The sequence below is a fragment of the Saimiri boliviensis genome, chromosome 2 (genome assembly GCF_048565385.1).
Source record: "Saimiri boliviensis isolate mSaiBol1 chromosome 2, mSaiBol1.pri, whole genome shotgun sequence".
Lineage (NCBI taxonomy): Eukaryota > Metazoa > Chordata > Mammalia > Primates > Cebidae > Saimiri > Saimiri boliviensis.
In genome coordinates this window covers 211,748,328-211,820,416 of record NC_133450.1, presented here as the reverse complement: position 1 = coordinate 211,820,416, position 72,089 = coordinate 211,748,328, and positions in this window count along the sequence as shown.

Below are 72,089 nucleotides of genomic sequence, written 5' to 3'. Positions count from 1 at the left end.
CTGGGCAACAAAAGTGAAACTCTGTCAAAAAAAAAAAATCATAGTGGTGGGGTTAATAACATCCCTTCAATCTTTGCACAATGTACTGGATTGGTTGTTGTTCAGAAGACAGTGGAAAGAGAAGCTGGTTAAAGTCAAGTTGCCCCCAGCTGCCCCTCCAAGCAATACTTCTGCTTTTAGCAACCTTTTCCAAGGTGCTGTTTCCAGTGATGTCTTACAGGACTTAGACAAGCCTTCTGATTTTATACTGCATGGGCAGAAGCAGCAGCAGAAGGCTACGGAATCAAAACTCTATGTGGCCTTGGTGATTGATTTTATCACCTGGGTCTCAGTTTATTTAGCTCTAAAATGAAGGTATTAGACCAGAGCTTGGAGAATACATAGTTTTAATCTCTTAGACCAATTCTGATCAATCAACAGTGACTGCCTCAAGTGTTGCCTGGATTCTGAAGGGGCCTCCAGCATCAGGAGGGAAGGATATCACGATGGATTAGAGGTGTCCGCCAAAAGTGCAAGATGTGGTAGCAGCAGCATAAATGCCAATTTTTTTTTTACATTCTTGGAATATGGTACTTTTAGTTGTTGTATGATTCCTGTTACCATTAGAAACAAGGAGAAAAGCTATACCTTGGACTAAGCCTGTGGATTCAAGAATTGTAGGAAGAGGAATTCAATATTCCAGAAAATGAAAAAAAAAAATAGGTATTAAAAATAGAATCCAGAGGCAAGTTATTGATCATGAAATAAGAAAACCAGGAAGATGATAGTGGAGAGAAATATGCACAGGCATATAAACAGGTTGACATGATGCTTGAGATTTAGCTGTGTATCAGGGAACTCTCCCCCTACCTGTAGGACTTATGGAGATGTCCCAAGACATTTTTTGATTGACGTGACCAGAGAGGAGTGCTAATGGCATCTAGTGGATGGAGGCCAGGAATGCTACTGAACATTCTACAATACACAGGACAGTCCTGCATAAATAATTATCCTACCCCAAATGTCAATGATGTCAAGGCTGAGAATTTCTGTATTAAAGGAATAAATCAGAAATAAATAATTTAAATCCCTATTCTGCATGTCGTCTACCATGCTAGAGATTCCGGTATTCGATCATATGCTTGAACTCCTCTTCTTCTTTAACTCACATCTGGACTCTGTTTTCTACCCTTTCTTTAAAATCAGCTATGCCCATTTGATAGAGTTTGGTTCAATAGGATGGGAATGAAAGTTACATATGACACTTCTGGGACTGACCCTTTAATAAACCTTCCCATCTCTCTTTTTCTTCTTGTAATAGCTGAATGGAGAGGACTCTGTCACCTAGAGTAAGAAAAGCCACAAAATGAAGAGAGTGTGGGCCTTGAACTACTGTGCAGAGAAGAGCATCCCCTCAACCCTTAATTCCTCACATTGGATTGTGTTGTGCAGGAAATATAAACTTTAATTTCATCATCCCTTGAAAGCTAATAGTGATATATGACAGGAATTTGGCTACTTGAGTAAAATCTGACCAATTGGACTGGCCTAGTTCATTCAGGCTGCCAAACAAAATACCTTATAGTAGGTAATTTATAGAACACAAATTTATTTCCTACAACTCTAGAGGCTGGGAATTCCTCTAGAGACACTGGGAAGATGTCAGTGGATTTGGCGTCTGGTGAAAAGATGGCTCTTTGCTTTATGTCTTCACATGGTGGAAGAGCAGAAGGGCAAACTCACACTCTTAAGATTTTTTTTTTTAATAAGGACATCAATCCTATCCATGAGGATGGAACCCTCATGGCCTAATTGCCCCTCAAAGGGCCCACTTCTTAATTCTATCACCTTAGGGTTTAAGTTCCAGAGTATAAATTTTGGAGGGATACATGCAATCAAACCATAGCATGGACTGAATGTTAGTCCCTACCAGAATCAGAAGATCAGCATTTTCCAGCCTCTGTCGATCAGTCTGTTTGTTTCTATTTCTCTCTTTTTAACTGTCTTGTATATAGATGCATGCTTTGTTAACTTCCCTTTTAGTATCAGCCTAAACTTCCCCATTCTTAGAACTCATTGCGCATCTTTTTTCTTTCTTTCCAAGCCTGTTAATGATCTACCTTAGTAGCTACAATGTCTCAAAAGCAGGAACTAGGAGTTAAGTGCCCCCCTTTCTTACACCAATATTTCTGAGATCCCTGGGGCATCTTCACAACAGATTACAGGCACCTGGGATGAATTTTATTTTTAAAAATATAAAGTACTATACTAGGCTCTATGGGTGATATAAATGTGTTTTATATGATCCTTGTCTTGAAAGAATTTATGTTCAGGTAAAATAAATGTAAAAAAAAATACAAGGAAAGCTAAGATACATACATTATAAGATTTTAAAAATGTCCCAGAGGACTTCGCAGAATATCTCATGTGGTTAGAAATTTCATAAAAGGATGAAGTGAAGCACTATCCTTTAAGGTTCTGGAATGGGTAGTATTTTGATGGGTTAGTAATGTGCCAATTATACTAGGGGGCAGCAGAAAACGTTATTGTTTAGAGCAGCAATGTCCAGTAAAAATGTGAGTGATAAATGAAAACTAGATGAGAATTTTAATTTTTCAAGTAGCCACACCACAAAAATAATGTACAGGTAAAATTAAACAGTTTATTTTAACTCAATATATCAAAAATATTATTTTTCAACATATAACAAACAAAAATACTAATAAAATATTTTACTTTTTCATTTGGAAAACTTGAATTCTGTACTGTATTTCACACTTCTGTCACATCTCAATTTGGACTAGTCACAATTTAAGTGCTCATTCATCTCCCATGTGCCTTGTAACTATCATATCGGTTGGCACAGGACTAGAGAACATGTAGGATCAAGGACTTTATCCTTTTTAAAAATTATCTGCATTGCCCAGAGCACAAATATTTTTACAGTAGAGTGCAATGCAATCTGTTAGGAAGAATTGTTTTAATAAATATGTCCATGGAAGACACAGATTTATGTAGCTTCTCAGATAGACTTTTCTGTTGTGATATAGAAAGAGCTATTTCACGATGGAAGAAAGTTTTAATTGGTTACCCCCATCACCTTTCTGAATGCCAGTCTCTGATATTTGACTTTGACATTTTAATGCCTATCTTTCTGTCTCAGCTACAAGAGACTTCTTGCAGTGAAGTCACTATCATCACCCTGGGACAGCTGGTCTTAACATTCTCAGGCTTGTCAGCAACATCACCAACCTTAGTCCCTGAACTATGCCTGGGTCTTCCAGAGCTAATTCTGTGGTTCTGAGGGTTGCTCAAAATCATTTTTAAAACTTTTGGACATTCTGGATTTAAAAATAATTAAACTTGATACCTGTATTTTCTGTTTTTAAAATTTTCTGTTTTGGGTCTAGAATCATTTTTTCCCCGTTTGAACCAACCCATGCTTGTCTAATCACCCTTGTTTTCTTAAATTCTCTGCAAAAGTGTTTAATGTGTATAATGGAACTCTGTCCTTACCCAAAGGACATATGGAAATGTCTGAAGATATTTTTGATTGACATGACCAGAGAAGAGTGCTACTGGCATCTAATGGGTAGAGGTCAGGAATAGGTAGTATTTTGATGGAGGAGTGAAGGTCAAGACATTTTCCTTGCTCAGATACTCACTGCTCACTTGATTTCAATACCCTTCAAACTGACCCTCTGACTTAAGTCTCTACCCACTTCATCGATTCTCCACACTGTTGTTTGAGTAGCACTTTCAAAGAAAGTTGGAGTGTGTCCTTACTCAAAAGAGTACCACGGCTTCTGCAGTGCTCCCAAATTATAGGTCTCAAATTAGTGGCTGCTTTTGACTCTTAATGAAGTTTTCTTTTATTTAGCCATGAACTGTGTATAATAATGGTCATAAAACACAATACTTTCAGGTGCCCTGCTGAGTTCACCTCTTAACTGCAACTGCCTGGAATTTCTTTCTAGTGCACTTAGCCTCATTTTTGTGAATCTGAAACCCTAGGTTTATGGAACCAAGTCCAAACTTCTCACATTGACAGCTAAGCAGGGCAGTCTCAGAGTACCTTTTACAAACTTACACAATTTTTTTTATGCTTCTTTATTGTTGATTGCTTATTTACTGTTCCTGAATGCAAGGAGTAAGAGCTGAATAAAATTTCAGTGATTGTTATGTGCCAGGCACTGTGCTTGAAACGCAAGGATTACCTTAATTCTCAGTACAATCTAATGAGACAGATGACATTTTATAGGTTCAGAAATCAGCGATATGACCTTAGGGTCACAGAGCTGCTACTTACGAAAGTGGGATTTCAACTTTAAGTACTATCAGATATTAAAGTCTAGCAGTTAAGTACTTAGCTGTGTTTTGACATCTCTGTAGTGCTACTCGTGGCCTTCTATCATCCTAAAGAACCAATCACCCTAAACTTTAGGTAGCAATACCTTTCATATTTCATTAGGCACAGACTAATTTTGCCCTTCTTCATCTAAGAAGCTTTCTCTAGCTTGTCTTGATAGATCATCCTATCCCTTCCTTTGTACAGAAGGATTTGGCAAATACTTTACTAATACTGTCCTTACATTGGCAGCTGGTTCAAAGTATTTCACCCACTAGCTCTCAATAAGTCACTATTTCTTGCAGTTCAGTTCCCTTCTCTTGAAATGTATGTTCTAATAGTACATGTCTCATTGTGTTGTTGTGAGAAATAAATGTCAATGGGATAATTCTCATAGAATCTTTAAGCAGAGACAAGAACATAGGAAATTATCAATATTGGTTAACAGCTTTGCTATTATTAATTATCTTTACCATTATTACTATTAGACTGTGTATAAAGTAATTTGTGTTAGATATTTCTATCCCCCAGAGCCTGGCATCACATCTTTGACAGAGTCGAGTGTTTCATAAATGTCTGGTGAGCTGAATCATGGTGAACTGCTGTTTCTTCAACCTCTCTTGGACTTCTAGTCTGCAGAGCCTCATATCTATCAGCTTTTTGCTTCTTACTTCACCCAAATTTCCATGTTCTTTGTTTTAGAATATCTCTATCACTTTAAATCTAGTTTCTGAATTTATTCTTTTCTTTTTTTTTACTTCCCCTGTATTTTTTTGTTTTTTGTTTTCTTAAGGGCTGAAAATGGAGTAAGAAGCAAGATAAGTTATTTTCTATTTATAGGTAGCTTACTTTCTAGTGGATGAGAAAACCATATACAAGATAACAAGTGAATACACATACTCTGAAAAAAAATCAGTGTATGATAATAGAGAATATAGATTAATTGGGGATGAGGAAGCTATTTCAGTAGGTTGAATGGTTTATTTGATGAAACTTCAATGAGAGATGAAATGAATCAAAGAGCCAAATAAAGGTGTTTCCAGTTAACATGCATGAAGTAAAAAGTCTTGGCTTTGGAATAGGCTTGGAGTTTACCAAGAATAACAAGAAGACAGACTGCTAGAAAACTCAGCCCATGAGACTGAGTGATGCCAGTTCATTTATGGGCATATTATTGACTAAAGTATACATTTTTTCCAATGACTTTTTCATTGTAGACAGTGGCATGATCTAATTTTTGTTACAAGTGGATCATTTTGGCTTCAATATAGAGAAAAGAACGTAGGAGGACAAGCAATGCTAGACCAGTTAGAAACCACTAGAAAATTTGAGATGATGGCTATGGCTTGAAATGGGGGCAGCAATAGAAATAGTGGCGGGTGTTTGCATTTAAGAGAAGCCTTAGGTCCTGCCTGCTGTTATATATCCTCCCTCCTTCCCTTTGATCCTTTATTCTTTCTTCCTTCCTTCTTTCCTCCCTCCCTTCCCTTTCTTTCTCATTTTCTCTACCACTCCCTCTCCACAGGAGGGGTTGACAAACTGTTCCTGTAAGGGGTCAGACAGTAAATATTTTCAGCTTTTAAGGGAGCAATTACTGTCACAATTACTCAATTCTCCATTGTGATGCAAAAACACCCATAAATAGTATGTAAATAAATGAGACTGGGTGAGTTCTAATATAACTTTATTTATAAGAACAGGTGGTAGCTGAACTTGGCCCACTGACCATAGTTAATTGACCCCTGCCCTAGAGTCCTATGAGGTAAATATCACACATCTTATATATTTCAATAATTAATTTAGTAATTATCTCTAATAGATCAGAACTCTTTCCTCTCCCTCCTGACTCCTCTCAGTTTCCCTCATTTCCCCCTCCTTGCCCCTCATTCGTATTACCATATTACTATTTTTGCACAACAGAATTTTGCAATTTTTATCATTTAATATTCAATCGGTATTCAATATTTCCACATTGTATAGTGTTTAACTACCAGATCAGAACCTGAACAAGATCTACACTTTTAATGTATTTGAAATGCTTATTAAGTTTACTTTAATTAGTAACAGTTCTCCCTCCCTCTTTATATTAGTTAATTAAAATGTTTTTGGTTTAGAGTTTAGTAATACACATCCTAAGTCTATATTTCAGCACATTTTACATAGCCATGTCTGTAGAAGTACATGCACACTCCTTAGACCACACAGATTATGAGCCAGATGATGTCCAGCCATACGTTCTTTTGAGTCTATATGACCCCTGTAAAGAACCACCATTCTATTCTTTATAGTGTAACTAACTTGTGCTTGCTTTTGAACTAGGCATAAAAAGAATTTCTTTTCTCTCTTACAGAATTAACATTATTTTTACTTAAATAAAAACTGGGTCACCTATCATGCAGAATTTCCCACGTTATGTATCTTATCTGATTCCATTTTTATAGTGTTATTGTATGTCCCTTTATCATGTATATTTCCTAAAATCTGAAAGTTATGTCCAGAGGACTGATTAGATTCAGGTTAGTAGATAATAATGGAGACCTCCTATTGCATTCCAGGGACACAATGCCTTTAAGTGACATTAAGTCTGACTAGTGGCTTGTGAATTATTTTCCCCTCTATATTGGGATCTCTTTCAGGGCTTGGTCAGTACCTAATACACTCTTGAAAGTTAAACACCTTGCTTTTTGCCTGGCAGAGAGGGAGGGAAGAAATGAAAGAAAAAAGGAAGGAAAAGATCAAAAAGGAAGGAAGGAAGAGAAGGAGGAGAAAAGGTTAAAGGAGTGGGTTAAGGAAGTGACATGGATGATCTCTTTCACTAGATGGAGTTTTTTTTTTAGGTTTTGGGGTACATGTGATGAACATGCAAGATTGTTGCATAGGTACACACATGGCAGTGTGGTTTGCTGCCTTCCGTCCCCTCACCTGTATCTGTCATTTCTCCCCATGCTATCTCTTCCCACCTCCCCACCCCCTGCCCCTCCCCCATTTCCCTCCAACGGACCCCAGTGTGTGGTGCTCCCCTCCCTGTGTCCATGTGTTCTCATTGTTCAACACCCGCCTATGAGTGAGAATATGTGGTGTTTGATTTTCTGCTCTTGTGTCAGTTTGCTGAAAATGATGGTTTCCAGGTTCATCCATGTCCCTACAAAGGACGTGAACTCATCGTTTTTGATGGCTGCGTAATATTCCATGGTGTATATGTACCACATTTTCCCTATCTAGTGTAATTTTCCTATTCATTTTTGTATTTCTAGTCCTTACCAAAGAGTAGTAATTATAAAAATAACAATAATAAATCCAACAAAAACACATTATCATAAGGTCATTCTTACTTGCAAACATTTCATTTTATTCACTATTCACAGAAACTTTAAAAATTGAATACTTTTACTAAACCTTTTTTTTTTTTCAGATAAATAAAAGGAGGACCAAAAAAAATGAAGTCACATGCTCCTGGTCATTAAAAAGCCTGAACCAGAGTTGTTTTTTTGTCTGTTTGTTTTCCTGTAAGTCTCCATAATATATTCTTTGGGTCAAAAGGCAGATGATGTTTGTTGAATGAGTAAATGAAGTTATAACTGAAGTGACTGGAACATAGTAATGGCTTACCTAATGTCAGCCATCTCATCTTTAATTTTCTACTCATTTTTAGGGTCTTTACAAAAGGCCTTCTTCTCAGTAAAACCTCTCATGTTACCATCATACATAAATCATGCAGTTGTTCATACTCATAACTTATTCATTAAGTAGTTCATACATTTCTGTCTTGTCTTTTAGACTCAGTGGAAAGCATCTTGTGTGCAGAAACAGCATCTAAAAGGTTGTTATGTTTGTCACTATTTTAACTGAGTGCCAGCTAAACAGTAGGCACTCTATAAATGCCTCTAGATGGATTGCTTGAAGTTTAATCTGGAAGCAGCTCTGTGCAGAAGGAACATGAGATTGACTGGCTAAGGTTCCAATTCTGGCTCAATTACTGGCTGTGCAGGAGGAGGGGGCCACTGGAAAGCCAATTAAGTTCTCTGTGCTTTGACTTCCCAACTATAAAATTGAAATGGTAGTCTCTATCCCCATAACTCTTAGGTGTATGCTGAGGTTCAAATAGGATAATGCAAACTGTAAATTTCAGTGGAGATATAAGGCTTTATTATCCCAGTTACGTTATAACCCTCTCTGTCTACTTGCCACATATTACAACCTTCTCACTTAGGTGAACACTCAATATTCACCAAATGATTTTACCTAAATCAATAATATAAACAAAGAAAACAAGATGATCTAGTAAAAGAGGCTCAGGAAATTGACTCTCAGAGTGTGTGTACAGTATTCTCCTGGAAAGGGAGGCTGATATAATATGCCACTAACTCTCTAAGTCAGAGAAGAAATTACCAGAAAGCTTGCAAGTAAATGTATTTTCCACAATTCACTCTAGCACAGCAATTCTCAAGAGATAACACCATTAATATTCCATTTCAAATTAAAAAACATATGCTTTTCCCTCTTTAAAAAACAATCTAGGGAACATGTCCCCTTTTCTTCCTTTTACAAAAACAAAAGGTTTTAAAATGATAAAAATTGCCTATGCTTGATAAAACAGCCATCTGTATCTGATTTAGTTAAGCATTATTCCTGTATCTTCTGATATTATTATTATTGCTGGTTGGGGAAAAATGCATATGTACAAAGAGAGGTCTTTGGAAAGATCACACAATTTCTAATTCAGTCATCCCTGAAACTTCACTTCACCTTCAGATTGACCTTAAAATTGCATCCTAACCCTCAATAGAAAAATTTGAAATAAAGCTTGAGAAAATGTTGCTCATTATTTATATGGGATATCTTACCTTCCCCCTCCCACACTTTTATGATGGTGGAGAAGAGATTAAGAAACTTTAGAATAAAGAATCCCTATTGCATTTGGCATTTATATGACCCTCTATTATTATAATCATTTTTATTAGTTATTTCTCATGTCAGCTCTAGGAGAGAGATTTGATAAGCTTAGTATTCAGAGTGGGTGAGTTCCCCATATGCTGTTAACTCCAGTATGATGGTCATAAACACCAAATGGCATGCCATATGAAGCAAGCACAGGGCAGGTTTTGCAAATATGCAATTAAGATAAGGGGCGATGTCATCTCCTATACAAATGCTAGAGCGGCTTCAGAATTAATATCACGGAAATAATTCCTTTGAGTTTAGAACAAAGGGAGCATGAGAGAAGGTTTGTTGATAATGCCCTTAAACGGGCTGCATTGATATTACCAGCTGAACTCTGAAGATAAAGAAACTGTGAGAAATAGTGCTGGGTGTGATTTTGAATGTACATGTGCATGCTTCGATTAAGAGGCGGTAATGGTATTACATCAGATGAAGAATTAGAAAATCTGAAGACACGGATTCCGGTGCCCTGCTCTACAACCTGTACACTTCATGACTCAAATCCTGTTTCTTACGTTTTGGTCTTCTGTAGAATGGGTATAATGACTCTAGCATGTCAGCGTGTGAAAAGTGGGATTGTTGGAACAGGGCAACCTAGATATGCAGAGTTATTAGATCATTCTAAGCAGAATGAGCAAAGACACAGAGGGAAACAGTCTTCATGTGTATGATGCAAGAGGCTCAGTGTAATGGCACCTGATAGAGCAGTGGGATCTAAGATGAGACCAGATCATAGGACGGTGGGGACACAGTGCCTGGTTTTGTGCACAATGAGCCGAGAAGCCATAGCATGGCTGCTTCTTATTATAGCTCTTCATTGATTTGTATGCTCATTTCTTTAGCAAAGAAGTGAAATGTTAAGTCCTTCAGGAAAAAAAAAAAATTAATCCAATTAAGCAAAATGGATTGGTGGAGGAAGAGCAAAGGCAGGGAGGCCAGTTAAGAGACTTGAAAAATGTGGTTCCAATTGGGGTAATTGGAAAAGGAATGGGAGACAATGGAGAGCTGCAAGGAACAGAGTTAGAATTCTGCACCCAGCCCTTTCTGCACGAAGGATCTATATAGGCAGTGCATGTTATCTGTTATAATTTCCTCTGCTGGGCTGTCCTTCGCCATTAGGAGATGACCCCTCTGATGATGATGACTGTGTTGTGTGCAGCTGTGGCTGAAGAAAGTGACTTGAGGGAGCAGGATTTATCACACATGTCAGAAGACAGCCTTGTAGAGATGAGTCTGAAAGGAAGAGCAGGCTTTTGCTCCCCTGACCTCTCTTTTCTTTCAGAGCTCTCCCTACCTCCTCTCACTCCGTGTGCCCAGGATCTGTGTCCTTATAATGATGGAATCTTAGATGGTTAGAGCTCTGAGGGATGGACTCATAAAAGAAGAGTGACATAGATATTGGCAGACGTTGGAATAAAATGGTAAATTTGGAGGGGCAGGATGCTAGGTTCAAATTGTGTTTCCGTGGCATCCCCATAGTTTCCTGTACTGTAAATGTATAAATGCAGTAGTTTCGGAGCTTAGGCAAAGATAAAGCATCCCTTGGTCTCAGTTTCCTCACTTGTAAAGTGTATATACAAATGCTTACATTGCATGTATTATTGTAGATTAAATAAGATAACACATGTAAAATATTCAATACAGTGCTCTGTGAACACAGTGTTTATAGAATGAAAGCCAAAAAAAGGTAACTATTCTAATGCATAGGAATAACATTGCTTGCTACCCGTGTCACGTTTCCCCCTCTCATTTCTTTTCTTTCCCCCTTTTCTTCTCTTTCTCTCAATGACAGTGGATATCCTGAAACAGGTTGCTCTCCTCAGAGAGCACTTTTCAGGTTACTGAAAAGGTACCATACTGGAGACTAGCATGGTCAGTATGAAGCAAAACCAGGGTGAAATTTAGATGACATGTAGCTAGTGTAAACTCTACATCCTGACATTTTTGAAGCAAACATCAACAAGACCTGTTACTGTGCGATAGTCTTGGCATACCATGATAAAGACTTTGTAAGTAAAGTGGACATTTTAAAATAAAACTTACAACTTTAAAAGTTTACTTTGTAAAGGAGAAAATTAGTCAAGAGAGGGATTGCTAATTATAATGGACATCATGATTAATTCTCAGATGTTCAAGTTAATTGGTCCTAGTCAGTGGTTCTCAACCAAGGGACAACTTTATCCCCAAGAGAACATATGGCAATGTGTGGAGATATTTTTATTTGTCATAACGAGGAGTGCTACTGGCATCTAGCAAGCTAGGGATAATGCTTCTCCAAGGAACAGAATTGCATCCCAGGCCAAAGGATTGACTGGTTCCTAAATGGCAGTAGTGCTATGATTGAGAAATCTTAGTCTTAGTAAATCATGGTTACTCTTCTCTCTTTACCACTGATAGGTTTAGGAACCCTTACCACTGATAGGTTTAGGAACCTGACAACCAATGAATGTATCCCATTATGCTGATGCCTCTTATTCGTCAAAAAGTATTCCAAATTGGGTAGAGGAAGAAGCATATTTCAAGGTTGGGAATTTTGTTCCCTACTCAATGTACATAAAGAAAAACAACATCCTATTTGTCCCATCTCCTGACTTTAGGAAGTGAGTCTGTGATTAAAACTTACATTTCAAAAGTAACAGAAAGGAGAGATGGAAAAGCTTAAGCTTCCTGAAGACACTGAATCTATTTGCCCTGAAGTCTACCCTACATTCAGAAATTTCATAATGTGAAATAATAAATACCATCATTGCATAAGTTAGTTTACACTAGAGCTTTCCTTTTATACTTGCAAGCACAATTATACTAACTAACATCCTGCACAAGTGATCTCATACTTTGTCAGGAGTTTTGTCTCCTTCTATGCATTTTCCTGCTTGGAGTGCAATAATTTCCAAGCAATGTACTCCTCCAGTATAATGCTCTGACCCACCAGTTGGTACAAAATTCTCCTTCTTTCTATTTCTCATTAATAACTAAGACCAGATAGGATTCTTTAAAAATGGAAGAAAGAAGGGGAAAAATAATTTAAAATACTGAGCAAAAGCAAAATAAAAATAAAAAAAAAACAGGAGAGGAAAAAGGGTGGTTTTACAATGAAAGTTAAGTTATAAAGTCTCTAGCCCCAAAGACTATCACAGTTCAACTCAATTCAAAAAACACTAAGCATCTATTCAGAAACACTGAGAAATTCTGTAGAGGCTAAGGATATATTGGTCAGAAAAGGCAGAATTGTTTTATTTCACAAGGAGTCCAGTATCCAGCATATAGGGGAGTAGATCAATAAGGAGTTAGAGAGTATAGTGGGATGGGCCCAGTGAGAGCACAGGGAGTAAGGAAGATAGCCACCCAGAGAAGGTGTGATGTAGCTATTCACTTTTCTGATTTCTTTCTTTGCATCTAATCTATTTCGAAGTGAACAATTCAATATTACAATTAACTGCATTGAGTAATCTCCCAGCCACCTTGATCCCTCTATGATCAAGATCACAAAAGATAAATTCTCCACCCATCTACTATTCATCCTTGTGGTTGCTTTCTGCTTTGAAAGACACTGTAGACAATGAAACCCTGAATGACTGTACCTTTCAGGGAAGAACACGCGTGCAACGCCACACAGGCGAGGAAGGATAATCAGTCCAACTGTGCTTTATCTTCATTACAATATGATTCAAAACAATAAGTGATTATGAAGTGCAACAAAATGTTGTTGAAATAACAAAAAATTAACCAAACGCAGATGTAGGAGAATCACCCCTTCATAAACCCATACTAGGGACACAATGTAGAAATGCAAAGAGAGGTGAACAAAAAATATGTTTCTAAGGAAGAATCAATAGGACTTAATGACATGAGGAATAAAGAAGAGAGTGGAGTGGAAATGCATCCAGCATTTGAATAGCAGATTAACTGGAGAGCGATTGTTTCAATCACTAAGGACAGGCTGTGGGGAGAGGTTAGGAAGAGAAGATGGTTTAGGAGAGTACTAAAAAAATTTATTTTGGTCATATTGCTTCATATCTACTATTGCAGCCTACTTTGGAAATGTCACATTCCAGGGCTAATTAAAGGAATAAGCTGGGAACAGATATAAGGAAGAAAAAAGAAAGAAAAAATCAATTTTTTTTTTTTGAAACTTTGACTACCAGTGGTCAAACATATCATGAGTTGATACGTCTCTCCCGTTTCCCACCCCTCCCATTTCTGTCAAGCATAAAAAATAGACCAATTTGTCACTGTGTCTGCATAATGTTGGCTATGTGTGTACTGTTCTCTTCCCTTAGCAGAGGTCACTGAAAGAGTGTCTCTAAGATTGTCTGAAGGAAAACAAATGAGCAAGCCCAGAAATTGGAGGCGAGGTGCTTGGCCGCAGCAGAGGAAATGCAGAGATGATGACTTTTGGAAAATTGCACTGGGTTTATCCAACACAGGACTGTTTTAATCACTGCACCAGGGGACCCGCTTCAAGGACGGATGGATAATGCATGTTTCAGAAGGCTGATAGGGAGATAGTGTGCATCCTCAAATGTCTTGAGCAGACCATTAAGTGAGCAAACGTCCTTGGACATCTGCTTGGGGGCATGGGGCTCAGAGTTTCAAAGGAGACTTCAAGGTTTCCCAGTGGGCTCAAAGGAGCACTTGGGGAGACAGGCAGACTGTAGCAGTACTCTGGAGAGAGAGGAAGCATGTTCTGCTAAGTTCAATCAGGGCTTAACGTCCCCCAGATCCACAGACAGTAAATGGAAGACAAATGATTGATGGGCAGATGAACAGACACTCTGACAGATACATTGACCTTGTTATACCCTCGTCTCCTAACTTCCCAAACCTTTCTTATGGAACTGATTCAGGTGTCAAGGATTTAGGGAGGCACAAGGGGATGTAGTGGGGGCTTATATCTACTTTCAACCTTGTCATTTTAAAGGAACAGAGAGAGCTGTGGCATTGATTATCCAGGTTTATATTCTAGCTTTACTACGAATTACTTGGGCAACCTTGAAGTGATCCCTTAACCTCTCTGGATCGTCTCTTGCAAGTGGAATAAGTGTTCCTATCTAATAGGACTTGCAAGCCTAGAAGGTTATACAAATCTTTGTTGGGGTTACAATTATTCTGTTTTTAATTTTTAATGTTATTTTCTTGTGAAGGAATTTCTTTCTGACTGTGAAAATGTCATATCATTTTCCCGGATGTTAATATTCTTTTCTTTTTTTTTTAAATTGTACTTTAGGTTCTGGGGTACATGTGCATCATGCAGGATTGTTGCATGGGTACATACATGGTGAGGTAGTTTGCTGCCTTCATCCCCCCATCACCTATGTCTGGTATATCTCCCCTCATTATCCCTCCCTACCCTCCTCACCCCCTGCTGTCCCTCCCCTAGCCCCCCACTACTGACTGCAGTATATGATGCTCCCCTCCTTGTGTCCACATGTTCTAATTGTTCAACACCTGTCTATAAGTGATAACATACGGTGTTTGGTTTTCTGTTCTTGTGTCAGTTTGCTGAGAATGATGGTTTCCAGATTCATCCATGTCCCTATGAAGGCCACGAACTCAACATGTTTTATGGCTATGTAATATTCCATGGTGTATATGTGCCACATTTTCTTTATCCAGTCTATCAATAATGGACATTTGGGTTGGTTCCAGGTCTTTGCTATTACAAACAGTGCTGAAATGAGCATACATGTGCATGTATCTTTATAATAGAACAATATAACCCTTTGTGTATATACTCAGTAATGGAATTGCTGGGTCAAATGAAATTTCTATTTCTAGGTCCTTGAGGAATTGCCACATTGTTTTCCAGAATGGTTGAACTAATTTACCCTCCCACCAACAGTGTAAAAGTGTTCCTATTTCTCCACATCCTCTCCGGTATCTGTTGTCTCCAGATTTTTTAATGATCTCCATTAGAGAAATCAAATCAAAAACCACAATGAGATACCATCTCTCGCATGAGATGGTATCTCATTGTGGTTTTTGATTTGCATTTCTCTAATGACCACTGATGATGAAATTAAGTAGCACCTTGGTTAATAATATAAACAATAATAATAATGATATTTAAGGAGATTTTAATATGTGCAAAAACTATTCTAAACACTATACAAGGGCACTATATAGGCTACTTTGGGAATATTGGAGGTTTTGAACCAGACCATTGCAATAAACCGAATACTACAGTAAAGTACGTCACACAAAGTCTTATTTCTCAGTACATATAAATGTGTTTGCACTCTAGTTTAGTAAATGTACAATAGCATTATGTCTGAACAACTACAGCTTTCTCCATATCAACAATAATGCTGTTTTGCTTTCTTATCATTCATATGTCCTCTGGAATAGCACGTTGCGTGTTCTTCAATAACTTTTTCTTTGTATTCACAACTTGGCTAACTGACGCAAAAGCATAGGTGCTGGCCTCTCTTGGCTTTCAACATGCCTTCCTTGCTAAGCTTAATCATTTCTAGTTTTGATTTAAAGTGAGGGACATTTGCTCTTCCTTTCACTTGAACAATTAAGAGCCATTGTAAGGTTATTGATTGGGCTTATTTCAATATTGTTGTGTCTCAGTGTATAATGAGGCCCAAGGACAGGGGGAGAGAAGTAGGAAGGGCTGATCAGAGGAGCAGTCAAAACACATACATTTACCAATTAAGTTCACTATCTTACATAGGCATGGTTTGTGGGGCTCCAAAACAATTACAATAGGAGTATCAAAGATCACAGATCACCATAACAGATATAATAATAATGAAAAGGTTCAAATCATTATGAGAATTACAAAAATGTGAGATGGATCCTCAAAGAGAGCACGTGCTGTGGGGAAAGTGGTGACACTAGTATACTTGCATCACACAAGGTTGCCATAAACTTTCAATTTGTAAACAACACAGTATCTTCAAAGTGCCCTAAAGCAAAGCACAATAAAACAAGTTATGCCTGTAAATGAATTTACTAAAAATTAAGCTTATGCTATAGGTAACATTATTTTCCATCTTTTGAATTTGAGAAAAATGAGGCACAGAAAGGCTGAGTTTTTTACCTCAAGGTACACAGTTTGCAGAACTGCAATATGATTTAGACATTTTAACTTCAGGACCATCTATCTAACTTCTTTAGTATCTTCTCTAATGTGTTAATCTATTTTTGTGTTACTGTAAAAAGATGCCTGAGACTGAACAATTTACAAAGAAAAAAGTTTTAGTTGCTCACAGTTCTGGAAAAAGGTGTAGGAAGCATGGCACTGGCATCTGCTCCTAGTGAAACCTCAGGAAGTTTGCAATCATGGAGGAAGGTGAAGGTGGAACCAGTGTCTTACATAGTGAGAGTAGGGGTGAGACAGAGGGGTGGGGAAGGGAGGGAGGGAGGGAGAGAAGGAGAGAGAGACAGAAGACGAAGAGGAGGAGAAGGAAAAGGAGGAAGAAGAAGAACCAGATTATTTTAAACAACCAGATATTACATGAGCTAACCAAGTGAGAACTCACTTATCACCAAGAAAATGGTGCTAAAGCCATTCATGAAAAATATACTCCCATGATCCAATACCTACCACTAAGCCCCACCTCTAACACTGGGAGTTGCATTTGAACATGAGATTTGGAGGCAACAAACATCTAAACCATATTATTTCACCACTGATGCCACAGATTTTATGTTCTTCTCACATTTCAAAATACAATTATGCCTTTGCAATAGTCTCTCAAAGTCTTAACTCATTCCAGCATTAATTTAAAAGTCCCAAGTCCCAAGTCTGATACACAAAGTCTTATCTGGAGGTGAGTTTCTTCAACCTACAAACATGTGAAATTTAAAAAATGAGTTATTTTCTCTTGAGATACAATGGTGGTACAGGTGTTAGGTAGACATTCCCATTCCAAAAGGGATACGTTAGCCAAAAGAAAAGAGCTACAGGTACCATGCAAGTCTGAAACCTAGCAGGACAGTCGTTAAATCATATAGCTCCAAAATAATCTCCTTGGACTCTGTGACTCACATCTGGGGCACACTGCTGTGAGGGAATAGGCTCCCAAGGCCTTGGGCAGATCCACCTCTGTGGCTTTGTTGGATTCAGCCCACATGGCTGCTCTGATGGGTTGGAGTCTAGTGCCTGCAGCTTTTCTTTTTCTTTTTTTTTTTTTGTTATTCTTTTTTTTTATTGCATTGATTTTGGGGTACATGTGAAGAACATGCAAGATTGTTGCATAGGTACACACATCGCAGTGTGGTTTGCTGCCTTCCGTCCCCTTGCCTGTATCTGTCCGTCATTTCTCCACATGCTATCTCTTCCCACCTCCCCACCCCCCCGTCCCTCCCCCATTTCCCCCCAATGGACTCCAGTGTGTAGCGCTCCACTCCCTGTGTCCATGTGTTCTCATTGTTCAACACCCACCTATGAGTGAGAATATGCGGTGTTTGGTTTTCTGCTCTTGTGTCAGTTTGCTGAGAATGATGGTTTCCAGGTTCATCCATGTTCCTACAAAGGACGTGAACTCATCATTTTTGATGGCTGCGTAATATTCCATGGTGTATATGTACCACATTTTCCATATCCAATCTATCATCGATGGGCATTTGGGTTGGTTCCAGGTTTTTGCTATTGTAAACAGTGCTGCAATGAACATTCGTGTGCATGTGTCCTTATAGTAGAATGATTTATAATCCTTTGGATATATACCCAGTAATGGGATTGCTGGGTCAAATGGGATTTCTATTTTTACGTCCTTGAGGAATCGCCACACTGTCTTCCACAATGGTTGAATTAATTTACATTCCCACCAACAGTGTAAAAGTGTTCCTATTTCTCCACATCCTCTCCAGCATCTGTTGTTCCCAGATTTTTTAATGATCGCCATTCTAACTGGTGTGAGTTGGTATCTCAATGTGGTTTTGATTTGCATTTCTCTAATGACCAGTGATGATGAGCATGTTTTCATATGTTTGTTGGCCTCCTGTATGTCTTCTTTTGTAAAGTATCGGTTCATATCCTTCGCCCATTTTTGAATGGGCTTGTTTGTGTTTTTCTTGTAGATCTGTTTTAGTTCATTGTAGATTCTGGATATCAGCCCCTTGTCAGATGGGTAGACTGCAAAAATTTTTTCCCATTCTGTTGGTTGCCGATTCACTCTACTGACTGTTTCTTTTGCTGTGCAGAAGCTGTGGAGTTTGATTAGGTCCCATTTGTCTATTTTGGCTTTTGTTGCCATTGCTTTTGGCATTTTGGTCATGAAATCCTTCCCTATGCCTATGTCCTGAATGGTTTTGCCTAGATTTTCTTCCTCTCACCACTCCTATTCAATATAGTACTGGAAGTTCTAGCCAGAGCAATCAGGCAAAAAAAAAAAAAAAAAAGAAAGAAAGAAAGGGCATTCAAATTGGAAAGGAGGAAATAAAATTGTCTCTATTTGCAGATGACATGATTGTATATCTAGAGGACCCCATCATCTCAGCCCCAAATCTCCTGAAACTGATAAACAACTTCAGCAAATTCTCAGGATACAAAATCAACGTGCAAAAATCACAAGCATTCCTATACGCCAGTAACAGACTTAAAGAGAGCCAAATCAAGAACGAAGAGCCATTCACAATTGCTACAAAGAGAATAAAATACCTAGGAATACAACTAACAAGGAATGTAAAGGACCTCTTCAAGGAGAACTACAAGCCATTGCTCAACAAAATAAGAGAGGACACAAACAGATGGAGAAACATTCCATGTTCATGGTTAGGAAGAATCAACATCGTGAAAATGGCCATACTACCCAAAGTAATTTACAGATTCAACGCTATTCCCATCAAGCTACCAATGACCTTCTTCGCAGAACTGGAAAAAAAACACCTTAAACTTCATATGGAACCAAAAGAGAGCCCGCATAGCCAAGTCAATTCTAAGCAAAAAGAACAAAGCAGGAGGCATCACACTACCGGACTTCAAACTATACTACAAGGCTACAGTAATCAAAACAGCATGATACTGGTACCAAAACAGAGATATAGACCAATGGAACAGAACAGAGGCCTCAGAGGAAATACAACATACCCACAACCATCTGATCTTTGACAAACCTGACAAAAACAAGCAATGGGGAAAGGATTCCCTGTTTAATAAATGGTGTTGGGAAAACTGGCTAGCCATGTGAAGAAAGCAGAAACAGGACCCCTTCCTGACACCTTACACCAAAATTAACTCCAGATGGATTAAAGACTTAAACATCAGATCTAACACCATAAAAGCCTGCAGCTTTTCTATGCTGAGGATGCAAGCTGCCATTGGCTCTATCATTATTGGGTCTGGAGGGTGGCAGCCCCCTTCTCAGAGCTCCAGTAGGCAGTTCCCAGGTGGGAATTCTGTGTGGGGACTGCAGCCTCACATGTTCCTCAGCACTGACCTAGTAGAGGCTCTCTGTGAAAATTCCACCCCTGCAGTAGGCTTCTGACTGGACCCAGGCTTTCCCATATATCCTCTGTAAACTAGGTTGAAGACACTAAGATTCCTTCACTCTTGTATTCTGTGTACACGTACTCATAGGCCTAACACCACATGAAAGCTGCCAAGGCTTATGGCTTGTGACCTCAAAGCAGTGGCCCAAGCTATACCTGGGCCCCACTGAGCCAAGGCTGGATCTGGACTGGCTGGGATGCAGGCAGCAATGTCCTGAGGCTAAGCAGGAAGCAGGACACTGGAACTGGCCCCTGAAATCATTCTCTTCTCCTAGGTTTCTGGGTGTTTGGATGGGAGGGGCTGTCTCGAAGACCTTTTCTTTCTTTCTTTCTTTTTTTTTTTTTTTTGAGACAAGGTCTTACTTTGTCACCCAGGCTGGAGTGCAGTGGAATGATCACGACTGACTCCAGTCTCAATGTTCCGGGCTCACATTATCCTCCCACCTTAGCCTCTCAAGTAGCTGGGACCACAGGTGCAGGCCACCATGCCTGCTTAGCATTTTAAAAAAAATTTTAAATTTTCATTTACAGACTGAAAAAATTGACTTTGAATAACGTGGAACATCTCTCTTGAAGCAAACACTTCGTTAATTGCTTAGGACATGATTGGGTACATAGCAGATATTTAATCAATACTTCTCAAATTAGACTGAATGTCTTATATGGCAGACACACAACTTTTCCATCCATCTTCAAATTATTCCTTTCATCTCAAGTCCTTAGCTGAGTTTATACTTCAAGGACATAATTTATCCTCATAATTTGTGAATCAGCAAATGGATCATACTTTATGCAATGGGCATCTTGAATTTAAAAAGACAATATTGAGGTCCTAATGCCATACCATTGAAAGAGGGCCTGAGCACAACTTCTCTCTCACAGTAACTCTCCATAAATATTAGTTACAGTATTGCTATTGTGAAAGCCCAGTCTATAGAGATCAATGGTGATAAACATAGTTTTGTAATTTTCTCCTGGAAGCCCCCAATAATGGGGATATTGCCACATTAACAAGTATTTACAATACAATTATTATTGGTGAGATGACAGAGAAATGTAAAAGATGTGTGGATGCTAAAAGGGAGTAGTTAATTATTCAGTGCTCTTAAAGGCAAGCTCAAAGTAGACCTTATAGAGAGGAGATGCTGAATGGGGTCTTGATGGGTGAGTAGGAGCAAGAAAAGCTACTCCAGTGAAATCAAATCAGAATGGGACACCATGGGGCTCAGATCATGAAGCACCTTCATGGAACTGCAAATAGACCATCAGTCATTGAGCAGAAGAGTGTGCATGTCTGTGGTGGAGCAGTGTTGGAGAGAGTTGAGCCTCCAAGGTAGGAAGGAGCTGATTCCTTTATGCCAGATTCAGAAATTTGAGTTATAGACTGGATGCAACACGGAACCTGTGTAAAGTTTTAAATGGGAGAGCAACATGATCAAATTTGCATTTGAGAAAGATGACACATAGCAGCATAGATACTGGAAAGCAAGGAAGCAGTTGCAGAGAAGAGGAAATTATGTGGGAGGCTTTTGAAACAAGATAGAAAAGATTATGGAGGCCTGAATAGGTGAGGATGGAGTTGAGGATAGGCAGACAGAAAATTAATAAACAAACTTGTTGGGCCTTGGTAAGAGATTGAATGTAGAAGCTGAGGGGATGTGAGTGGAGCTTACTTCCCATGGTGTGATGAAACATGTACCTTAACAGATTCTTCTTCTCTCTAAGGGAGCTCACATACTTCCCAGCACAGGTATTCAAATTCCCCTCCTTTGCAATCACTAAAAGTGTAAAAGATGATTGTTCTCTTTCCAGAGCCAGCTATGAGTGAGGATGCTGGCAAAGATCTCCCTCCTGCACCTCTCAACCCTGTTGTGTTTATCATTTGAGCTATTTGTCTTTGCTGAGTGAACATGACCATCTGTTACTACAACCCAACTATGAAAAAGAGATGCTTTTATTTTTCTCATGTCACTTTGTACTGCTTGGGTGACACCTCAAGGAAGAAAAAAGGGCAGAAAGCAACAACAAACAGCATCCATAATGAAAAGGAAGAGGCTAAGCTTCCATTCCTCACACATTTTTGCAACGAGCCACATAAAAGAACGCACAAGATGTGCAGTAATATCAGTGCAGATACTCATCCAGCTGTCTGTATACATTGTGACTCTCACAGAGCCCATTTCTTACAGTGAAGTTTTTTTTTTTTTTTTTTTTTTTTTTTTTTTTTTTTTTTTCCGCCTTTCCTTGTAATCTCTTCACCTGGCAACAAATGTAAGTTTGTAAAAGCATACTCTAAGGTCAATAACTTTTTGGAATCTCTCTTTAACACATGGTGTCTAAGCTGGAATTATTTAACCTGTCAGCTAAACCTCTCTGCAATACAAACTCAACTCACTTTTCCCTCACCAACCCCAGATTTGCTTCCTCAGGTATTTGAAGCCCTTATCAAATGCAATTACCTGTATTTCTCAGGAAAGCTTAGGCCTTTTTTCCCCCTTATCTATCTGGTAGCTCAGAATATCCCTTCCTAATGTCCCATCCTGATTCTCAACTCTAACTCACCTTGTTTCTATTCCACAGGTACTGTGCTCCATCTCTCTTTAGGGTCTTTGCATATGACGGTCCTTCTACCAAACTCCCTGACCTCCATTTAGCCCAGTCACTGTGGACGCCAATGCATGTGTCACTTCTTCATGCACTGGACACCCTTCCGCACTCTCACTGGATTACACCAAGTCACCCTGAACATTTCTTTCTTTTTTTTTTTTTTTTTAAGATTTTATTTTAGGTTTGTGGTACATGTGGAGGATTGTCATATAGGTAAACTACATGCCGGAAGGGTTCGATATACAGATTGTTGTCACTCAGGTAAAAATGTTAATACTCGATAGGTATTTTTTTATCCTTCCCCTCCTCCCACTCTCCACCCTCAAGAAGACCTGGTGTCTGTTTTTCCCCCTCTTTGTATCCATGCATTCTTGTTTTTACCTCCCATTTGTAAGTGAGAACATACAGTATTTAGTTTCTGTTCCTTTGTTAGTTTACTTAGGATAATGGTTTCCATCTCCTTCCATTTTGCTGCAAAGGATATAATCTTGTTCTCTTTATGGCTACATAGTACTCCATTGTGTATATGTACCAAATTTTCTTTATTCAGCCTATCAATAATGGTCATTTAGGGTGATTTCATGTCTTTGCTATTGTGAATGGTGCTGCAATAAACGTACATTTGCATATATCTTTATGGTAGAACAAATTCTATTCCTTTGGCTATATATCCAATAACGGGACTACTGGGTCCAATGGTAATTCTGTCTTGTTATTTGAGAAATTGCCACACTGCTTTACACAATGGTTGAAGGTTTCTTGTTATGTAATAGTTATAGTCATTGGTAATGACATGTATATATGATCATTGAATTAATGTCTATGTCCTCACTAGACTGCAAGCTCACCATCTTATTCTAAATGGCTAGCATAGTGTGGGTACACCATACAGTTTCAACAATTATCTACTAAATAAACAAAGAACTAGAGAAGTGATTGAATTAATAGATAAATGTGAAAATCTTATTCATTTCTCAAGGACTATCTCTAATGCCACTACTCTTATAAAACCTTTTCACATGCTTCCTCTTATCCATCACCTTAAAACAAAAATGCCAACAGTGATCTCTCAGTCATTTGAACAGTTAGAATATATTTTCTATTATTTCTTGTGCTGCTTTTGGAGGATGGCTTCTATTGTAATAACATTACTTTTTGGATCCCAAATTAGTGGCAGAGTTTAAAGGAAAACTTATCTTAAAAATTGGACTTCCTTCTTATTATTTTAGGGTTAGGCAAAGATATGACTTCTGAAAACTGTTCTGGGATTATCTATTAAATAGAGCCACCTAAAATACCTTTAAGCTATGTTCAAACTCTGTGTACCTAATTTAAGTGGTTCAAATTTAAGATGAGGAATTGTGATTTCTAGAAAGAAAACAAGTCGATGCAAGTTAGTAGCAAAATTTGGTCTAAAACCAGTTTCCCAACTTCCAGTTTAGTCCTATCTTTAATATTCTATGTTTATTATCACACAGATACAAATATATATTAATATGATCAAAAGAAAAGAGAGAAAAGAGAAAGCTTATTTATTTCCCCAATTGAAACACATTTCCTTAAAGGGACACTCCTAGACATTATTTACCTTCAATGGTGGGTTCCAATTTTAACAAACCAAGCCTTCCTGCCAAAACTGGCAGGGTGATTCTCTACAAAGTTGCAAAGAATCTGTGCATTAGCCACATGCATCACACACTGATATGTTCTTGGAATGACACAGTACAGAGAACCGAGCCCCCAGTGTAGGTGTCATTAATAACAAAAAGTAATTTTATAAAGCATAGTACTAATAGAAACATATTTGTAATTTTACAGCTGGAAATTGTGTTGGAATCAGTACCTATTTTACTTATAAATATATGTGTTGAAGAGATGGTAATTGAGACTATCTTAGATTTAACTCATTTTAAGAAGACAGCATAGTTTGCTGGGAAGAAGTCTGTTCTACCACAAACTTTCTGTTTAAGTAACCTTGGGAAAACCAACTCTCCTCTCAGTTTCATAATTTGTAAAATGAAACTATATTGTCCCATGTAAGTGCTAACATTTAATGAATCATTTTGGATTGACTTAATAGAGAGTTTCTCCATAAATAACTCCAGGCATTTGCAGTTCAGTTGAACACACAGTAAACAAAGACCTACAATGTAAAAGACACTGTACTAGTGTTTTAGTCATAGAAGTGGCAAAGCATAATTCCTGACTTCAGGGTGTTCACAGCCTAAAGAACAGGACTCATATATAAACAACCAAATTAAATGAGTGCAAAGAAAATAGAAAAAAACTCAAATAAACAGAAAGAATTTATAACCATGGATACAGAGAAACCATATGGATAAAAAGATGAAAGAATGATGGATGAAAGAACGTGATGTGCAATGCTTTACTAATAAATTTAAAAATATCTAGAAAATTATTTCTGAAATAAATATAAAGTATCAAGATTGATGTAAGCATATACATACAGAGTACCCATGAATGTAATGTGAAAGCTACTCAAGTAATACAGAGATAGCAATGCCCAGAGTATTTAATGGCAAGGTCTTTAAATTTTTTAAAAAGCACAGTTTTTATGTAGCTTAGTTATTAAAATAAAAGGAAGGAATTAAAAAAATTATTTCACTAGTTTGGAATAAACACCATACTTAACCTAAAATGTGAAATATATATATATATATTTTGAGACTGAGTCTCACTCTGTCACCCAGGCTGGAGTGCAGTGGCGCAATCTTGGCTCACTGCAACCTCTGCCTCCCAGGTTCATAGTGATTCTCATGCCTCAGCCTCCTGAATAGCTGGGATTACAAGCACCTGTACCATGCCAGGCTGATTTTTTTTTTCTATTTTTTAGTAGAGACACGGTTTCACCATGTTGGCCAGGCTGATCTCAAACTCCTGATCTCAAGTGATCTCCTGTCTTGGCCTCGCAAAGTGCTGGGATTACAGATGTGAGCCACCGTACCCAGCCAATATAGCAATAATTTTATCTATACATATAAATGGAAAAATGGGATTGCTGGGTCCAGTGGTAATTCTGTTTTAAGTTATTTGAGAAATTGCCACAATGATTGAACATTTTGTGATATTTTGATACATATATATGTGATATTTTGTGATACATATATATGATATTTTCATACATATATACAATGTGTAATGATAAAATAAGGGTAATTAGCACAAGAAAAACTATTAAATCAGGGCATGACTTCCAATAATGACTGCATGATGAAGACAGGTGATTTCTTTCACAGAAAATAATGATTAAAAACTGGAGAACATCAAGGTACAGTGTGATGTTACAATGCATGTATATTATGTACATTTATTGTATCAAATATACATTTAAAAATAGTTTAAAACCTGGACATTAATTAAGAAAAAAAGATGAGCAAAATGATAAAGAGTAGGCTAAAACTGGAGAAACGCTTATGCTTCAGAGACTGCGACTGCACCAGAGAAGAACCAGGAGACTGTAGCTTTCTTATTCCCATGTCTTGCCCAATCGTCACAGATTGGATGGTGGGAAACCACAATCTTGTTGGCATGAGGGGAAAGACGACAGAGCAAAGGAAATACTGGAAATTTAAAAGAGAGTTTTTGACGTCTGAAAGCCATCGAAAGACTGATATCTAAAATTTGAGTAATAACTCTGCTCTAATCGCTAGTTGGTCAATAAACTACCTACACAGAGGACCTCAGAGAGCTCATCAAAAGAATAAGTGAAAACTGAAAGGGTCTACAATTGAAATTAAAGAACTACTCCTTATATCATCTGTGTGCTTGCTTTACTTTTGACTGAGTTATTTTCCAACCTGCACAGAATTTTGGTGAAACCTTCTTGGCTTATAGTGTTAAAGTAGCAACAAGAGCCGTTAAAGGAATCAAAAAATTAATAAAGAAACCTTGGGATCATGAAAATCACAGAGAGGCTAAACCCCCAAATCTGAGGATAGAGTCTATCTAGTTTTGGCTGACCACTAAAGATATGAAGATATGGGAAATACCTAGAGGATGTGCCTTAAAAAGCAATAGCTTGGAAGCCAAAAAAAAAAAAAAAAAAAAAAAAAAAAAAAAAAAAAAGAGCAAATCTTTCAGCTGCTGAACAACATAGGGAGACAGATTTCATAGTTTGAGTACAGGCAAGTTAACTGCCTGTTAGAACAAACATTTGACAGTACTCAGAGGAACCCAACAAATATCAGAATCCCTATAACATTATCTGCAATGTTCCATTTTCAATCAAAATATATCAGACATGCAAAGAAGCATCATCAACATATATGTAGAAAAGCAAACAAAGAAACAAACAAAATCCAGTCAATAGAAATTGATTCTGAGTGTGTCCATCTGTTGAATTTAGTAGACAAAGACATCAAATACTAATGTAAGTTTCAGAGATTCAAAGGAAAATAAGTTTAAGAATTAAGACTATATGATATTAATGAATTTATAGATTAAAAAAACTGAGTGAAATAGAAACTCTAAAGGGCAACTTACAAAACTTGAGATTAAAAAGAAGTTTAACAACTGAAGTGAAAGAAAATTATTAGGTGGGTTCAACAACAGATTTGAGATGGCAAAAGGAAGACTCTCCGAACTTAAATACAGATCAATAGAAATTTTCTAATCAAAATAGCAGAGAGGAGAAAGATTGAAATAAAAAATGTAAGAGGCCTCAGAGACCTATGGGCAATATTGAGCAACCCAACAATTAGAATCCCAGAATAAAAAGATAGGGTAGGGCAGAAAAATATTTGAAGGTGAAATGATCAAACTTTCCCTAAATTTGTTGAAATAAAACATTAATTTACTGATCCAAGGAGCTCAAAAACTGTTAAGAAGTACATGGATGAGTACACACATGCACACGCACATACACATGCACACACACACACAAGTACATCATAGTAAAATTGCAAAAATCCAAAAATAATACAAAAAAAGCAGAAAGATTTTAAAAAACATTACATGCAGGAATACAATAATATGATAAATGCTAAATGATCATTGGAAACAATGAAAGGCAGAAGACATTGGATCGAGATATTCTAAATGCTGAAAAAAATTTAATGGTGTAACGAAGTCATTTTCAGTTAAACAAAAACTGACAGAATTCATTGCTATCAAACACAATTTAGAAAATGATAAAGGAAACATTTCCAGAAAGAAAAATATGGTATCCAGTAATGACTTGTATACTTGCACATATAGGAAATGATAAAGAATACTAAAACTGGCAGATCGCCTGAGACTTATTCACTACCATAAAACAGTATGTGGGAAACTGCCCCTATGATGCAATTATCTCCCACCAGGTTCCTCCTGCAAAATGTGGGAGTTATGAGAGCTACAATCCAAGATGAGATTTGGGTGGGGACGCAGCCAAACCATAGCATTCAGTCCTTGGCCCCTCCCAAATCTCATATCCTCACATTTCAAAATCAGTCATTCCTTCCCAACAGTCCCCCAAAGTCTTAACTTATTTGAGCATTAACTCAAAAGTCCACAGTCCAAAATCTCATCCAAGACAGGGCAAGTCCCTTCTGCCTATGAGCCTGTAAAGTCAAAAGCAATTTAGTTATTCCCTAAGTACAAGGTGGGTACAGGCATTGAGTAAGTAAACCCATTCCAAATGGGAGAAATTGACCAAAATGAAGGGACTAGGCCCTATGTAAGTCCAAAATCCAACAAGACAGTCAAATTTTAAAGCTCCAAAAAGATCTCCTTTGACTCCATGTCTTACATTCAGGTCACGCTGATGCAAGAGGTGGGTTCCCATGGTCTTGGGCAGCTCTGCCATTGTGGTTTTGCAGGGTACACCCTCCCTCCCCATTACTTTCATGGGCTGGCATTGAGTATCTGAAGCTTTTCCAGGTACTTGGTATAAGCTGTCAGTGGATCTATCACTCTGAGATCTGGAAGACAATGGCCCTCTTCTCACAGCTCTACTATGCAGCACCTCAGTGGGGACTCTGGGTGGGATCTTCAGCTCCACATTTCCCTTCCACACTGCCACAGCAGAGGTTCTCTATGAGGACCCTGCTTTTGCAGCAAACTTCTGCCTGGACATCTAGATGTTTCAATACATCCTCTGAAATCTAGGTAGAAGTTTCAAACCTCAATTCTTGACTTCTTTGTGCCCACAGGCTCAGCACTAAATGGAAGCTGCCAAAGTATGAGGCTTTCATACTCTGAAGTTATGGCCTAAGCTGTACCTTGGCCTCTTTTAGCCATGACTAGATTGGCTGGGACACATGGCACCATGTCTCTAGCTTGCATACAGCAATGGGGCCCTGGGCCCCACCCACAAAACCATTTTTTCCTCCTAGGCTATTTGTGGTCTTTTGTGGAATTGATTTTTCTATTACTGTGAATGATGCTACAAGCATTTTGATAAAATTGCATTAAATCTGGGTAATTTGCTTTTGGTACTGTGATCACTTTCACAATATTAACTCTTCCAACCTATGAACATGGCTCATCTTTCCATTTGTGTGTGTGTATATGTGTGTGTGTGCTCTTCAGTTTTTTTTTTTTTTTTTTTTTTTTAAATCAGTGTTTTGTAGTTTTTATTGTAAAGAACTTTCATCTTCTTGGTCAAATTTATAACTAAGTATTTTAATTGTTTATAGAAATTGTAAATTAGATTTGTTATCCCGCTCTTTTATTGTTAGCATATGAAAATGCTACTGAATTTTCTATATTGATTTTGCATCATGCAACCTTACTGAATTTATTTATCAGTTCTAAAAGTTTTGGTGGACATTTTAGGGTTTCTATATATAAAAGTATGTGGTCTACAAACAAGGACAATTGGACTTCCTCCTTTCCAATTTGGATGCTCTTTATTTCCTTTGCCTAATTACTCTGGCAAAGATTTTCAGTACTATGTTTAATGAGAGTGGTGAGATGGGCATCCTTGTCTTCTTTCCGTTATCGAGAAGAAATGTTCAGCTTTTCCTCATTCAGTATGATGTTAGCTGTGGGTTAGTCACATATGGCCTCTATTGTGTTGAGGTACCTTTCTTCCATATCTAGTTTTATCATGAAGGGATATTGAATTTTATCAAATGCTTTTTCTGTATCTATTGAGATGATCATATGATTTTCATCCTTAATTCTGTTGATGTGATGTATTACATTTTTTAAATTTGAGTATGTTGAACCATCCTTGCATCCCAGGGATAAATCCCACTTGATCACAGTGAATGATCTTTCTAATGTGCCTCTGTGTTTGGTTTTGTTAGCCTTTCATTGAGGAGTTTGTTTGTGCTTAGTTCTTGTCTAATTTTGGTATCCGGGTAATGCTGACCTCAGAGAATGAGTTTGGAATACTTTTTCCTCTTCAATTTTTAGCATGTTCTCCTGAAGATGATCCAAGAAATTCCTCTCTATAATTATCACACTTTATTACTTTAAAGACCATTTAAAGCAAAAATTATGACAATCATTTTTGGGTTTATAGCACATATCTGTGAAATATAAATATAGATAGAGACTCATATACTACACATAGTGTGTGTGTGTGTGTGTTTGTATATTATATATATATATACTGTATGTACATATACATATGTGTGTGTGTATGTGTGTGTAATATATGGCAACATAGTATCAAAAAAGGAAGGAGGGTGGACAATTGAAAATTTACTGTAGCCAGACTTATCTGTCTTTATTTTAGTAGACAGAAGATAATCAGTATTATTTTAAGTACATTGTAATAAATTAAATATACATATTGTGTTTCCTAGATCAAACTAAAGTAACAATTCAAGAAAGGTATTCAAAAATTCATTTTGGAATTCAAACAGTACATTAAAATTTTTGTTTAAAACAAAAAGATGAACAACAACAACAACAACAAAACAAAATAGGACATTTGGAAAAGAAATCATAAAATTGGTGGACCAGGAGACACAGTAATTTTATGTTTGTATATGCTTAATAACTTTTTCTTCAAATATATAAAGCAATCAAATAACTCAAAAGATAAATAAACAAATCCACAATGTGGTAGGGAATTTTAAGGCATTTCTCTTGTGAATTATAATGAGAGTACATAAAAGAGCAGAAATATATAAATATATGAACAATATAATAACAATGGCATAATTTTTATGTTCTTATACTCCACTGCACAAAGACAGCAATTGACATATATCAAACACCACATTCAATATTCTTAGCTGAGGCATATAAAGTAGTTACCTAAAGTGATTATATGATAGTACATAAAGCAAACCTTAACAAATTATGAAGACTTGAGATCATGGAGAGTAAAATCCTGACCATAATAAATTTAAAACTGAAAATCAATAACAAAATATAAACTTGAAAAATCTACACTGCCAAGGAATTAAATAATTTTGGGCCAAGAAAGAAATCATGATAAAAATTGTAAAATATTTGAACTGAATAATATTGACCTAAAATTCATGTCTGAAGCCATGCTTACATTTAAAATCTTTAAATACTTATAGTAGATAAGGAGCAAGATTGAAAATTCATGATCTAAACTTTTACCTCTTGATATTAGAAAAAGGAAAGCAAATCTTTTTGTGAATATAAAGAATAAAGAAAGAAATAACAAAAGCAGAGGTTGAATAGAAAACTATTTAATATAGAAAACAAACAAATCCAAATGTTAGACTTGAATATATCAAGGAAATGTATATGTTTTTAACTTCTAGTTAAGATATACGTCCTTCTTGATCTAACAACATAAAAAAGCCAGATAAACTATCCCCTTGGATAGCTGTAGACCCAAAGAAACCTATATAAATTAATTTTTAAAATGAAGTATTCTTAGGAAAGCAGTAACTTGCAATTACCGTCATCTTGATCAGAAGTGAAAGAGGCAGAAGAATCTGCCATAAATATGGGTAAAGTGAAGGTGGCCAGGCATTTTAACAAACTTTTAATATCTATGTATGGATTCTAATATTCTGATGCATTAGAATCTAAAGACAGCCCAGCCACAGAGTAGATCTGCACCCACTCACCAATTTTTTCCTATTGGCCTTTACCAAGCAAGTGCGCAAGACAGGATAGGATTGCTGAGAGACATCCCTTCTTTGGTACATTGTATCTTACCAAAGCACAAGTTTGTGATCTACTGAATTCTTAGAAGAAGTTAGGAGAGTTGAAAGAAATTTCTCTAAGGCACATTCTTGGAGGTATTTCACTGCACAACAAGTAAAAGAAATAAACGGCATATTAATTAGGAAAAAAAGGAAAATGTAACTATTTTCTCAGTTGTTTTTTTTTTTTTTTTGAGACACAGTCTTGCTCTGTCACCAAGGCTGGAGTGCAGTGGTGCAGTCATGGCTCACTGCAGCCTCCACTTCCCAGGCTCAGATGATTCTACTACATCAGCCTCCCAAAGATCTGGGACTACGGATGTGCACCACCATGCCTGCCTAATTTTTTTTTTTTTTTTTTTTTTTTTGTAGAAATGGGGTCTCCCCGTTTCCTAGACTGGTCTAGTGATCTACCACCTTGGCCTCCCAAAGTACTGGGATTACAGGTGTGAGCCACTGTGTCAAGCAATTGTCTCTCTTTGCAGATGATATATATGCGTACAGTTGACCCTTGAACCACAAAAGTCTCTACTGCTCAGGTCTGTTTATACACAGATTTTCTTTTGCCTCTGCCACTCCTGAGACAACAAGACCACCACCTCCACTTCCTCCTCCTCCTCAACCCACTCAATGTAAAGACAACAAGGATGAATACCTTTATGATGACTCACATCTATGTAAGGAATAGAAAGTATGTTTTCTCTTTGTCATGATTTGTAATGGCATTTTCTTTCCCATAGCTTACATTATTGTAAGAATAGAATATATAATACATACAACATACAAATAGGTGTTCATCAGCTATTTATGTTGTCGGTTCCAGTCAATAGTAGGCATTAAAATTAAATTTTGGGGAAGTCAAAACATATGTGTAGATTTTTGACTGTATGTGGTGGGGGCAGGGATTGGTGCCCTTATCCCATACATTACTTATGGTTCAACTGTATATTTATACAGAGGTTGTAACATATAATTCTAATACATCTACTAAAATTATTAGAAGTAATAAATGATTTCAGTAAAGTCACGTATTTCTGAAAGTTTATAAAAAATAGAAAATTAAAGTTAAATATAGATTATTTACATATCACTAACATTGTAAAATATGTAGCATATAAAATAAATTTGACAAAATGTGTGAATAATTACACACTAGAATTTATAAAGCATTATTTAGAAAGGCTAAATAAGAAAAAAAATAGACACATACCATTTTCATGGACTGTAACATCTAATATTCTTCCTGTATTGATTTTTAGGTCATCTCAATCTAAATGAAAATCACATTTGTAAGTTTTTGACATAAATTGACAAGCTAGTTCTAAAATTTATGTGGAAATGCCAAAAACCTAGAATAGCTAAAACTGTTTTTTAAATGAAGAATAAAGTTATAAACTTCTACACTATCTGACTTTAAGATTTACTATATAGCTGCAAGTAATCGAGGCCATGTGCTGCTGAAAAATAACAGACCTATAGATCAAGAAATAGACCCACACTTACATGTTTAATTGATTTTAGTGAGAGTATCCTAGGTAATTTAACAGAGAAATTAAAGTATTTTCAATAAATGATGCTTAAACAACTGTGTATCTATGGAAAAATAAATACCAATCCATAAATCATAGAACTCATACAGTTATGTGATCAGAATGGATCACATATGCCTAAATATAAAAGCTAGCAATATAAAATTTTGAAGAATAAACATAAAAAATGATCTACAGACTTAGGGCAGGTATTTATCATAATAGGAAATTAGACTTCACCAAAACTAAATTATCTTCTCTTTCACAAACTAAGGTAGAGATATAGTAAACACAAAGAAAATATTTTACACAAACATACACAAGACTGTGTATATATGTGTATATAATTTATATAATTATATATATATGTGTGTGTGTATAATCTGACAAAGGAGTTATATTCAGAATACATAAAGAACTTTTCAGCTCAATAAGAAAACAAATAGCCAAATTTAAAGACAGTCAAATGTATGAACAGATATTTTAAAACATAAGATAAACGAGTGCCCCAAACACATGAAAAGACATTTGACAACATAAATTTAAATCTGTATGTTTCTTTAAAATGTAAAACCACATAGAAGTAATGAATGATGTAGCAGTCAGGACAGGTTTGACCTTGGGGAAGCATTAATGAGTAAAAGAGGGCACAATAGGACTTCTGTGTGCTGGTAAGTTTCTTGGTCTGGGTATAGATTGCACACATGTTCATTTGTGGTTATGCATACATGAATGTTACAGGTCAATAAAAAGCTTACTAAAAAATCAAAAGATTTTTAATAAAGTTGATAATGTTAAAGTTTATCTTCAAGAATAAAACATCTGGGCCGGGCGCTGTGGCTCAAGCCTGTAATCCCAGCACTTTGGGAGGCCGAGGCGGGTGGATCACGAGGTCAAGAGATCGAGACCATCCTGGTCAACATGGTGAAACCCCATCTCTACCAAAAATACAAAAAATTAGCTGGGCATGGTGGCACGTGCCTGTAATCCCAGCTACTCAGGAGGCTGAGGCAGGAGAATTGCCTGAACCCAGGAGGCGGAGGTTGCGGTGAGCCGAGATCGAGCCATTGCACTCCAGCCTGGGTAACAAGAGTGAAACTCCATCTCAAAAAAAAAAAAAAAAGAATAAAACATCTGAAAATAGGTACAAAATATTTTTGGAGTTGAGTAAAGTATATGTATTTGGGAGTTTGTAGCTGTGGTATCAGGCTGACCTGAGTTTTAATCTCAATTTTACCAGATACTAGATAATATTCATCTCAGTCTCCTTAGGTGAAACATTTATATAATAATTGCACCAACTTCACAGAATTGTTTGGAAGAATAAATCAGACATATTTTGTAAAAGTAGTAAGCACTGTATATTGAAACATATTATATACGTTGTCCATGATCAATAAATGGTAGCTATTAAAATAATAACAGTGTGAATGAAAATAAGAATAATATTGATATGAACCAAAATAATTTTAAAATAGAGTAGTGATAGAGGAACAGGCTTATAGATTATTCCTAAATGTTCATAAACTGATCTGAGTATAGATGGTAATCAATACATAATGCTGGTAGCATTTCAAGCAATGGGGATTAGATGAATTGAATCATAAATCATTTTCAGACTCAAAAGCAGACAGCAAAAGGAGATAAAATTTTCATGTGGCTTACATGACAGACAAAGAATGATATAAAAAACTTATGAATCAATGGGAAAATAAAGATAAACAATTCAGTGTAAAGTGAATCAAGAACCCAATTAGGAAAATCACAAAAGAAAAAAAATATTTAAATGCTATATGTAGACATTTAATATGCAAAATAAAGCATATTCTTGTATAGTTTGTTGATATAACCCCATCACAGAGGGGTTATATCAAATCAAGAAGCTATACTTTTTGCTTATTCATTGGCCAATCAAAGATCATATATTCATATTAACTTTGAGAAGGAAGCAGACATACTTTGTGTTTGAAAGTGAAAATTGGTAGAATCTTTTTGGAAGATAATTTGGAAGTATGTATCAAAAAGCTTAAACTTGTGTATCTTCATTGATCCAGAAATGGCTTTTGTTAAAATGTATCAAAGAGAAGTAATTGTGATCACAGTTAAGGGCTTATATATAAAGAGAATAACTGCCTTCTCATTTGTAACATGAAACTTTGGTTATAACTGTAGTTCAGATAATAGAAAATTATTCCATTCATCCAATGAAATACTTTTTAGCACTGACAATGATATTAAGAAATAATTTTAAACACAGGAGATAATTTTTACAATATATTCTTCCATTTCAAAAAAGCCCATGCAAAATAATACGGATAGTATTATTTTATTTTTGCAAAATAAACACATATGTTTGGAGAAAAGACTAGAGGCAGAGTCCCACAGAATGTTAACAGTAGTTGCATCTGAATGACAAAATTATGGATGATTTAATTTCTTTTTCATTCTGCTTATCTATATTTTCTCAAGCATTTTTAAGGTACATATATTACTTTACAATAAAAAGGAAGTTAGAATATTTCAGTGCAATTTATGTAAAAGTAGCACCATTTGATGCATTGGTAGTAAGAATAAGGGAGTAATGAATTCTCTCTCCAAGGACAAATGCGATCTTTTCAAAACCAGAGTTTGGTAGTTAAAAAGAAAAAGATAAGAGGCATGCAGAAATGGTGGAGATCCTTACAGCAGGGAAGGAACTCTTACGTAAAAAGGTCAAGGAGTTATAAACCATTTGGCAGACAATGGACAGCAATTACATGTCTACAGTTGCTGAATCTTTGCCTCTCAGTCTGGGTTAGAGGTGAAGTGGGAGATAGACGCAGAAGTCAGATTCTGCCAGGTCAGCCCAGCATGTCATGCTAAGGAACTCAAACTTAATTATTTAAAAACTGGAGAATCATTGAGCTAACAGAGGTCATGACCACATCTGAGATTTTAAAATTCCTGGTAGCATTGTTGGTGATAAATGGTATTGTTGGTGAGCAAATGGGGATCAGTTACTCAAGATGTCATTGCAATAGTCCATGCCTCGGTGAAGACTTGTAATAAGGCAGTGATTATGGGAGCTAAGGGAAACGTGAGTTTGAGAGAATTAGGGTGTAGAATGAATGGAAATTGGTGATTATTAGAATGCAGAAAGGGGAAGTGAGGAAAACATCAAGGAATCTCCAATATGCTATTTTGAAGTATGAATTATAGTTAATATTAATATTGCCTATATGCTCTCTATTTACCAGGTATATATGGATAGAGAGATATACACACACTTGTGTGTATATATGTATATACACACACACACAATTAATTAAAGACACTGTGGTGATTCCTCAAAGACCTAGCAATCTCTTTACTGGGTTTGGACCCAAAGGAATAGAAATCATTTTACTATAGAGACACATGCATACACATGTTAATTGCAGCACTATTCAGAGCAGCAAAGACATGGAATAAACCTAAATGTCCATCAATGATAAACTGGATAAAGAAAATGTGGTTTGTATACACCACAGAATACTATTCAGCCGTTAAAAAAAAAAAGAGATCATGTCCTTTGCAGGGAAATAGTTGGAGCTGGAGGCCATTATCCTTAGCAAACTAACACAGTAACAGAAAACCAAATACAGCATGTTCTGACTTACAAGTTGGAGCTAAATAATGAAAACACATGGACACATAGAGGGGAACAACACACACTGGGGCCTATCAGAGGGTGGAAAGTAGAAGAGGGATAAGATCAGAATAAGTAAGTACTGGATACCAGCCTTAATACCTGGGTAATAAAATAATCTATTTTATACAACAAACCCCTATGACACATGTTTACCTATGTAAGAAACCCGCACATTCTGCACATGTACTCCTGAATTAAAAATGAAAGTTAAAAAAGTCTTCACAATATGTTTTTAAACTTAGCCAAACAAAAACAAAACAAATAGAAATAATTAAGGTAAATAGGGGAGTGAGAAATGACAAGAAAGAAACAAAACTCACAAAGAAAATAGGAAGTAGGCCAAGCCAAGCCTATATAGCTACCAAGTAAAACCTTTTGGCCATGAAGGGCTGTGAGTGGGATCTATGAATCAGAGGATGAAGGAAGCACAGACAATGTTTGCTTTTGTGGTATAGATTCTGGTCTTCATGTAGAACCACTTTTTCTTGGGGGGGAAAAAAACCCTAATATATTTTCATATTAAATAATGCAACTTGATTTCTTCTAGTTTTTGTTTCATCTTTATTTAAAGATTTTCATGATTATTGCTGCTTGCTGAGAGCCTAACTATAGCATTATATAAGTGTTTGCTGTGATCGTGACTTTTTGTGCTTTTGTGGAAGAATTAAGTGTGGGCAGGAAAGCACCTTGGGTGGAGCAGAATGTACAGATTTGCTAGTCATAAGAGCTTTTCCTGGTGTCTGTAGCACCCACTCCCAGCTTGGCTTTTTACACAGCATACAGTGAGCAGCTGCTTACATTTCTGTCTCCTTCTATTTGAGAGTGCATAATGCCAGATGAGGCAAGGGCTTTCCTAGGTAGACAGATGGACAGATGGATAGACGATACATAGATAGGTTGGTAGAGGAATAGATAGGTTGGTGAGCCATTCATTAAGCAAATGTTTAGTGAGGGGCCTTTGTGTGCCAGAGATAATCAAGGTCAAGTTCCTGACATAATAGAACACACACATTGCCTAGTCTCCTCCACCATTGGCTAAAACAGGCTGTGTTTAGCATTGGCTAAAACATGAGTTAACCGGCGCTCCATACTCACCAGCCAACTATGTTGACCTAGATGTTGGTTGTGATTATTTGTCTTCTAGCAATGCGCCCATGCACATGTTGCTTGACTGAGTCTTCTGTTTTCACATGCAGAAGTTGTATGTGTTGAGGGACGATAAAAGAAGTGGAGCCAGTATCAATGCAGACGTTTTTTATAAAGTGAATGAAAGTAGGCGGCCGTTAATCCTGTCTGCAGTCTGAAAATTGCCTGGGCAGCAGAAGCTGTCAAGTGTGTGTTTCAGGGAATGACAGTGGGGAAGGACTTGGATGTGGAAGTGTTTCTTATTCATGTGGTTATCCATGTGCGATTAAGAGCACAGATTGTGGAGTCACCTATCTCTATTTTTTCCCAACCCCCAGCTTTATTGATGTACAATGACAATTAAAAATCGTATATATTTAAGGTGTACAATGTGATGTTTTGGTATATGTATACATTATGAAGGAATCCTCACAATCAAGTTAATTAACATGCCCATTAGCTCACGTAGTTACCTTGTGTTTAGGGTGAGAGGACTTAACATCTACTCTATTTACTATGCACCCTGTGAATATGTACAATTATTATTTGTTAATGGAAATAAGAAGAAAAGATCTACTTGCTTAGCTGATTTTAAGTATATAATGCATCATTATTAACTGGAGTCACCATGCTGCACATTAGATCTCCAGAACTTACTCATCTTATAACTGAGAGTTTTCAGCTTTAACCAAAATCACACTTTCCCCCTTCCAAGGCCTGCCAACCAATGTTCTACTCCCTGTTTCCATAAGTTTGATTTGTTTAGAGTCTACATATAAATAAGGTCCTGTAGTATTTATCTTTCTATGTCTGGCTTATTTTATTTAGTATACTATCGTCTAGACTCAGTGGCATTGTTACAAATGGTAGAATATTTTTTCTTTTTAAAGGCTTAATGATATATCATTATATATGTATTACATATCACATTTTTCTGATCCATTAATTTATCAAAGAACACTTACTTTGTTTTCATATTATGACTAGAGTGAATAATGCTGCATTGAACATGGGAGTGCAAATATATCTTTGAAATGCTGATTTCAATTCCTTTGGATATGTACTATTTTTTTAAACGAAAATAGAAAAGACAATCCTAAAATGTGCCAGAAATCACAAAGGACCCTGAATAGCCAAAACAATCTAGAGAAAAAATAACAAAGCTGAAGGCATCATACTACTTGATATCAAAGTATAATATAAAGCTGTAGTAATTGAAACAGTATAGTACTGCCATAAAACAGTCATAGTCAACGGAACAGAATAGAGATAAACCCACACATATGTGGTCTACTTATATTCCACGAGGGCACCAAAGGTATGCAACAGGGGAAGGAATAGTATCTTCAGTAAATGATATTGGGAACACTGAATACCCACAAGCAAAAAATGAAAATAGATCTTTATGTTATACCATACATAAAAGTCAACTCAAAATGGGTTAAAAACTTAAACATAAGGTCTGAAACCACAAAAATCTTAGAAGAAAACATAAGGAAAAGGTTAACATTGGTCTTGGAAAGGATTTTTTTAGATATGATGCCAAAAGCATAGTCAACAAAGGCAAAAATAAACAAGTGAAACTATATCAAACAAAAAAGTTTCATCTCAGCAAAGGAAATAGTGAGATAAAATGACAACTTATGGAATAGGAGAAAATATTTACAAATTATATATCTGACAGGAATTGGTATTGAAAATTTGTAAGGAACTCACAAAACTCAAAATCGTGATGCCAAAATTTTTTGTCCCACTAGTCTTTCAAATTTGGTCAAGTGACATTACTTCCTTTTTCCTGTATAAAATGAATAAAACAATAGCTTCCATTTATTGAATATATGCCATATTCCAGAAACTACTATGTAAACTCATTTTATCTTCAAAATTATCTCTATGAAGTAGACAATATCCTAATGTCATTTTACTATATACATAAAAACGCTGAGCAAAAAGAGTAGCCAAATAAGTTGCCTAACATCATGTAGTAAGGAGTGGTAGAGTTAATAAATGGTAAGCTGACATTCCAGGACTGTGTTCCTAACTACCACATTACATTGCCTCTTCCCATAAGTAATATGATGCAGTAATGTAAAGCAACATTATAAATACAAAAATTTGCTAAGGGACTTGTTTAGGCTAAGAAGCGGTAGAAGTGAGTTGCTGGTATAAAAAAAGGCATCATTATTATAATGATAACAACCAGGTCCTAAGTCTATATAATAGAGTAGGCAATATGCTGGGTGCTTTAAAAAGTTCATTTCATTAAATCTTCACATATCCCTTGACAGATGATTGTTACTATTTTTTTCTTTTGCAGGTGACTAAACTGAAAGGTTAAATAACACGTGAAATGTCCCACTAGTTATTAAGTGGCAGAGCCAGAATTCAGACCTGCTGGACTCTGACTCCCTGCTCTTTTCTCTAGGCAGTTTCTGTTCCCAGGTGAAGGGCCAAAAGTGATAAATGACTAGCTCAGAGCTCAGGTTTACACCTGGAGGAATGGTGGGTACTAAAGCAGAAGCAGAAGCTTGTTCAAATGCAAAATGTAAACTAAGAACCTTTGACTTTACCTTGCAGACAGTGGTGCACCATTAATATCTAAGCAAGAATGTGAACAGAAATTAACCTACGAACATGCCTCTGTTTCTTGTTGTTGCTGACATGCTAACTACTCCAACCTCCAAATGCACCCCTCAAAACCTGCCAAGAAGTTTTTTCTCAATAATCATTCTTTAGTGGTTACAGCTTCCTCTGAATATTGACACTATTTACTGATAGCACTCCCCGTTGAAAGACAACTGGTATTTATATTGTAATATTGTAGTTTTCATACTTGCCTTTTCATCCAGGTTGTGATTTCCTGGGAAGTTGGCATTATAGCGTTGTTTCTTAGCTTTCTGTATTTTTTTTTTTGAAACAGAGTTTCACTCTGTCGCCCAGGCTCGGCTCACTGCAACCTCTGGCTCCTGCATTTAAGTAATTCTCCAGCCTTAGCGTCCTAAGTAGCTGTGATTACAGGCACGTGCCACCACACCCAGCTAATTTTTCTGTATTTTCAGTGGAGATGGGGTTTCACCATGTTGGTCAGGCTGGTTTCGAACTCCTGACCTTGTGATTCACCACCTAAGCCTCCCAAAGTTTTGGGATTACAGGCATGAACCACCACGCCCAGCAGGTTTATGCATGTTAAGTGCCTATCCTCATGTGTGCAGAGAGTTAGTGCTTAATAAAGGCCAACTCTTGATGATATAACAGATATGGCATCATTTTAAAAGGGCTATGTCATCTCCAAAAAAGCAAGATAGGAGAAAAGGACAGTTTCTTCTTAGTGGAGTCAGAAGATCTGAACACATCCCAAGTTGACCAGCAGTGACCACACTGGGAACACCAGTTTCCTCAGCTATACCAAAGGAGTCAACATTTCCTCTGAGAACTAGATGTGAAGAAAAGGAGTGACAAAACACCACAAACTATGCCTCGCACATAGGAGACCTTTATTAATGGAACAAAAGTAGAAGGATGATGTGAGCTTACAATCAGACTATCCTATATTTAACTTCCGGTTTGATCAGGGTACGGGCTGCTAGTTGACTGTCCCTGCCTCAACATACAACCAAAGTTCAACACACAGTACCTCAGAATGTGACTGTATTTGGAAATACAGACATTACAGGGGTAATTAGCTTAAAACGAGATCACAAGCCTGGACTTTCATCGTGTAAGGCTGTTCCCCTTACAGGAAGAAGAGATTAAGACACATACAGAGAGAAGACCATGTGAAGACATAGGGAGAAACTGATTATCTCCTAACTGAGAATAGAGCACTCAGAATGAAACTAACCTTGCCAACACCTTCGTCTTGGACTTTTACCCTCCAGAACTGTTAGAAAATAAATTTTTGTTAAGTCACTTGATCTGTGGTACTTTGTATGGCAGCCCTGGCAAACTAGTACTTTACTTCTCTGAGCCTCAGATTGTAGTATAAAAAGGGAATTTTTGTGAGACTTAGATGTGATTTATGTAACATAGGTACTCTATAAATGATACCTGGAAGTTGCAGTGATGGCAGTAATAGTAGCAGAAGGGTTGGTGATTGGAAGAATATTATTGGCTTCATCCTCAGGGCTATTGAGGTGATCAATTGTGAGGATAATTTGCACGCAAAATATAAATTTCAACCTCGGAAATCAAAGGACCTAAATGTTAATCCTGGCTCCACCATCGATCACACAGCTGATGTAGAATATACTCAATCGCTCTAGACATCACTTTTCATACCATTAAATCAGGTAAAACCTATTTATTAATGAGATAACCTATTATTAATGAGGTAGAACCCACCTCTTTGGGTTGTTAAGAAAAAGAAAAACGGTTAACATTCATGAAATACTTATTAGTATGCATCAGGGACTATCCTAAGCCCTTTTACTGCTTTTACTTATTTAGTATGCATGAATGTCCTAGAGACTAAGTAATATTGTTATTCCTATTTTTTTTTAAGTAAAGATTCTCTGACATAGATGGGAAAGGCATTCACTCCATGTCAGAGAGTTGGTAAAAGATAGAGCTGGGATTCAAACTTGAGCAGAAAAGCAAAATGAAAAGAAAAAAAATAAGATATTTGTTCATTACACATTATATTATCTGACTTTATTATTCCTTCCCAGGCTTTGTTGTGGGTTTCTTCTTAAACCCTGAGGAAGAGTGAACACATTTCTACCAGGACTAGAATCTTTTCAGAGTATTTGGAGACCTGCCCACCTCTGAGAACAATATACTGGCATAAGCACTTTTTAGAATTTTCTTTCCATGCCCAAATCCCTTGTGGTGGACACTGGTGCTCTCTCACTCCTGAGCACATGGCTCTGGCTCCCTTGGGGGGAAGTGGGCACATGTGACTAGTTCTAGTCAATAAGGTATGGATATAAATTATATGGGTTGCTATTGGGTTCAGAGCACTTAATTGCTGGTAGACTCTTCTGAGCTTAGCTTCTCTCATTTTGACACGGTGACCAGCAATGGCTGTGAGGCTGCCTTCATTGCCTGGGTTCCTGACTGACTGCAATGACCAGAACAGTTCTGACTCACAATACAGTAGATATGCAGCTTAAATGAGAAGTAGTATTGATGTAAGCCATTGACATTTTGAGTTTGTCTGTTACTACAACATAACTTGGTCATTTCCATCCCCTCTCACCACCCCCCGGCCCCGACCAATAACCAATGTATTCATCCTATTAACTTTAATCTTCTTCTTCCTAGGAATCTTCCAAGTTTGATTATATTCTCAACTCCTGAAGTCTTCTTTCTCTTTGTTACTTTCCTACCTTCAGCTCTGTCTTTCTGTCTTATAAACTCGTTTCTGCAGCCCTGCTCACCTTGGGGTGTCTCTGTGGGATAACCTAGGTATAAATGAATTTAGGGGTAGGGTCACTTTATCTACCCTCTGTTCTGTTTCAAATTATGATCAGAATGTGGAGTCAATCCTAGGTCCTGGTTACGAAACCACTAAAGCCTGGTTTCTTAAGACTTAGATGCAGTCTGGGTCACGGCAAGCAAATCATGCACTTCAGACCTTATCTTCTCCATGATAAGATTGTGTCGATCCATGACTGAATGGAGAATGTCCATTTAACAAGGACAAAAGAAGCCGATTTGTTCCTAAAGGGCCTTGAAAAATTTACTCCACTAGCATGAAATGGGTCAATGAAAATAAGAAATGAAATTGAGGTCAGAGACTTTCTCTGGAAGAGACAGTAAATAGAATCTTAGGCATCTTCCATCTTTCTGTCTCCACAGTGCTGCTGCAGATCCATCAGTAAAGATGCTGATTAATATCCAAAGGAAATGTGTTTATTACTAAGTGGGACCCCAGGAAACACCGCCCCCTTTCCCGGGAAAAAAACAAGGAGATGTGGGGAAATCTTGCAAGCCAGGCTGCAACCTTAATAGGAAAGATCATTTGCTTCAATTCCGAATTCTATACTTGTAGCTAAAAATCTCAGGTCTATGTTTACTGATTTTGCAGGAAGAGTTGGTTGGATTGTAAGTATTCTAAGAGCAGGGAGTAGGTCTCATTCAAGATTATATTTCAGTGCCTAGCACAGTCCATGACACATAGTAAATGCTTATGAGTTTTGAGGAATTACTGTATGGACCTATTGGTACAGCGCACAAGTTTCTTTCTTCGTTTCTCTCTTTCTCTCTCTCTCTCTCTCTCTCTCTCTCTCTCTCTCTCTCACACACACACACACACACACACACACACACACCACATGTTTCAATTCAATGAATGCATTCCTTATAAAATTATGTATGTATTCTGTCTTGTTTATAACTGTATCTATTGCATTTTCTACAGTACCCTACTAAGAGTACCCCGGTAAGTGTTTGTGAAATTAATGATTTAGCCACCATTTATTATATATTAATATGTAAGGAGAAGAGAACACTGAATTGAAGATGGGACACACATATAGTTAATAAGACATTTACTGAGTGTTTACTAGGTGACTGTTCATGTGCTAATTAACAAGCATGACGATATGAATAAAGCAAGACTCCATTCTCATTTTCATAAGGAACACAGGCCTTCTCACAAAGGATCTCAAGTGCTGTGTAAGTAGAAACAGTGTGGGTTCAAATGATAAAGAGAGGAAATCTCACCCAGAAGAGAGGGAGAGGAAAAGATGGCCTCTTAAACTGACAACCGTTGATCTGTCCATTGAATGGATGCGTCAGAATATGTCATCTGGCTGCATCAGAGAAAGAGTTTTCTGAGAGGAAAAGAAATTGGAACAACATGTTATAGTTCACCATACACTCCAATATTTATTTTAACATTTGACCTTTCCAATAACCCTGAATATAAATAGGACACAGGTTGTGTTCCACCCTGAAAATCTTCAGGAGAAACAAAGTGAGAACTTCAGCTTCCTGCATCTTAACAGGCCTCACTCTTCAGTGTGGTTTGTTTCATCCTTTGAAGTTCAGATGAAGTCTCACCACTTCCAGGAAGACTTCAGATTCATTTAGCAAAGGTTTCTACCGCTGTGAGCTCAGAGTCTCTGTCTTAAGCAAGCTGCGTGATATCACGGAAGCTATCTTTATTTTTCATCTCTTGAAACTGTGTTTTAATCAATCACACAGCACATAGCACAAGGTTTGGCATAGTTACTCAGGAAATGTTTATTGAATCTGAACTTTAATTATTTAAATGAAGATAATAAAATCAATTTATTTGCTTCTGTGCAAGGATATGGTGAGGTTCACATGACGTATGCAAGTGAAAGATTTTCCTTGGAAAACTGTAAAAGGATGTAGCTTTACGCTTAATTATAAAAGCATAAAGACTGGGTGCTCTGGAGCCAGAATATGGGAGTTTGAATCCTGTTTCCACTACTTGCCAGCTATAGGAACTTCAGCAAGTTCATTAACTTCTCAGTTCCATTTTGTTGTTGCTGCTGCTGATTATCATGTTTTCTCTCATCTATGAAATGTTATAAAACTAAAATGAGTCAACAAAGGTAAAGCACTCAGAACAGTGAGTGGCTTGAAATAAGCACAAGTGAGTGCTAAATATTGTAATTTTTACTACATCACTTCCATTCCTTAATATAGACTTCTTAGGACTAATAATAATAATATATGGGAGCTCTTTTTACTACTTTAAGCCTCTTTCCCATGCTTATCAATTATTAAAGAAAATGGTAGCTTAAGTTCAGGGACTCTGTCAGAAAATTCTGACTCATGGGTCATGGTCCTTGGGTCATAGTCATCAGCCTGCAAGCAGTAAGAATCAAAGCTGGTGAATCATCTAAGCTGCAGGCCCTCTATCCCTCTGAGCCCTCTGTCCTCCTCCTTGGCTGGAGGACGTTGTGGGGTTATCTGCCTTTTCTCCAGTGATGCTGGCAATACAGGCTTTTCTGCTGCTAAAAGTATGCAGCTCAAGATTCAAGGTGAACCAGATGCATTGATTTTCAACCTAGGTAAAGATGAGAGGGAGGGAAAACAGAATTCAGGAACTTCTCCTTGGATCGAGGTGCAGCTGGGATGTAGTACTGGACTTGTTTTTATTTAAAATAATAAAAGAAACAAATCCATTGGCATTTCTAACTAGTTTGATTAACTGTTGTTAACATAGATTTAAAATAATAAAAGAAACAAATCCATTGGCATTTCTAACTAGTTTGATTAACTATTGTTAACATAGGTTCACTAGCAATGTCTTTTTGATAGGCAGAAATAAAGAATTTCTCACTATGAGAGATAGAGCCTTTGACATCATCAAAGAGTTTATCATTCTTCAACTTGACCTTTTTCTCTTTGGGTTTCTTTTCCGATGATTTCTGGTCCATGAAGTTTATAGAGGCCTGCAACCCAAAACTATCCAAAATCTTCTCTTTAAGAGACTTCCATAAATTATGGCTTTTGAACTAAAACTATACATGTAATATTTCTCCAACAATAATGACATGTCATATGAGTAGTGCTTTGTTCTAATCTGTATGTTCTACAGACGCCATACAGCATATCTGTATAAGGATGGCAGAGACTTAGGAAATGAAAATACTGCAAAGGAAATGTTACAATGCTTGGCATATTCACTGAGTAAAAGACATAAAAAGTTATATATGTCGTACATATAACATATGTACAATCTTGGTAACTACTCAATGTTGAGAATCAACATCAATTGAACATTTTGTCCAGCCAGCAGTCTAGATGCTTTGCATAAATCGCTTCACATAATCCTTACCAACAAGATGATAACAAAGAAAGCAACTTTATTATCGTCCATTTACACATGACGATATTGAGACTCAGAAGGATAAAGCAGCTTGCCTAAGATCACACAGATAGGAAGTAAAGATGGAAAGATTAGGCTTGGTTTCCAAAGCTAATTCTCTGTCTACTTAAGGAAGCAGTCTCTTTTGGGCCAGGGAAAAAACCAGGCTTTCAGTTCAGAGGACAGTACAGTGCAGTCTGCCTGAGTGAGATCCCTGATCTGCAACACCATCATCATCTGGGAACTTGTTAGAAGTATAAATCTTTGTACCCACCCCAGACATACTGAATCAGAAACTCTGAAGGTGGAACCCAGCAATCTGGATCTTAACAAGACCCAGAAGTGATTCTGATGACTACTGTGGTTTCAGTAACATTGGCGAAGAAATCGAGCCTCACAGAGGCAGAGTAAATTGCCTGCATTCCCAGAACAGGATTGGAAGTGAGGTTTCTCACCCCCTAAACATTTAGTTTTGCATGAGGTTGTCTCTCAAATAGAAAAAATTCTGTAATATCTAAGCTTCAGTTTTCTCAGCTGTCAGAAACGGTGTACTATTGTGGTCAAAGGTGAAGTTTCTAAATATTAACAGCATCTCTCCTATTTACTTGCTATGTGTTAGGCTGTTTATTAATATCTTTGTGCTTATAGTTCCTTATCTGTTAAATGCTTATGCAGGCTGCTCTGATAATCAAAGAGAAACTGCGCTTTTACACAGTGCCTGCCACATAATAGACACTCGGTAAATAGATAATTTGTCATTGATGTGAATACCTCATTCTTTCTCTGTCTAGATAGATAATATCCTTATCCAGTGCCTGGAGCATAGCAGGTACACAATAAATTCTCACCTCTTTTTGTACTTTTCCTGGTAGAGACTTCTTTTAGTCCCTGTTAACAGGCTATGTATCTACCAATCTGGTCTTTTCACTTTCTGAATTTTCTTACTGCAGCCAACTCCTCTAATATCAAGCAGCAAAATGAATCCTGGAGAAATCAACTGCAAAGTCATTATAATCGAAGGAGTTAGCTTCAGTCAACTTTTACATTAAACTCTTACTAAGAGAGCCTGCTCCATAGAGGAGTTGGCCTGCAGCCCTTTCTCTTAAGAACTCAGCTTATTAAATATTTCCCCTGAAAATGCACCCACTCTTCTCCCCCACGCTCTTCACACACCCTCTTTCTAAATAGTCCCTGCTTTTCTTCTGCTGTAGCTCTGAACAGTCACTGCATCCCACTTGGCAAAACAGCAACTTAATATTATCCTTAATTATTTTTGAACCAACAACAATATTTTGCTGAATCCTGTAATTGTGTTTTCCATTTTGCTAGAAAATTGAAAGTGGAAGAGTATTTGAACTTGCCACGTCAGTATACCTCCCGGAAAAGCAACAGTCACAAAACTGAAGGCTGTGCCTCTTTGGCAATCACTTGTAATACCTCAAACTTTGAGAAACAGGTTTTGAAGACTCTCCAAACCCAGCTCAAGAGGAAAAATTTGTTGAATGTATAATTTGATTGATAAAATAGGTAAGTAAGTAAAACTACACAGGCATGGATTCTACATAAGGATTTGACAATTACTGATACATAATCTTGTAATGAAATTGCATCACTTCTTCTAAGTCTTAGGGTACCTGTCTCTGAAATAAGAAGAATAATGCATACACTATTGGTCATTGAGAGGTTTAACAGATACCACCATAGATAACAGCTAACATTTAGTAGGTGTTCCATAAAAACAAGCCTTCCTTTTGGTAAAAAAAAAAAAAAAAAAAAAAAAAAAAAAAATGTCTGAGAGAAATCGATTTCAGCATTTAATAAACACAAATGAAACAAACAAAAATGGCAGAACAATGCCTTCAGACTTTGTGTAGAGGAAACCAAGCTCAAAATAATTATAGTGAAGTCACTCTGGTGCTTCTCCCATCTGTGCTCATCACTCAGTTCATTGTCACACTTCTGCACTGTCTCTATACTTTTTGTCACCTTCACGTGGCAGATAGCGCCTACGACAAATTGCTGTTTCCATGAATCACAGGGCTCTTAATCCTCACCGTGTCTCCTTAAAACACATTGCTGCATTTCACATGATGCTGTGCTTTCTTTACAGATCTTTTAGTTGCCTAGTTACTGGGCTCTATTGATAATTCTTACTCCACGCCTGTCTACCTTGCTGTTCTCTGCAGCCTGAAGGGTCTCCAAAGCACCCTATGGAGGTGCTTCTGCCTTCAAACCACTCTCTGTGGTTTGTCTTCTTCTAGTTTCCTCTTTCTAGGCTTCTATTTATCCACTCCCTTAAAAATGTCATGCAATTTTTTCAAAAGACAGGCTCCAGCTTTTTCTGTTCTTGATACTCAAAACACGTCAAGGCATGCCCCATTACGGAGGCCAAAGCAGTTTGGGCTCTATGTATGTGTCACAAATTGGAAACAAAGATGTTTATAATGTTGGTAGTCTCATAGTCTTTTATTTGTTTTTTTAAAAAGGGTTTTACTTTTCCACTCTAAAATCAAACTTAATCATTATTTAAAAATTGAAAAAAATCCTGAAATAAGAAAAGGAAGAAAACATAATATACATAATAATGGCACCGAAAGGTAACCACTTTGAGTGTCATCACATATTTGTTAAAAGCAGAATAATTTTTTTCACTTTTGGCTTCTATAATAATAACACTTATTTGTAATTTTATATTCTGATTCTTTTAACTTATTCTTTCCATGTACTAGTTCTCCTTATTATACTATCTTCATAAACGTAACTTAAATGGCTGCATATTATTCCTCTGATTAGAGGTATCAACATTCTTAAATATTCTCTTAATTTTGCATTTCTAGGTTTATTTTTCAATTTCTTAGTATAACAAGTAATTCTGTGATCGACAACTTTGCCAATAAAGCTTCCATTCCATCAGAAGGCAACAGATTACAAATAGAAAACATAAAAAATATAAATGATATATTACATTAGGAATTAAGAAGACGGAAAGTAACAAAGGGCCAATGGTCACTTTAAAATAGTGGTCAGGGTAGGCCTCACTGAGAACAAAGACTGAAAGGAGATACTCTAGCTGAGAACACAAGACTAAAGGGATATAGCCATACATATATATAAGAGAAGATCCATCCAGGAAGGAGGAATAGAGAATGCAAAGGCTCTGAGGTGGAAGAATTAGAATGTGAAGCAAAGATAATTTAAGATAATTGTCCAAAGTCACATAGACAGAAGGTCTTGACAAAATAGTTTTAGGACCTAGATTGCTAGGATTCCACGTAACGTGTCCAAGTTTCCAAACCTGAAAGCATCAGATGATAGAGCAAAACCTAGAAGACCATAATATTCCCCTTAGTGCAACTCAAGATCACACAAGTTCACGCAAGTTTCTTCTGATTGTAGGTCCCTGACTTCCGTTTTCTCATAGCATTTACTTTAGGAAACTTTCAATTGTTATTCTTTCTCTACTCATTTGGGATGTAAATCTTCTCCTAGCCTCTTGCAAGATTTGTAGTCTAAAAAATTCTTTTTTTTTTAAGGACCTGGAAGTCATTCTTTAAAATATCATCAAAGGAGATAATGACTGTATCTCCCAATGTCTGAGGGTAGGTAGGAGCCTAACTTTCTAAGCATCAATTAGCAAGCACATGTGGCCAACCTTCCTGCTAACATCCTTCAGTATCTTTGCACTGGATCACCTTTGCTTTTAAGAATACCCCTCCTTTTGTTTCAGTGCAGTTTCATCTCCTCTGTTGCAAGTCTTAACCTCTATTGCAATAGTCTTGAATAAAGGCTTCTCTGCCTGTGTAACTCCATCTGGTGCAATCTTTCTTCAACAAATATAACCTAACATATCCCAAAATGTCTTCCTTGGCACTCTGGTCCTCAGTATAAGTCAGCAAATGTTCATTTAACAGTCATAACACACACCAAATTATTTAAAGCCTATATTCCCATAGTTCTGCAGCTGTGTAGACCCAAAACCTTTGAAGCATTTTTCACTTTTCACTCATATTTCACTTTCCATCAACACATCCTACTGTCTCTACCTCCATAATATATCCCAGATCTAGACCTCTCCACTTTTACCTCAACCACTGGTCATGCCATAATTATTACCTCCCACTTGGAATATTGCACTGGCTTCCTAACTGATTCCCATATATTTGTCCTTTGCTGTTTATCTCTACAGAGTAGGAAGGAATCTTTTTTTTTTTTTTTTGAGATAGAGTCTCACTCTCTTGCCCAGGATGGAGTGCAATGGCACAATCTCAGCTCACTGCAACCTCTGTATCCTGGATTCAAGCGATTCTCCCTGCCTCAGTCTCTCAAGTAGATGAAATTACAGGTGCACACCACAACCCCCAGTTAATTTTTGCATATTTTTTAGTAGAGATGGGATTTCACCATGTTGACCAGGCTGGTCTTAAATTCCTGACCTCAGGTGATCCACCTGCCTTGGCCTCCCACAGTGAGGAAGGAATCTTTTAAAAGTAATAATATACTCTCCTCCACTCCAGAAGCCTCCTGTGGCTTTCTATCACACTTTCAAAAAACTCTGAAGTCAATCAGTGCTCCAAATACCCCACCTTGCTTTTCCAATCTTTCCCCACTCATGTTCTCATTCATTCCATCCCAGCCATGTGACCAACAATGCTCCCACTCTAGGGAGCTGTGAACCTTGCTGTTGCTACTGCATCGACCTTCTGTACAGTTTCTGTTCTCACTGTGTAGCTACCTGCTGATATATCTCTTCCTCTTTCCATCTGATTGTCGCATCTGAAAGAATAAGTCTTGGCATTCTCTATCATTGTTTTCACACATAACAGGACCTAACACTATGGATTTATTTTATTTTGTCTGATTTCCCCACACAGACACACACTGGAATGTGCCATTTTGTTCACTGCTGCATTTTTTTTTTTTTTGATACAGAGTCTCACTCTGTCACCTAGGCTGGAGTGCAATGGTGCAATATTGGTTTACTGCAACCTCTGACTGCCAGGTTCAAATGATTCTCCTGCCTCAGACTCCCAAGTAGCTGGGATTACAAGTGCCCACTACCACACCAGCTAATTTTTTTTTTTTTCTTTTTTTTTTTTTTTTTTTTTTTTAGTAGAGACAGGGTTTCACCAGGCTAGCCAGGCTAGTCTTGAACTCCTGACCTCAGGTGATCCACCCGCCTCGGCCTCTCAAAGTGCTGGGATTACAGGCCTGAGCCACTGCACCCAGCCTGCATTTTTGTAACCTGACAGGTTCTGGTATAAAGTAAACAATCAATAAGTATTAAGAGAATGAGGGAATAAGTGAAAGATATTAAGAAGTGTTGCAGCACACACACACCATAATTGCTCAACTTTTTGACCCACTATTTCCCAAACTTACTGACCACCAAATCCTTTTCCATGTAGCATCTCCTAATTTGGAACCCAATCAGAAAGCACTGGTAGGGCACATTAAAGATGGCTGCAAAACCTTGATTCTTCTCTGATCAAGAGATAGGATATATGTTCCCTCTACCTGTATCCAGGAAGCCTCTGTGATTGCTTTGTATAATAAAATGTGGTGGAAATGGTGCTGTGCCAGTTTCTTGACTCAGCCCTTAAGAAACTGGCAGCATCTGCCTTTCATACTGGAGCCCTGAGCTGCCATAGAAGAAGTCTGGTTACCCCAGCAATGTCATGTGAAAGAGGCCATTCACAGACATTCCGGTGCACAGCCTTAGCAGAAAACCCAGCCTTCTCACCATCTCCCCAGGGCACTAGATATGGGACAGAGGGTTCCCTAGATTCTCCACCAGTCAATCCACCAGCTAAATACAATTAAGTCACACCTGTAATCCCAGCACTTTGGGAGGCTGAGGTGGGCAGATCACCTGAGGTCAGGAGTTTCAGATCAGCCTGGCCGACATGATGAAACCCCATGTCTATTAAAAATTTAAAAATCAGCCAGGTATGGTGGTGGGCGCTTATAATCCCAGCTACTCAGGAGGCTGAGGCAGGAGAATCGCTTGAACTCGAGAGGCAAAAGTTGCCGTGAGCTGACTCTAGCCTTCTAGCACTCTAGCCTGGGCAACAGAAGGAGACTCTCAAAAAGAAACTAATTAAGTGAGCTCTACTGACATCACACGGAAGAGAGAATCTCCCACTGAACCCTGCCCAACTTCCTGACCCACAAAATCAGAAGATGGAATAAAATGATAGCATTTTTTAAAACAATTTAAACCTGTCTATGTCTTGGGAGTTTTGTGATGCAGCCAATAGATAACCGGAACACTCATGAAATTCACTCTCTTCATTTTGTCAAATGGGGAAACAAAGGCCTAGAGAGAAGACTGATCCTGCCCCCTGTTCTCTTAGTTCATGGTAGAACTGAGATAAGAAAACGCATCTCCTGTTTCTTGTCTAGTCTTCTCCCTACGGGCAAAGACCTTTAGGTGTTGCTGTGAATCCCAATTACCTCTTCTGTCACGTGGGCTTTCCCCTTCAGATTAAACTGGCATTATTAAACACATTCTGAGTGTCAAACCACAGGGCTAGGAATGTTTACGTACTCATTTCATTTAGTCTCTCTGGCCAGGGGAGTTCTTTGGGAACGCAGACTGTGCTGACGAGCAAAGAGGGATGTCACCAAGGCCATAAAATGAAAGGCAAGTCCAGCCAGAGTGTAAATTTACCAGAATATATTTCATTCTCCTGGCTGTGAGGCCTCAAGCTTTTGAATGAATATGTGCTTAACTATTTATAATTGACCTTTGCACAAAGGAACATGAAATTTTTATAGCCCAAAGCTTCATTTATTAACTTTACTGGAGTGTAAAATATTGCTGTTTGCCATAAATTTATACCAGGACAAACAATATATATGCTAATTAGTAGTCTTGCCATCGTCTGCACGCTGTTGTGTCGGCTGGTCATTTCCGACAGGCAAAATAGCAGAATTCAATCGACAAATGACAATGGAATCGCTTGGTACTTGCTGTTTACACAGTGAAGTCTGGAGTGCTGAATTAATGGTGTTCATTATAACGAGTCCATTTCCTTTTCATTTCCTTTATAAATTAGTCCAGGTAACATGCTGAGTTCCTTCGAGAATGGCTCCTTGGGAACCTGCTGGGAAACACCTGCAAAACCCACAACTCCGCAGAATCCCTCCAGCTCTCACCCTGCAGTTTTCATGTTCCTTCTGGAGTTTCAGAAATGTACCGATGCTTCAGGCTTGAAAGGGACCTCAGAGATCATCTCTGCTTGTTTCTCAGAGGAGACTGAGGCTGAGGGAGATTAAGCAAGTTGTTCAAATTCACACAGAAAGGCAGAGATGGAGTCAGGATGCAAGAGTGAATCTCAAAGAAAAATAAGACTGAGCAGGTCCTTAGCAATCACTTTGTCCTACTCACTTAAAATATGTTGAAAACCGAGGATCAGAGAGGACAAGTTTAACTGTAATATCCTTTGTGAAGGCTGGCACCGCTAAGCAGAAGCTGTCACTTCATTCTACCCATTCAGGTATTAGTCTATTTATTGATGATTAATGATGAGTACCTACTACGTGTGCTAAGTATTGGAGATAAAATTGTTATTCAAGAACACATATACCCTTCCCTTATGGAGTTTGAAGTATAAAGGGAGAGGTGCAAATAAAAGAAATGGCACATATTAATATTATAGCAAGATGTAGTAGACATGAAGAGTGTTATAAGGATGACAACAAGGAATATAGTCTAGGGGACTGGATATTACATGTGAGCTGGGATCTAAATGATAAAGAGGGATTGACAGAGGATGTAGGTTGAGGAGTTGGTTTAAGCATATTCTAGGCAGAGGAAATGTCACGTGCCAGAGTCCTGAGTAGGAAGAAGCTTGGTCCGTTATAAGAAGGAGCAAGAAGAGTACAAGATGAGTCTAGTTAGGTGGTCCCATTTTTTCTTATACTGGACTTTGTGGGTTGCAGTTCTTGACACTAAGCCATACAGAGAACAACAACAACAATAACACAAAACACTTTAAGGGACATGGAAATGACATGCAAAACTAGAACACTTTGTTTGTCTCCATTGTAGAACATATTATATTGAATTGTAGTATTGCTTTAATGGTGGGATCCTTAACTGTGGAACGAGGACTGAAACCATGTCTGTTTCTACTTCATGGCACCTAGTTCAGCTCTTGGTATGTAAGGAACACTTGAATAATGCCTGCTCCATGAAAAGACAATTGTTCCAATGTTATCCATAAAGTACTGGCAGAGAAATGTCTACTGTTTCATCCTCATGTCACATGGGTCATCCTTTTCTCCTTTATAAGTGTGAAGATGCAAAATGTGCCAAAACCATCCCCTTTTCATCTTTGCTGACACAATCTATTTCTGAGAGCAAATTCTCAGCTCCATATTCCCCCAGTGATATATAAGCTGAAGCCTTCTGAAATTTTCCAGAAAGGTTTTTGTTTTTCAATGAAAGGGGCAAATGAAGTTGGTATTATGTCTCCTCAGTCTTTTTACCTTGCGGTCAAATGCAATGACTGGAGCTGCAACAACTGTCTTGTGATCACGAGTTAACAAACATTTTTAAAGTGGTAAAAGAAACTATTAATGTATAGACATCAGTCTCAATATTCTCGAGCTGTTAAAACAGTTCTTCACTCTGAACCCTTATTTGACAAGAAAAAACAAATTACTACTGGTTTTAACCACTCTAGTTAGGTTTTTTTGTTTGTTTGTTTGTTATTTGCTGCCAATCACAGCCCCAACTGACACCAAGGTCAAACATAGTGCCAATCACATAATAGGAATTTAATAAATATTCATGCTCTTCCCAATTTGGTCACTACTTTTCACCAACAAATGTTTTTTCTTATATTTTTCTCTACTGTTCCTTCTCTTCTTTTGGTTTATCATCTGTATTCTAATATGAAGGAGGGAGGGAGGAAGGGAGGGAGGGAGATAGAGAGCAATTATCCTGAGAAGCTTAAAATTTTGTTAGAAGATGAGACACAGATATAACAAAATAATAACTTCTTATCTTATCTTGTTGAGATACAGGGACAAGATCTGTGTTCCAAATCCTATTATGCTATTAACAATAACATAATTTTGGAATATCATTTCACCAATTCATACCTTTATTAACTCTTTTGCAAAGTGAGGTTTTGACCACCTTTAAATTATTGCTTCTTAAAAGATATTTCATAAAACACCAGAATCTAAATCACTGCTGAGGCTTGTTAAATGCATATTCCTGGGCCCTACCTGAGACGAAGTCAGAGTCTCTTGAGCTGAAGACTAATGATTGACAAAATAAATATGCTCCTGGAGTTGTTATAATACTGAAGTTTGAGAAGCATTGTTAAATTCTGTTCTTGATTTAGCATTCTTTGATTCACTTGGAATTGAATTCACGCGGTAGATTTTAAACTATACAGATAATATAGGACATTGATGTTTTAAAGCACTGTTTTCATTAATTTAAGAAGACTAACAGATAAGGCCCCAGTGCAGCTGGAAATCCCAGTTCCTCCTAAACCAGAACTTAAGTTTAGTGACAATTGTTGAATTAAATTATAAGAACCTCCACAGTATTTGCTGCTGGAGCTGTTCACAGTGTTGTCAAAATACCCTCTGTGCATATGTATCAGTGTGATGTGTGTTTGGACACATGCATGCCTGTGTATAAATATATGCATGGCCACATATGGATGTAGCCATGTGCATGTGTATGCCCATGTGCTCAGGCATATACTACTGTGTACACATAGGGACTTATTGTATATCTCTATATGCAACTACATGTGTTTATAGATGCACATATTTTTGCACATCTGCAATTGTACTTTCACATGAGAATACACATATGTATGTAGATGTACCTTTTTTTTTTAACATCACTTGTTATCAATTCCAGGTTGAGTTGTGAATAGAAAACAGTAATCTCCATAATGTGGTCCTCGAAGTGTCGCAAAATAGAAGAAACTGTATGGTTTGCAGAGGTTAGACTCATGATGTTAATTTCATTTAGTTTCTTGAAATGCCTTTTTGTAAAGACAGTTTTTGATGACACAGGAGAGAACACTAGGCTTCTGGTACCAGCACTACGGATAATACGTTGAATGGTCTTATGCAAGTTATGTCATCTCCATGAGCCTCCGTTTTTTTCTTTTTCTATAGTCTCAGAGTTCTTTGTTCAAACCTATATGACAATACTTAGAGTTTGTGTTTACTTCTTTTTCTTAAAATATTAATATCTCTTTGATTGTAGGAACTATTCAGCTCCATAGCTCTAATGTCTGTAAGAGTCTAGCATATCGTGACGGTGGTGGTGATGAAGATGATGATGGTGGTGGCAATGGGAGCTAATATTTATTGAGTTCCCATGTTATAACAGCACTTTCAAGCACTTTACAGGGATCACTTCATTTAATTTTCACAACAAACCTTGAAGTAAGTAATAGCATTTTCCCCCTTTTAGAAAGACATGGCTCAGAGAAATCAATTAACCTGCACAGTGCTAGCAGACTAGGAATTAACATAGCTTGAATTCAAATCTATGCTTGTCTGTCTCTGAGTAAATTTAATGGACCACCATGTGATCCTGCTCAATAAAGCATTATTGAATAATACAGTAATAGAATAATATTTAGTAGAATCAAATGTTTATGGGAGGCTCTTCACAAAGAATCTTGTTTACAGAGAATAGTTTAGTTAATGGCACAATCTTATTTAGGATCAAATCCAGAAAGGTACATTTTAAAAGTAAAAGTGATCACAAAGCTCACCATACCCTAAGATGTTTTTATATATTAAGGAATTTAAAGCCTAAGGAGGTAAAGTGACTCACTCAAAGTGATACAATTATAGTTACAGAGCAGCAATAAAACTAGTATCTTATGTTCTTAATTGCCAGTCCAAGCCTTTTTTCCTACTATACCTGAGGCCTTTGCATCCTATCCTCCTGTCATACAAAAAGACAAAACAAATTCCAGGTTACCTTGCAGGGGTGCCCAACCTTTTGGCTTCCCTGGGCTACATTGGAAGAAGAAGAATTATCTTGGGCCACACATAAAATACACTCATACTAATGACAGCTGATGAGCTAAAAAAATTGCAAAAAAATCTCATAATGTTTTAAGAAACTATGAATTTGTTATGGGCCACATTCAAACCATCCTGGGCCATATGCAGCCTGCAGGATGTGGGTTAGATGAGGTTGCCTATGGTATGTATGACAACAAAGAAAATCAGTGGAAATTTCCTCTACACAAACACAAGTTACAATTATCATTGTTATTGTCATAGTTATGGTGACTATGCCTCTGATCTCTGCTCTTAGAGTCAATGGACAGTCACCAGGACAAGCAAATTAAACACTCCTAAGTGCCTATCAAGACTCCATGTGAACCCAGGAGACAAAGCTCTCATGGGCCAATCGTCTCATTATCTCAAAGTGCCCCATCTCATAATTAAAAATTAAACCATTTTCCAATGAAATAATTTTGTTCATTCTTCTCGCTCCCGCTCCAGAGCCTGTGGCACCAGCTAAATTTCAAATTAAATAATTCAACTGCAATACATTTAAAATAGATCACATTTAGTGCTACACTTCCAATTGGCTGCAAAACCAGGCCAGTTGTACAAGATTCCTGTGGATGTCACCCACCAAGGATGTACAAGGCGTGGGTTTGTGTTAATGAAAGCTGGCTACCTCTCCCTTCCCTTTTTTTCCTTATTATCAGCTGTACCATCACAAAATCTTTTTCCCCCTTATCCATTTTGTCTCATCTTCACCCCTTTATTCTATTTTTTCCTCCCCTTTGATTAAAAGTATCCTTAAAAAAATGAAAATAAAACCAGAAGCTTCCATTTTGCTTTTCTGATGGGCTGTTCTCTGTTTGCTTTCAACACCTGTTCACTTGCTAGGACAATAGAGACACATTACAAGTCTCTCCATGCAAGAGGGGGTGTAGGTGGCAGGATTTATTGATGGACTGTGCTGAGTAAAATGCCTTCTTCTCCTGGGGCTGCCAGTTTTGATCTGGCTCAGGTTGCCAGGATTTCAGAATCATTATTTCATTTGACAGATGATAATGCAAAAACAGCTTGCCCTGCTAATACTCCTTACCTGGGGAGTCAGCATGGCAGTGATGAGTGCTGTGGCCAAGTACTCCAGGTGGGCAGGGGGTATGGTTTTGATATCCAGCTTTGTGATCTTGAGGGAGCCATTTAACCACCCTGGACCTCAGTTTCCCCAACTGCACTCTTCTTTGCTCAGACATGGTCATAGCATATCGAGATGCATCCTATCCTCCTTTTATCTGTTCTTATACTTACAAGTAAAAGGGAAATTCAAACTGCACATGAACTCCAGGGAAGGTCAACCAGGACTACTTGATAATGAGGAGAGCCAAACTAGGAATATCAACTGTTAGGAAGAGAACAGGGATGATGTTTTCTCCACAGATCAAGTATTTATTTGTTAAGTGAAGGAAATTCCTATTTTACTGCCAATTTACTTTCCATTTCTCTCTGCTTTTGTTCTCTCTCTGTTTCAGAGGATAGGCAATCACTTGCTGAGTTTGAGAAGAGGATCTAGGTGAGCCTAGGTAACCTGTCCATAGGACCTGCACATCTTCTTCTTCTATTGATAAGCTTATAAAGGCAGTCTCTGGTCAAATCGAGGTTGGGTGCTGGGGACACAGTGACGCAATGCTGTCTACGATGGGCAGGTAAATTTAATTATAGGGTGAAGTAAAGGAAGCCCTGAATCACCATTCACCTGTTTTGCCATCCCAAAAGCTTTTGTTGTTAGTATACCTGAAATGTTTGATCTTCTTTGGTGTGCTTTTTGAATCTTATTACCAATAAGTTATAAATATTGCAGAGAAAAAGGCAGGGTTATTCATTAGCCTTCTAAACTCTTATTTATTTTTTTTTATTTCAGAGGCCCGAGGAAAGATAAAACATGCCTTAGAAAGAAGGGAAGGTTTGGCTCTTTGAAGGCCTGAAGAGTCACTTAGGAATAGCTATGGGACAGAAAGACTTCTATGGGAGAGAAATAGTGGAGGGGAAATCTCCACTATTTTTAATAGTGGAGGTAGTGAGCTCTTCATCACAGGATATATTCTATTCTGGCACCATTAATTACTACTATACACTTTTAGGCACTGATTATTTTACACTGTTGTGAAAATAGATGATAAAATTTGGGAGCAGGTTTGGCAATACTCCTTGGTAACATGTGACAAGTTCAAGTCCTGCCCTTTTCTCCCACAAGGGCTTCTTCAATGGCAGATGCCAGGATGATGTGGTCTTGAGTAATTAGTGATTGTGTTTGTCATTTGTGTCTGCATGATTATAGAGTGAGAACACAAGTTTACAATGCCATGCTAAGGATGTAGCAAATGCCTTTACTCTCTGTCAATGCACCCTATGGGGATACACAACACACACACACACACACACACACACACACACACACACATATATATATGCATATGTACACACACATATTCAAGGATGTCATTCATTTGTCCTATTTGTTAAAATGTGCTTGAGAAACATAGTCATTTTGGAGCAAATACAAGGATTAAAAAAAAAGATAGGAAGCTATGAAAAGAAAGAACAGAATCATGGTCCGGAGAGACTACCCAGTTATAGAGCAGTTAGGTCCATCAGTCTAAGACAGATAAAACAGCAGACTAGGAACTCTACTGCATGGCCTGGCTTCCAGAAATATGGAGGCCACCATGATTAGAGACTAAGGGAGGAGATCTTTGATAATCACATAGTATCACAAAGTAGCCAATGCTTGTCAACCTACTTGCAGTAGCTTGTGCTTGATTCTGGGTGCTATTAATTGATAAGCTTCTACTGATTTTACTTGTGGTCATAACTGGCTCTAATAGGATAGGATCTGGAAACAAAAGGAGCCTGCCAGCCTCATAGGCATGGAGAGGCCTGGGGCTCACACCGGTCATTGAGAAGAGCTTCTTCTTCATTCCTGATTTTACCCTGGCCACAGTGATCACCAGCATGTGAGCATTAAAGTCACCCATGCATATGCCACATTCTTGTTTGTTTGTTTTTAAGTTGAATATTAATCAGCAATAGAGAGAACACAGGATCCACAGTCAGTGATTAAAGTTTAAGAGCAGGCAAGTGGCAGCCAGGCACAGTGGCTCACACTTGTAATCCCAGAACTTTGGAAGGCCAAGGCAGGTGGATCACCTGAGATCAGAAGTTCGAGACTAGCCTGGCCAACATGGTGAAACCCTGTCTCTACTGAAAATACAAAAATGAGCTGGGCATGGTGACATGAGACTAATCCCAGCTATTCTGGAGGCTGAGGCATGAGAATCGCTTGAACTTGGGAGGCAGAGGTTGCAGTGAGCCAAGATCGTGCCACTGCACTCCAGCCTGGGTGACAAGAGCAAAATTGTGCCTAAAAAAAAAAAAAAAAAAAAAAAAAAAGAGCAGGCAGGTGGCAAACCAATTTATTAACAGATTTTCCCTCTGAGGTGTTAAAACTGCCATGCTTTTCTTTGCAAGCTTCAAGTTGAGCCTAGAAAAAGAAACTGCAAAGGAAATTGAGGAAAGGCACAAAATGCAAAAGTGTGCCCTCCCTGAATAAGGCTCTTTAGTTAATTTCCCATTCACTCAACTCATGAAATAGTGGAAAAGAGGCCCAGTTTTGATGGCTGAGGACATGGGCTTCAGAAAGGGCTTTATTGTTTCTAATGCTGTGCTTCTGGGTAATTTACTTACTTTCTGGTCCTTAGTTTTCTCATCCATTAAATGGGGGAGAGGGTCATAATAACAGTAATTTCTTCACTAGGTTGTAATGATCAGAACCCACTGATATAAAAATATTGTAAAATGTAACATACCAGCATTGCTACTGTTTCCCCATCTAGAGTTCTGTGAGATTTCTATGCTTAAATAAAATAACGTGACATTAATATAGTAATGGCCCTGATGAGACCTGATGTAAATAAACACAGAGTAAATCTAAAGAAACAAAATTCTTGTTTAGCTTTAGAAACTTGTAGTTTTAAAACTTGATTTTACCCTTGAATTCAGTCTCTGGGCAGTGCCAGTTAATGTCCCATTTCATGTACTTTGAGGAATTCAAGGTTACACAAAGACCTTCTGTTTTGGCAAAACGACCAAGCTTGGGGTAGGAGAAGGGTTGACAGGTAAGGCAAGGAATGCGTTGAAAATCATATGATACCATCCCACTCCGTTCCAAATGTTTTTGCTTAACAGTTTTCTGAAAGTTTTGTCATGGATTAGATCAGGAAGCCATTAAAACCATGGCTACATCCCTAGAAGTCAGGATTTAGTGGAAACTTGAACAAGTTCTTTCCCTTAAAAAGATCTATATTTCCACATCTGTGCTCTGAGGCAAATGTGTAGGGTCAGTGTCAACCATATAGATCATCAGCATCAGAATTACTCAGATTTCAAGACAGAGTCCTGAGCCCAACCCAGACTTAGAATAGGAATAGAATATTCTCATCGACAACAGTTTCTCCGGTGGGGAATTTTATGCTACTGAATGTCTAAGCAGTTGTTGAGAACAGTCTCCAAGCCATACCAACACTTGTATCCTTAGCTTCCTTTACATTTATGTATCTGAAACAAGATGTTCACAGGAAAAAAAAATAGAGATCAGGAGAGTCAGACAAAAAGCATCTCCTCCCCATTGGGAAAACCACGGAAGACCAGCTAATACCACCTGTGCACTTGTCAGGACCCATAAGGAAAACAAAGCAGAGCTGGCCTGTTATCTTGGCCTTCCATTATAATTCTAGCAAGGTTCATACACGTGTACAAAGATGACTCTCTGAGTTGGCCCATCTGAAGCCAGGACTGTTAGAGTGAAATACAAAATATCACAGAGTTGACTTAATGGCCTTTAAAAGTCCCTCCTGAGTGGTTGGGGAGCTCCTTTTCTTTTTCCCTATGCACTGCTGTGCTCCTAAAGCTGTCACTAATCACTGTCCACCATCCTGATAGCATTCGGTCACACATCAAGGGGAGGGAAGTGGTTTCTGAAGGGTTCTGGTGTGTGATGTGGCCACCTTAACCCTAGGCCATATCTTCTTTAATTTTCAGTAGTGGGTGTGGCATCTAGTTTCTATTAGACACCTCTCTGGAGGTGTCTGAAGGTAAATGATGGCTTTACTTCTTTTAATTTTGAATATTTACTCCCCAAGCTGCCTGCAGGCAGAACCTGATTTTTTTCCAAGTATTATTTGCTTCGGCCTGAGCCCTAGTATTAATCACCCATTTACATCTGCATATTTCTTGGACTCTGTTTTCCATGGCTATTATTCTAGACTAGCACTGTCCAATAGAAACATAATGTGAGTCACAAAGGTGAATTATATACTAAGTGTTAGATTTTCTTGTTGCTGCATTTAAGAAAGCAAGAAGAAACATGTGAAATTAACCTTTAAAACATTTAATAGTATATTTTAACTCAATATATTCAAAATATTATCATTGTAACATAGAATAAATAACAAGTATTTGTAAAATTTGCATTCTTTTTATTTAGGGACTCGGTCATTGAAATCTGATATGTATTTTATACTTATAGTATATATCGATTCGAATTAGCCACCTTTCAAGTAATTAATAACATGCATGGCTATCCTATTATACCACAAACTTTCAGAATGATAAGAGTTAATTTGGCTAATTGATTCCTTTACCCATTCATTCAAACACATAGTAAGAACTGACTAGACATATTTCTGGGCACTAAGCTACAGAGATAACAGTCATCTGACTTTCCTGGAATTTATAGTCAATTAGGAGTGATGGGCAATAAAGGAGGAGAGGAATAAATGGACAAAATAATTTCAGACTGCAATAAAGGATAGCAAAGGGAAACAAAAGGTTGATATGATAGAGGGCAACCTAGAGAGAGGAGAGGGCTTGATTAGAACAAGTTATAAAGAAGAACCTCAGAACGAAGGCCTGAATGCCAGATGTTAATTCACTTATATTTTCATTGTTGACAACCAACAACGTTCCATCTTAGGACCTAGGTAGTATAAGGTGCTATATTAAATATTTGACTAAATTTCTGGTGCATAAAGAAGCATTAGACTACAGTGAATATTAGACTGTAATCTCCAAGGAAGCAGGATACATATCCTCAGGGACTAGAAAGATCTCACCTATAATACCTACTGAATATATATTGATGGTTGGACAAGTGAATAAAGGAATAGCAACCCCTCATGAACTTGGTTTCATGATGACACATATAGTCGAAGGCTGAAAATGTTAATTCAATTTTTGTTTGTTTGTTTTTAGGATTGCGGGGTCTGGTTTCCTTAAGAAAGGACATGATCTCAATAGGCACTGTACCATTGCAGATAGATCTATCCAATGTTGCTGAGAAAAAAAGATATTTTTATACTCTTCCTTCCTAAGACATATGAATAGAAGACTGGGCTCAGAAAAATGTGCTCTTAAGTGCTGAGATAATTTTTGAAAATGCCAGGCCTTTCTTACACAAGCCATTTGCCAAGATATACAGAAATGAAACAAAATTAGAAATGTAACTTCTACATCCATTGTATTTAAAATGAGTAAGAGCTAATGTGTGTGTGTGTGTGCGCGCGCGCACGTGTGCGTGTGTGTGCGCGCGCACGTGTGCGTGTGTGTGTACGCACATGTGCTGTTGTTTTAAGAAGAATAGTGTTTTATAAAACCACGGGAAGAAATTGCCTCAACAGATGAATATTTCCAGAACAATAAAAGGTGATTCAGGAGAAGGGAAACCCATCAGACTATATTTTTACTGCAGTCAAATCTGGCTCATTAAAGAAAAATATACTTTTAGAACTTTCATTTATTGCGTTTATTTGGTTTTTTGTTTGTTTTAGTTTCGCTCTTGTTGCCCAGGCTGGAGTGCAATGTTGTGATCTCAGTTCACTGCAACTGACAGCTCCAGGTATAAGCATTCTCTTGTCTCAGCCTCCCAAGTAGCTCGAGTTACAGGAATGAGCCACCATGCCTGGCTAATTTTTTTTTTGTATTTATTAGAGACGGGGTTTCACCATGTTAGCAGGCTTGTCGCAAACTCCTGATCTAACATGATCCACCTGCCTCAACCTCCCAAAGTGCTGAGACTACAGGCATGCACCACCATGACTGACCATGTTTATTCATTTTTAATACTTTTCTTTACCTTTCTCTTTTTTTGTGTGACATTGATCGAGCTAACGATAGTTCTGCCAATAATACAGTGATAGCCGTCACACATTAGCATGAATATGCTAGGCAATTTTCTACTTACTTTTAAGTGAATGATTTTGTTTGATGCTCAAAAGAGTCATTAATTTGGGAAGACTGATATGGCATTTTAGAAACATAGAAACAAGGATTTGTATGAGTGGGCAAACAAATATTTGCCCAAGATCACCGGAGAGCAGTTCTCAAATTTTTGCCTCATGATGTGTTTACATTCCTTAAAAACTGGCGAGGACAACTGTATTAGTTTCTATTTCTACTATAATAAATTACCATAGACTTAGTGTCTTAAAACACCAACATTGCCAAAAGTCACACATGTGTTTACATCTGGTTTTAGGTTGTCTATTCTATTCTATTGATCTGTGAGTCCATCCCTGCACCATCTTAATTAATGTTGCTTATTATAATAAGCCTTAAGATCAGGTTGACTGATAACTTTCACTTTTTTTCTTCTTTATCAGAACTTTAAAATAACTGTCCATATCTACAAAACTACCTGGCAGGGACTTTGATAAGAATTGGGTTAAAACTGTGTATCCATTTTAGAGAATTGAAATCTTCATTAGGTTGAATCTTCCAATTCACGTGGACCAGATGTCTTTCCACTTATTTAGCTCTTTGATTTCTTTATTCAGCGCTGGGTAATTTTCAGCAAAGAAGTCCTATACATGTTATTTAGATTTACACTTACTTTGTTCTTTAAGTTATTGTAAATGGTATTGTGTTATTAACTTTGGTGTCCATATATTTATTGTTAATATAAAGAAATACAGTTGTTTTTCAAGGTTACTTTGTATGGTGTGATCTTGCTCAACACACTTACTAGTTTTAGGGTTTTTTTGTTTTATTTTTTAGGCTCCTTGGCATTTTTTATGTGTATCCTCTGTAAATACAATTGTTTTTATTTATTCTTTCCTGATTTGTATGCCTTTTATTTCATTTTCTTACTTTACTATACCGGCTAGAACTTCCAGCACTATATTTCTTAAGAGTGGTAATATTGGATATCCTTGCCTAATTACTAATCTTAGGGTGATGGTATTCAGTCCTTCATCACTAAGTAAATTGTTAGCTGTTGTTAATTTTAGTAGATACTCCTTATCAAGTCGAGAAAGTCCTTCTCTGCTTCAACTTTCTGAGAGATTTTATCATGAATGGGTGTTAAATTGTGTAAAGGTTTTTATGTAATGGATATAATTATGCATTTCTTTCTTTACCTTGATAAATAGTGGATCACTACTCTAAGACCAACTGCTCTGTTTTAACCCTATCTGTTCTAACACTGACAGATATAGTACAATTCAGTTCTGACACTCACACCTGGAGTTAGTGCAGACCTCACAAAATGAAGGGCAAATTATACAACAAGACTTCTCTCACTTTAAATGCCAGCAAGAAGTTCAATAAGTCCCCACGTCATCCACACTTCTGATGAACTGGCTACAAATTTCAGGGTTACCATGACCCCATCTGGTTTATAATTTGGTAGAATGACTCACGGAACTCAGGAAAGCACTATAGTTATGATTCAAATTTTATTATAAAGGATATAACTCAGGAAGAGCTAAGTTAAAAAGCATATAGGGTTAGATATGATAGAGTGCTAAATGCAGATCTGCAGTCCCCTCTCCCTGTAAAATTACACCACATCATCCTCCAAAGCACATTGATGTATTTACTAACTGGGAAACTCCTCTGAACTGCAGAGGCCAGAGATTTTATTGGAGTTTCATGATGGAGGCATGATTTATTAAACCATTAACGATGTGATTGGGCTTTACCTCAAGCCTCCACCTCTTCCTCAGAGGTCAGACTGGTTCAAAGTCTCAGCACTCTAATCACGCAGGTGGTCATCCTGGTGACCATTTCTCATCCCGAGGCTACCTAGGGACCCACCATGAGTCACCTCATTAGCAAAATGATAGTGATAGCATAGTAATCCAAAGGGCTCAGGAATAAAAAAGATATTTCTATTTCTCAGAAAATTCCAAGTGCATTAAAGAATTAAGTACAAAGACCAAATATTATTATTAGACAACAATAATATTGATAGATTTTTATAATATTAAACCAGTCTTGCATCCCTGGAATAAACTTCAGTGGTTATGGCAATCCAAAGTGCTCCAGAATAAAAAAGACACTTTTGTTACTCAGAAATTTCCAAATGCATACGAAGAAATTAAGTACAAAGGCCAGAAAACTTATTATGCAACGATAATATTGATTGATTTTCAAATGTAAATCAGCTTGGCATCCCTGGAATAAATTCCACTTGTTATGGTATGAAATTATTTTTATATATTGCTTAATTTTATTTGCTAATATTTTGCTAACGATTTTTGTGCCTATATTCATGAGAAATGTTGGTCTACTATTTTGTCTGTTTTTGTCTTTAATATTGGATTTAAGTGACTTTTGCATGAGGAAAATTGGCTTATGAAATGAATTGGAAAGGTCTACTTCTATTTTCTTTAAGAAATTGTATAGAATTTGTGTTATTAAAAAAATTAATGCCAGGCTTGGTAGCTCACACCTATAATTTTAACATTTTGAGAGGCCAAGTCGAGTGGATCACCTGAGGTCAGGAGTTCAAAACCAGCCAGGCCAATATGGTGAAACCCTGTCTCTACTAAAAATACAAAAATTAGCTGGCTGTGGTGGCACATACCTGTAATCACAGCTACTTGGGAGGCTGAGAAAAGAAAATTGCTTGAACCTGGGAGGCGGAGGTTGCAGTGAGCCTAGATTGTGCCACTGCACCCCAGCCTGGGCAAGAGAGCAAGATTCTTCCTCAAAAAAACAAAAATATTGAGTAGATTTTTTTTTTTTTTTTTGCTAAAACCATCAGTGTCTGGAGGAAAATTTTAAGTTATAAATTTATTTGATAAAAAAGTTATAGGAATATTCAAATAATTATTCATTTCATGTTGGGTAAGTTGTACCATTTATATTTTTCTCAGAATTGGTCCATTTTTCTAACTTGTAAAATTTATATGTGTAGCATTGTTTGTAGTATTTTTTTATTTGATATCTGTTGGATCTTACAATATCCTTGGTTTTATTTGTGATAATAGTAACTTATAATTTCTTTATTATTTTTTCTGATTGATTTTAGATTTCTAATTTAAGTGACTTATAATCTTTATTATTCTGCTTGCTTTGGGTTTAGTATCCTTCTTTTTTATAGAATCTTGATGTGGCAGCTTAAATTATGTTTTAGCTGTGACCCACACATTTTGAGATATTGTGTTTTCATTTTCATCCAGTTCAATGTATTTCTCATTTTTATTGAAACTACCTGTGAGCCTGAATGGCCAAGTCAATTCCAGCAAAAAGAACAAAGCTGGAGGCACCACATTATCTGACTTCAAATTATACTGCAGGGCTAAAGTAACCAAAACAGTGTGGTATTGTTCACAAAAACAGGCACATAGATCAATGGAACAGATTAGAAAGCCCAGAAACAAGGCTGCACACCTACGACCATCTGATCTTTAACAAAGCTGACAAAAACAAGCAACGGGAAAAATAATCCTTATTCAATACATGGTGTGGGATAACTGGCTAGCAATATGCAGAAGATTGAAATTGGACCTGTTCCTTACGCCATATACAAAAATCAACTCAAAATAGATTAAAGACTTAAATGTGAAACACAAAACTACAAAAACCCTGGAAAACAATCTAGGCAGTACAACTCTGCACATAAAAATGGGCAAATATTTCTTGACAAAGACACTAAAAGCAATCTCAACAAAGTCAAACTGAGTAAATGGGATCTAACTAAACTAATGAGCTTCTGCACAGTAAAAGAAAAACTATCAACAGATAAACAGACCACCCACAGAATGGGAAAAAACATTTTCAAACCACGCATTTGACAAAGGTCTAATATTCAGTATCTATAAGGAACTTAGGCAAATTTACTTGAGAAAAACAATCCCATTAAAAAGTGGCAAAGGACATAAACAGACACTTTTCCAAAGAAGATACACATGCAGCCAACAAGCATATATAAAAAAAGATCAATATTGCTGATTATTACAGAAATGCAAATCAGACCCACAATAAGAACCATTTCATATGATTCAGAATGGCCATTATTATAAAATGTGAAAGAAAAAAAAAAAACAGATGTTGGCAAGATTGTGGAGAGAAGGGAGTACTTACACACTTCTGGTGGGAGTATAAATTAGTTCAATCGTTGTAGAAATTAGTATGGTGATTCCTCAAACAGCTAACAACAGAACTGCCATTTGATCCAGCAATCTCATTATTGGGTATATACCTAGAGAAATACAAATCATTCTGCCATTAAACACACATGCATGAGAATGTTCATTGCAGCACTATATTGTTTATTCACCATAGCAAAAACCTAAATGCCTATCAACCTAAATGCCTATCAATGACAGATTGAATAAAGAAAACATGATACATCTACACCATGGAATACCAGGTAACCGTAAAAAAGAATAAGATTGTGTCTTTTGTGGGAATATGGATGGAGCTGGAGGATATCATCCTTAGCAAACTAACACAGGAACAGAAAACCAATACTGCATGTTCTCACTTAGAAGTGGAGCTAAATGATAAGAACTCATGAACACAAAAAGGAGAAAACAGACACTGAAGTCTACTTTAGGGTGAAGGCTGGGAGGAAGGAGAGAAGGAAAAAAAAAACTGTTGAGTACGAGGCTTAATACTTGAGTAATAAAAGTATCTGTGCAAACCCCCATGACATGAGTTTACCTATATAACAAACCTTGACATGTATCCCTGAACCTAAAATAAAAGTTAAAAAACACTTTCTATTTACTTCATGAATTATTTAAAATTATGTTGTTTAGTTTACAACTGTTGGGAATATTTTTTGTTACCTTTTGTTGTTGATTCATGATTGATTCACATATTCCATATGATTTACATATTTTGAAGTTCATATTTTGTTTGGTGATGCGTATCTTGGGTTGCTATGTTTTCTTCGAGGATTGATACTTTTATCAATATATAATACCTTTTTCAGTAATTTTACTTGCTTTGAGGTCTATTTTATTTGATATTAATATATTCCTCCTGGTTTCCTTTAATAATTTCATGATGCATGTACGATGATATTTTTACTTTTAATCTGATTGTATTGTTATATGACAGTGCATTTCTTGTAGAAAATCTAGAGTTCAGTCATATTTTAATCCAATTTTCCAATCTCTGTCTATTTAATTGGTATATTTAGACAATGTATATTTAATGTGTTTTAATATATTAGGATTTAAGTCTGCTATTCTATTGTTTTCAATTTGTTTTCTCTCTTTGTCCATTTACTTTTTCCTGTCTTCCCATAAATTACTTACTTAAACATTTTTCTTGAATTCCACCTTGATTTATCATTAGTCTTTTTTAAAGTGTATGTCTTTGAATAACTTTTTAACGTTTGCTTTAGAAATTACAAACTTTTTAATGTTTGCTCTAGGCATTACATCATATATGCATATATATGGTCTACTGATGTCATCATTTTACCAGTTTGAATAAAGTGCAGAAATCTTAGCTCCCTTACTGTCTTTTTACCCTCCTCCACTTTTAATATAATTTTCTATACATTTCCTATACAAACATGTAAAAACACATCAGACAATGATATGACTTTGCTTTATTCAACAACTACAATTCAGAAAAAGGAAAGGAATGCCTGTTACATTTCCCCACATTTTTGTGTACAGTATTTTTTTTTTTCTTCTTGATATTCCAAGGATTTTTAAAACTTACTTTTTTCTGTTTTGAGAACTTTATTAAATTCATTTAGGGCATGTTGGCTAACAACAAATCTTCTCAGTTTTCCTTAATCTTAGAATGTCTTGATTTCCTCTTCATTTCTAAAACATATTTTGGCTGAGCATAGGATTCTGTGTTGCCAGCCCATTCTTTTCAACATTTGAAAAATATTGTAGAATTCCCTTTTGGTATCCATGATTAAAAAAATGCATATATGCAGTCATTTTAAGTGTTTTTCTCTTATTGGTGAGAGGTTATTTTTTTCTTGCCACTGTCAATATTTTGTATTTGGATTTTATTTTTAGAAGTTATAATGTGCCTTTGTATGTGTGTTTGTCTTTCGGTTTATCCTGTTTGGAATTTGCTTAGCTTATTGAATCTGAAGACTTATGTCATTTTTTATTACTTAAAAAAATTAAGAGTATTGCTATATTGTTTGGGTTGGGGTGCAGTGGTTATTCATAGGGGCAATCAATCATAGTACACTGCAATCTCAAAACCTCTGGAGCTAAGCAATTCTCCCAACTAGCTGGGACTACAGACCAGCCTAAGTCTTCATGGCTAGGTTTACATCTTGGCAGACTTCAGAAGTTTTCAGCCTTCACATCTTTGAGTATCATTTTAGCTATGCCATTTTTCTCCTTCCTTTCTGGGAAGTTGATGACAGAATTGTTAAATCTTTTGTTTTGTTTCAGTCCCATTGCTGTCTGAGACTTACTTATATTTTTCAGCCTATTTTATATTTGTTCTTCAGATTGAGTGATTCCTATTACTATCTCTTCTAGTTTACTGACTTTCTTTGGTGTACTCCATCTGCTGTTCATCCTACCCATTGAACATTTTTATTTTGGTTATTGCAATTTTCTGTTTTACAACTTTCATTTCATTCTTCTTTTTATTTTTAGTTTCTTTGCTGAGATGTTTTATTTTTATAATTTTTAAGCCTGTTTGTAATTGCTTATTGAAGCTTTTTTTTTTTTTCAGTCACAGCTACTTTAAAATTTTTGGCCAGATAATTCTATGATCTTGGACATCTTTGTGTGACATATACTGATTGATCTTTTTTTCTATTTAGTTTAGGACCTTCTTTGTTCTTTGTATAAAGTCATGTTCTGTCAAAATCTATACTTTTTCACATTATGTTATGATAATTCTGCATCTTATTGAAACCTCTTTTCAGCTAACTTTCTCTGACACTACTTCAGAAAGAGGAGCTACTGCCTCATTACATTGCCAGGTGAAGGCAGAAGTCCAGGTTTTCTATTTGACCTTCATTGTCACTAAATGGGAAGCATTTCTCTTTTCTGCTTCCTATCACTCCTTATTACCAAGTGTCAGGCTCCTGTGTGGTCTCCAGTGATACTGTGATGAAGGCGGCCTAGTTACCACCGGGTGATGGTGTAGGGCTGATTCTCCATTGGCCTCCTCTGAGGAGGAATAGGATTAGTTTGTAATTGCAAGGTAGGTATGGAAGACTAGGCTTCCTATGTGGTCTCCAAGATACCATAGTGATCCTAGCTTCTTACTTTGCCTTCTCTGA